Source organism: Carya illinoinensis, chromosome 7 (assembly GCF_018687715.1).
Source record: "Carya illinoinensis cultivar Pawnee chromosome 7, C.illinoinensisPawnee_v1, whole genome shotgun sequence".
Classification (NCBI taxonomy): domain Eukaryota; kingdom Viridiplantae; phylum Streptophyta; class Magnoliopsida; order Fagales; family Juglandaceae; genus Carya; species Carya illinoinensis.
Genome location: NC_056758.1, coordinates 25,753,277 through 25,825,365, shown reverse-complemented (window position 1 = coordinate 25,825,365; position 72,089 = coordinate 25,753,277). Strand labels below are relative to the sequence as shown.

The 72,089-nt window shown below is 35.3% G+C and overlaps 2 protein-coding genes across 3 annotated transcripts; both read left to right on the top strand.

Moving 5' to 3' along the window:
- Positions 1–33,441: 33,441 nt before the first annotated feature.
- On the top strand, positions 33,442–41,414 carry LOC122315038 (ent-copalyl diphosphate synthase 1-like). Of its 2 annotated transcripts, none has more exons than XM_043130731.1 (15): positions 33,442–33,676; positions 34,549–34,635; positions 34,795–34,874; positions 35,000–35,309; positions 35,393–35,576; positions 35,803–36,017; positions 36,184–36,304; positions 36,403–36,515; positions 36,665–36,891; positions 37,094–37,209; positions 37,949–38,047; positions 38,185–38,430; positions 39,448–39,586; positions 40,232–40,426; positions 41,048–41,414. In XM_043130731.1, exons 1-15 carry the CDS (start codon positions 33,457–33,459, stop codon positions 41,294–41,296), a joined length of 2,601 nt encoding a protein of 866 aa, XP_042986665.1. In that variant the 5' UTR covers positions 33,442–33,456; the 3' UTR covers positions 41,297–41,414. The 2 variants fall into 2 exon arrangements, with proteins under 2 accessions (XP_042986665.1, XP_042986664.1); XM_043130730.1 differs by having other exon boundaries at positions 34,795–34,889.
- A 12,682-nt stretch (positions 41,415–54,096) lies between these two features.
- On the top strand, positions 54,097–55,110 carry LOC122316267. The gene is made up of 2 exons (XM_043132799.1): positions 54,097–54,478; positions 54,635–55,110. The coding sequence occupies exons 1-2, from the start codon at positions 54,097–54,099 to the stop codon at positions 55,108–55,110; spliced, it is 858 nt and encodes a 285-aa protein (XP_042988733.1).
- Positions 55,111–72,089: the final 16,979 nt, after the last annotated feature.

The window sequence follows — 72,089 nt, the reverse complement described above, 5'->3', positions numbered from 1 at the left end:
TCGTTAAAGCTAGTTAATATTTTATGCTAGAAGCGCATCATGTGTTGCATCATCAAGTTCATTGACTTGTTAGTTAGGTATTATTTCTGGGAAATAAAGGAAAAAGAAAGGTTTTTTAAGTTCTTGTACCTGAATAATTGAAACTCATCAAGTAATAGAGATCAGAGATATTTATATGAAGTGAGTCATACAGTATTTACTGTTGTCTGCATGAGTTTTTAGGTAGTATTAAATGTTTAATGAAGACCCATTTCATGTATCTATCTATCTGATACTTGACATATTTATCAATTCCGCTAAGAAATAAGTTAATAATTAGATCCGGATTTAAATCCACGTTTCTGAGCATCGAGGCAAAGTAAGTGGCATGAGTTGCTGCTAATAGGCTAGGGGGACTTTTCTTTATTGAACCCTACTGGAGGGCTCAATTGGCTCAACTTGCTTACTGCCTTTTGCGTAACAGCCGTTTTTTCTCTGCCTGGATTTAAAGGATATTAGAAAGTGGGACGGTGTGGCAATAAGTACTAGTTTTGGCTGTCAGTTTCGAAGGGAAGGCCCAGATTCTTTTGGGGAGGAGGGGTTAATGGTGGTGAAGGGATTGTCTCCGGTTCCCTGCTGGTCCCGATCCCTTTTTCCCCCTTCCTCTACGTACAGAAAAGTAAAGAGAAAATCCAACATGATTGATCTATCTCTTCTTTTTCATCATTTGCTTTGTAAATAGGGACAAAGCGAAAGAAAGTGCGGGAAAAAGTCATAGAAAATCTTTTGTTATAGATAAACAATTTTTATTTTTTATTTTTATTTTGCTCACAATATGCATGCATATATGATGTCAGATTGGATATAAATAAATTGAAATCCATAGAGGAAATTGATACACTAACCTCCATCTTTTGTTTTTTTCTTTATGTTCTCTCTAAAAGAGAACCAACCAAAAAACTTTTACTTTAGACAATAACGTGGATCGAGCACCATATATAATGTAATTTAGCTTGTAATATATATGTCTCTCTCTTCATTGTAAAGGTCAATATATATCTAGGTACGTATTGTATAATCATGTATCGTGCATATATATATATATATATGAGGTTTGGGCAGTTAAAAGCTCTTCTAAAGTTCATAAGGAAAAAGAAAAATGTCACGTAATTGGCATGGATAATGTATTCTTCATGATCGACAAGTTCTACGTATAGGCATACAAAGATTATATAAAAGTAAACTAACAAATTACATGATGTGGTTTCATATAATCCATTAAATCTATTTTATAAAAGTAAATCTATTTTATATTTTGTATATTTTATATACAAAGATTATATAAAAGTAAAACTAATTTTACCATTTGACTTTTTTTTTTGGACAAAGGGTGTGGGGGATTTCATATCTAAATTTTCTATTTGGATCGAGAACCAGGTCATATGTCATCAGGCCATCAGGTTCTTAACAATCTGACATATTGAATGATTAAGCCATGTTAGTTAATTATAAATTTATGTTTATGACTAAAGTATTTCTCAATTTTCATATATACTGATTTGTAAATAAAACAAGTACTGCTGCATGCTAAGGTTGAAATGTAACCAACTTTCTAGACATGGAATATATACTTTGGATGAAGCATGTATGCAGTTGGCATAATTATTTAGCTTATTGAAATGGGCATCAGCCATTTACAACTCCCAAAGCTATGGCATATATCGATGAAGTGCCATCATGTGTCTTCCCTACACAAATTTAACAATTATATATATATATATATATATAGAGCAATACTACATACAGTCGTAAAATTGTAAATGCCGTGCAATCGTTTTGAAAAAGAGTGGAGTCTACGATTAAAAAGTTAGTTTTTTTTTTCATATGGGTCCTATATTAATTCATTTTTTTCAAAGAGACTGCACGCTGCTTGTACAACCATAATTACAAATATTATTTTTCATATATATATATATATAAGAGTGAGAAAAATAAGTGGAAAGATCATATGGGACGACAGTACTATGATCAGTAATTGGGAGAGTACGTGTTTGATTAATTAATAATAATAATAATTAGTAGTATCCTCGATCTCCTATCATTACATTTTAAAATCTTATATTATTTTTTTAATTGCATGCTTTCAGGTTTTGAAAGACCTTAGGCTGCAGGAACGTTGTCTCTGATCAGTCCTCGATCGATGTCTATGTCACGTGGGCATGCATGCATGCATTATATATCAATTATTATACACATCATGTAGATATTCGCATCTTCGAAAGTGCTGCGCGCTAATTAAGAATGGAGAACCCAGAGATCAAAAGCTTATAATAAATAGCTAATATATAATGATATATATTTGATGTGGCCTTAGATATTTAATAAAAAAAAAATGTAATATATATAGTATTATATATACACACACTTACTTGAACAATGTGATTCACATTTACCTTCTCTTATATATATATATATATATGGTCAAGCATTCCAAACTTTGACGACCCGCGGCCTTCTACCTAGATATATATACTCCCTATGTAGCAGTGGTAGTACTAGGAGGACCTTTAGGGAGAATGTAAATTATATTAAAAATAAGCTGGTTGCACTATAACAAATTTTACTTTTAAGAATGAAATTTGTTAAGGATGAAACAAATCCTAAAAGTACTTTTTGAAGACGAAATAAGTTTCATCTCAAAATGTATATAGAAAACTTTATAAATCCGTTCGAACTGGATGTTCTGGGACGAATTAGATCGTTTTCAAAAATCTAAACCGTTTGAACTAACACAATTTTGTTTGAACAGATCATTAATCCCGTTCAAATGCAATATATGATGTTCGGACGGAACATAAATGTTTGAACGGTTATTACTTTGTTCGAACAGGATTATTTAATTGTAATAATATATTGTTAAATAGGTCCAAAATATTAAAGTATTACATATTTTTTCTATTAATTTGTTATTATTTTCAAACTAAATAAAAATGTGTATATATTATATATTATTATTTACAATGAATTAAAATATTTACGAATCATAAATTAATTTTATGAAATTAATTTAAAAATATTACTTTAAACGAAGTGTCATTTTTTCTATTATCGTAAACGTTAAGTATAATGGAAAAAAAAAACATAATTAACAATAAAGAGGCTATAAAACATTGAAAATCAAAACTATACATTAATTACATCCCAAAATGAGTTAGTTCTATACAACATAAAAAAAGTAAAATAATAACTAACAATATATATTTGTTAAGTAAATCAAAATCCTCCTGTAAGGTATATAAGTGTCCATCCAGGTCTTTCAGCTTCTCCATAATGGGTTCAATGAACTTCTGCTTTATAATTTAGCGGTACTCCATCAATTGAGCTCGTACCTTATCCAAAGTAGCCCCAGCAGGCTGTCTCTCAACACCAATAGCAATAGTAGAAGCTGGATCAGTAGGCAGAGGCAAATCCTATACTGCATGAATATTCAGCAAGTAGCATTTTCTCTTGCTAAATGTGATCTTGTTAACGAGCCCCATTTGTGGAGACCTCCGCTCACTCGAAATCATTATAACGCCTAATTGGAGTAGGAGGTTAGATATCAGCAGTGCAAATGGTAGACTATCTCCACCCGAATAGCGTGACTCTGCTTGAATGCGGAGGAAGAAATACAATGCTAGATCAATCGGCTCCCCCTACGCTATTCGTAACAAAAATCTAGCTTGCTCGACCCCAAAATTAGTCTTGTATTTTTTTGGATCAATGTTATACCTGACAATCAAATTAAGCATTCTAAAAAATCTTATATAGTCAGCCTGTCAGATCACTATACTACCAGCATATGGAGGAGCCAAAGGGTCTCACACTAGCTCATGAACCTGATTGTTTGTGATACTATCATCAGGTAACTCATCGCCACTCTCACTATCATCTGAGCCAGCATCCAGCTCATTAGTCTCTACACTCGGTGCTGGCAATGAGGATAAGGCTGGTGTGCTCGCATTAAATGATGCCCGCTGCTCTCGATGTAGCCGCTGCCACTGTAGGATATGCACCGGGCTCCCGCCGCAGATCAAGAAACTCAGCAATAATTCGGGAAACAAAGATAATACTCACTCCCTAGATTGATAAGTTGTAGCACAGAGCCTCACCAGACTGCTCTCCCATGGCACGGTAAAACTCATTGACCATCTCAGGATATGTTGTGCTTTGCCGACAGATCGGTGTCCATCCACGATCCGTGATGATGTCATGTATGCTCCGTCCCTCTCAAGTAAGATTGCGGAAGTCATCCAGAATGATCTCCCGCTCAACTAGTATAGGCCTCACAACCTGTTGAGAAGGAGCCGCTCTGTTACTTTGGCTTATTTAGGGTCGAGAATGTTTTCTTCCGCTGCTGCTTGCCATTAGTATACTGTTGATCCATAAAATAATTATGTAATTATATTATTGAAGATGTTTGAAATATTGAAATGAATTGAAATAATTCATTCGAACAGAATATATTACGTTTGAACTAGTTATCCTGTTCATTCGAATAGGAAACAGCCACATTTGAAGACTTATTCGAACAAAATATATTATATTCGAATGGAAATAATTTTGTTTGATATGGGTGTCAAATCGTGTTAACAAGTCATTTTCGTATTGTGTCAAAGCATGTATATTATACTATATAGGTCAATCATAACACAATCCGTTAACCTTATCGTGTCAAAATCTTAAACTCTACCATAACCCATTAACATAACGGGTCATGTCATATCAACCCGTTTTGACCCATTAGTGAATATTACAAAATAGATTAACACGATACAATACGACCCGTTTCAAAATATTTTTGTAAATGGGTTGAATAAGTTTGAAATTAACCAATTTGATCTGATTAAATTTAGCATAATTTTATCTAAATACTAAAATCACAATATTGATAAAAGTTATAAGACTAACTACAAATATAAATTTACAATCCAAATAATAAAAATATTCTAAGAATTTTAATTTCAAGTATAAGGGTATAATTGTAATTTTAAATTTCTTAATGTGTCATAACGGGTTGACCCGTTATCAACCCGTTAAACAATTGTGTCTTAACCAGTCAACCCATTTTGACCCGAACCCGTTAAGACTAAACTCTAACCCACTATTATCATGTCGTGTTCATCTTGGGTTAACGGATCGTGTAACATATTGCCACCCTTACAATGTTTGGCAACTTTTTTTTCGAATAAATTCCAATCCATTTGAATAAGCACTGGCAGACAACATCTTTAGTTCAAATGACTTTAAACTCTATTAGAACGGGATACAAAACCATTCAAACGAAATTGAGCCAAAAAGCCATGGCTAAGTCGACTAAGTCCTGAATTTAAAAACCAATGATTCTTGATAATCCTTGATTTTCATCAGTGGAAATGATTTAGGAGTGAAGTCTCATCATTTCTACAGATTACTTTTGCATCATTTAGCCCCAAAACAACAAAATAGGCTTGGATTGATTCAAAATCTGACCCCCTCAAAACCCAACTTTATTTAGAAAAAAAAAACAATATATTCGGACAAGATGTGGACCCGTATTCTTGTTCTTGGAGATTTGAGGACTTGGTCGGAGTTGGTGGCGGTGTTGGTGGCTGCGGAAGGTGGAGGATATGCAATACGTTCAAATGAGAAGTATGAAATGATTGGAGAAAAAACTGTATCACGACTTATATAATGTCATTTCATTTGAACGGAAAGAGTGTTAGTTCGAAGTGAAAGGGTAGTCATTCAAATGAAATATATAATAATACTAAAAAATATATATAAGTACAACAAATAAAAAAAATATGTTTTATATTACTAATACTAGTATATAATACTAATATTAGTATTAATAAAAAAATTTCTTAACTAGTATATATAATATAGTATATCTATGATATATATTACATAACTATATATAGTATATAGTATAGAGTATTATATATATCCTTATATATTAGAAGTAACTAGTATATATATAATATAGTATATATATTATGCATTAGATGAGTATATATAGTATATAGTAAAATATACTTAACTAGTATATATATAATATACTTATAAGTGAATTCTATCGTGATACTAAGTTATTAAGTATAATCAAAGAAATACACAAATTAGAATATATTATAAAGTATTATTTTACTATTAGTTTTCATATGTTTATGCTATTTGTACTATTATGGTACTTAGTATTATACTTATAGTAATACTATAAGTATAACACTATTAGTGATACTAAAGAAAATATTATACTATTAGGACTAGTGATACTTAGTATTATAGATTTATAAATAACTTAGTATTATACTATTAGTGACACTTAGTATTATATAGTGTATATAGTTTTAATATATACTAATAATAATATTTTAAGTATTATGTATAATTATATATTGCTATAGTTTATCTGTTTGAACTAACTTCAAATCCGTTCGAACTTTGTGCACTTTGTTTGAACTGATTTTTTTTGTTTGGAGGGAAATTTCTTTAAATTTGGTATATGCTGGAGAATATTCTATTTTGTTGGTTCGAACCCTAAATATTATCCATTCGAACAGAAAAATTTTGTGGAAAAATTTTGTGGTTTTTTTATTTTCGTATTCGAACGGAACTTCACATATTATTAAGCCATTCCCTTCATTTCATTTTCATTTGGATTGAAGTTTCAGAGAGAGAGTATTCGAGATGACTTTGAGCTAGTGTTATGGAGAGAGAGAGAGAGAGAGAGAGAGAGAGAGAGAGAGAGAGAGAGAGAGAGAGAGAGAGCAACATTGCAAGTGAGAGAGAAGAGATGTGCACCAAGAGGTAATGTATTTTTATTTGTTATTTTTCATTCCAATTTTCAAGTAAACATTTATTGATGTTTATATTATTTATTCTTGAGAGAGAATAGAGGTTTAATGTGTTTTATGCATATATAGATATTGTGGATTGATATTTTTATTGGATTGCAAAAATTTGATGTAAGTTTTTATAATTTTCTAAGTTTTATTTAATAATCATACATAGGTATAAGTGTGTGTAATCTCATATGTAATGTATTGTATTAAAATATACCATCATGTATGTGAAAATTAGATTTTGTGGTTCAGTTTTTTGCTTTGTTCTGTGACTAGTTTATGGGTTAGTCCCACTCGAATACTATAAATTTAGTTCGAACTGAACCAATCCAATTCGAACAAAATCTTACTCGAACGGAATTCTATTTGAACATTTGGCTAATTTGTTTAAAAAGAATCGAACCCTTTGTCCACTCTAATTAAAATTATTAATACTTAAATAATAATAACCATTACAATTATTATTGCTTAAAATATACTTATAAAATATTTAATTTGAACTAAAATGTATAATTAAAAATATTTTTGCACTCTAATTAAAATTATTAATACTTAAAATATTGTTATAAAATATTTAATTAAAAAACTATAATGTCTAATTAAAAATCTTTGTGAACTTTAATTAAAATTGTTATACTTAAATAATAATAAAATAATAGTTATTAATACTTAAAATATAGTTATAAAATATTTAATTAAAAAACTATAATGTATAATTAAAACATTTTGTGCACTGTAATTAAAATTATTAATACTTAAATAATAATAAAAATAACAATTATTATTGCTTAAAATATACTTATAAAATATAGTTTTGAAAACTAAAATGTATAATTAAAAATCTTTTTTCATTCTAATTAAAATTATTAATACTTAAAATATAGTTATAAAATATTTAATTAAAAAACTATAATGTATAATCAAAACTCTTTGTGCACTCTAATTAAATTTATTAATATTTAAATAATAATTAACATAACAATTATTATTGCTTAAAATATACTTATAAAATATAGTTTTAAAAACTAAAATGTATAATTAAAAATATTTTTGCACTCTAATTAAAATTCTTGATACTTAAAATATAGTTATAAAATATTTAATTAAAAAACTATAATGTATAATTAAAACTCTTTGTGCACTCTAATTAAAGTTATTAATACTTAAAATATACTTATAAAATAATAATCTTATAAGTGATTTGTAATGTAATTTTGCAATGCATTTGTGATTTGGAATGCGATCATAACAATTATTATGTTTACTATTGAGCTACTGGATTTTCAAATTATTTTTACATGTAATTAAACCTTAGATCTGTTTGAGAGTTGTGATCAAATATTCTCTAAAAAAATATTTGGGTACAACTCTTGAATTGTCCAAAGTGCACAGTTTGAGATTCTATCATCTATATAGCAAATATATTCAGTTAAAAATCCTGTGTTAGTCAAGTAAAATTTTGGTTTAACATTTTTTTACATTCTTCAAGTATGTGGTTCGTAAGTTTCTCGGCCCATGAATAGGGTCAATGACTTGTCATGACTAGCATATTTGAGAAATTGTAGAGAAATGCTGTCAAATTTTTTTTTAACATATGAGTTTTGGACTGAGTATATATGCGATATAGATGATAATCTCTTGAATGGGATAATGTTATGGACTACTTTAAAAATAGTTTCTTGATAGTGTTTATCCCATGAATTGGGTTTTTTTTTTTTTTTTTTTAGATGGATAAGAGTTGGATGTTGTTGGGAGATAGACTTGGTCGAGACTATAAGGAGTATACAAGGAGTGAAGTCTTTATTAAAATTTGCTTGCAGGAGTGTTGACAGTTGAAAATTTATAAGATACCTGTGCAATAAGTGTAAAAACCTTAGTTTATATAATATGATTGTAGTGGAGAATCATTTATTCGTAACTGGAATCGACCATAAATACTCACATTGGGTCATACATGGTGAACCATTTCCTAAAGGAGTTAGATTTGATAGTCATTTCAATCAGATGAAGGAATGTAACAAGATCGACATGGACGACATAAATATTGATGTTTATAATGATAGTTATGATAATAGAGAGGATATGAATAAGATGATAGGGGATTTTGGCACATGTATATTTGGTGCCAGGGATGAAGAAGGAACATCTACACAAGAACTATACAAAAGAGTGCACCCATCATAACAAGTTGTCATTCATTGTCAGGCTGCTCCATATTAAGTCTATTTGTCGTATTTCAACAAAGGCCATTGATATACTACTAGAATTACTCAAGATGTTCGTATAGTGGTGCAACTATAATAATTAATGGTGCAGCTATTATGTAGTGTAAAGGCAAAAAATTGACTAGGATTAGATGAGTAAATGATAAGGCTTATCTTATCATATTATTTATTATTGTTGGATGAATGTAAAAATAATTATTGATTTGTATCTAAACAATACTGAGTCTATCTAGAAGTTTTAGGAGTTGTTTAGATAAGTCCCTGAAGTCAAAATCGAGTTCTGATAGTTTTGCCCTTATCCAGAAGAAATCTGAAACAGAGTTTAGTATATATTAGAAGAAGTTATCACGAAATGTTAGCAGTCCGTCGGGACGCATTTTCGCTTATGTTGCTAACCGCCAGCAGAGTCCTATTGCAACTAGAACTGTTTTCAGACTTTCTATTTAAAGAGATTCGGTTTTGTATCTTCTCAAGGACTTCAAGCCATGAATTTTACAGAGGAGATTCTAAGCGTTTATAAGAGAAAATTCACTTGAGAATTTTCATGGGATTTTTCATATCTTCTTGAGTGTGAAGAAATATCGATTGGATTTCAGCTTTTGGAGTTCCAGAAGGGAAGTCAACATTTGAAGATCGCTAGAGGTTTTGGCTGCTACTGTGGTAGAAGACAAACGGGTCGTTTGTCTAGGCAAGTAAGAGAGTCGAATTGCAAAGGTTTTGTAATTGATTATTGCTTGTAATTGTTCTTCAAATAATAAGATTGACTTTTTTTAGTTTGGTTGCCCCGTAGGGTTTTACCTTTAAAGAGTTCTTTAAAGGGTTTCGCTTTGTAACCAATCGTTATATCTTGCAAGTTTGATTAATTATTTTAAAGTATTTGATTCAATTCATAATCTTGATAATTGAGATCTAACTTATTTATTCAAAGAAATTGGTAGACAATTTCGTGGTTTTACAGGGGTACATTGGGAATTTCAATTGGTATTAGAGCGTGGTTCACTCTTTCGAGTGTGATCCGTGCCCCTGCAATATGTTATCATTGACTGCCCCACCGCACTTCAATGGTGAAAATTATGCATATTGGAAAGTATGTATGCGAGCCTTTCTCAAATCATTGGATGAACGAGTGTGGAACTCGGTTGTACGAGGATGGATCAGACCAGAAACAAATATTGATGATTGGACGAAAGAAGAAATCACCAACTGTAATTGGAATAGCAAGGGGCTGAATGCTATATTCATGGCTGTATCTCCAGAAGAATTTAAGAGAATCTTCATGTGTAAGATTGCTAAAGAGGCATGGGATATCCCGGAGGTTACACATGAAGGAACAAAAATTGTGAAGAACTCAAAATTACAATTGTTAACTTCTAAATTTGAGGAGATTAAAATGCTGGAAGAAAAAAGTTTTGATGATTTTTATTTTACACTGAATGATATTGTGAATTCCAGGTTTAATCTTGGAGAAAAGGTAGAAGATTCAAGAGTTGTAAGGAAGATTTTAAGGTCTTTACCTGAAAGATTTTGACCCAAAATTACTGCAATTGAGAAAGTAAAGATCTGGATGCAATAAAGGTAGAAGTGTAACAGCCAGCTAGAAATTCAATTGTGAAATTTCTATTAACTTTAGGAACCTCTTGAAAACCCCATAAGTTTTCACGAATCCATTAATCGTATAGGTTTTTGTTTAACTACATAGCTAGTGTTATTATTTACTATGGTATCAGAAGTGTGTTTTTGATTATTGGATATAGTTAGAAGTGTCAAAATGTATTATGGTTTGTGCCATTAGACTCGGAGGGTTATTTAAAGTCTTATGGTGCAATAACATTATTTTCATATTTTCGGATAAAACGTTTGTTCAAAACTGTAGATATTATTAGATAAAAAGAAATATCTTGAGGTAATTTTCGTGAATATTATTGGGTAAAAATATTTTGAGTTGATTTTTATAGATATTATTAGATAAAAATATCTTAAGTTGATTTTTTGTAGATATTATTGGATAGAATATTATGAGATAATCTTTTATAGATATTTTGGGTAGGAGAAAACTACACTCAACTCTCAAATCCAGCCTTATCATCTTCCTTATCTCGTCTATAAGTAGCTCCAGCCATCACCTATAAACTTATCTTCATTTACTCGTTCCTTTAAAAGAATATTAAATACTTTCTCTCGGACAGCTTTTAGGAGTTCTATTGCATGCCCATTTTGAAGCTTTTGTAAATATTTTATCATAAAGTCTCCTTCATATAAATTGATCCTTTTTGAGTCTAGTTTACATGGATATATTATTTGCCCCATTTGAAGATCATTTGGTCAGTCAAATATCATATAAACTATAGAAAGATCATTCTGAGAGATAAACTAGAGAATATGTTATAGTTTGGAGTTTTTGACCAAGCTAATGGATAGATATTGGTCCGAAATTTTTATGGAGTATTTTTAACATGTATATGTGACTATTGGTTGAGGATTTTTGCATGATTAAAGGTTTTGATGAAAGAGTTTCTTACATTTAGAAACTTAGAAACTGGAAGAGGAAAAACAGTTTCTGTTTTGAGAAAGTTTAACTCTTTGGTGGTCTAAACCTATTTCAATGACTTTGATAATTTTATTGGAGGATCCTAAGCATCTTATATACATTTTATATTATTATTTTAAATATATTTGATATTAGTTTCAAAGATATGAAATTTTATGCAAAAAGATATTCAGATAAGCCAAAGTGTGGATGTTCTTGGCTAAATTTATGTTTTGGTTAATTTTTAACCATCTGATCTTGAATTAGAAGCTTATATATGTTTTAAGATATCTTTTTAAACCATGTGATGGTTTGCTTTGAATATCACATATTTATAAGTCATAGGTCAAAAGGTTGATCAAAACAAGTTGGAAACAAAAATCAATAGAAATAGCATATGGAAATTTCGGCCCTATGGGGTTTTAATAGCTGTGATTAGTTTTAAATTTTTCTAAATTGATATTTGAATTGAGGATAAAATTTACATGATGCATGTAAATTTTGGTGACTTTTGAAATTAGTATGCAAAATCCTTAAGTTATGGGTAAAACGGTCATTTTCTTACATGCAGAGAGTAAAATGGAAATTTTACTCTTTAAGTTAGTATTTTCTATATTTCAATTTATTAGTGATTTAGTGCTAACTTTTAGAATCACTAATTACAGTTCCTCGTGATCGCGCTTAAATTTTATAAAAAATGCGGAGATCGAGTTAAGTTAGCTTTTAACTTACTAGCAGTCTACTGTGTGTGTGCTAAGTAAAGGAAGTACAGTGTATGTATGTGTGTTATCATATATGTCATGCCATGCCAAGTTATCACGTAATTGTCTATTATACAGAATTTATTCTGTCATCAATTTTTTATCTATTACATAATATATTCTGTCATGTATTACTGTACCTTACAAGTACGTCATACTAAGTATGCCATCTATTACATGTATGTCAAGTCATGTAATATTCACTGTTGCAAGTATGTCATGTTAAATATGTTGTCTATTATATGTTATGCCATGTTACGAAATGTTTCTATCTCAAGTTGGTCATGTATTTCAAGTTATGTTCAAGTCACGTTATGTTACGTTAGGGCTTCAGTCATTTCGTATTCCAGTCACGTTTCATCTTGATTACTTATGTATGGGGTCACAACAATTGTGGCGCATACACTACGTGAGACACAACAATTGTGACACGTAGAATATATGGGGCCACAACAACTGTGGAGTATGTATTTAAGCAGTTAAAGAATAAGTTTCCCTAGAATACATGGGGTCACAACAACTGTGGAGTATGTATTTACACGTAGAATACATGTGGCCACAACAACTGTGGAGTATGTATTTTTCATGTTAAGTCAAGTTTGTGTAGAATACATGGGGCCACAAGAACTGTGGAGTATGTATTTACACGTAGAATACATGGGGCCACAACAATTGTGGAGTATGTATTTTTCATGTTAATTCAAGTTTCAAAGCAAGTTCATGCTAAGTCAAGTTTCAGATCAAGTTCATGTCAAGTCAAGTTCAGTTCATGTTTCAATTTAAGTTATGTCAATTATGCTATGTTGTACGCTAAGTTATACTTTAATTACTTATGAATTTGATTATGCATTTATGTTTTTGCTGTCATCCATGCATTATTAGCTTGTGTGGAAGTTTTTTGTTAACTTACTGAGATTTGTAATCAAATCTGACTTTGGTAGTCCCAACTACGATTCGTCCCGAATGGTAGATCTTGTTACAAGACCTAAAGGAGAATCAGGAGCTGATCGACTAGACACAGTTGACTAAGCGACGGTGCGACATAAATGTTAATATAGTAATTAACGTAAATTACTACTTGTACGATTGAGTTGCATCTCTAGTACTTTTTGGATCATAACCATTTTGGACTAGTGTTGTGATCTTAGTTGTTCAATGGATTTTTATGTATGAAATATATTTTAAGCATTTGGATATTTTCAATTTGGTGCATAGTATTGCTAAAGAAAAAATGTATCCGCTGCGAATATTGTATATTGTTAGATGCATGTTAGGAATATTGCATCTTATATGTCATGAACGGGAGCAGGTAACCTTGTGTTGCATGTCTCAACACTTCAAATGTCCGTCCGATCCCAAACGGAATTTGGGGGCGTCACAGGGTGGTATCAGAGCAAATACGTCTCTGGGCAGTAAATCCACATGTCCTTAGGAAATGCACCAAACATTAGGCTTGAAATTTTAGTCGTCAGTAGGCTTGAATTTCTTAAAGTATGAAAGGTAGTATGTGGTTTTAATACATATACTCGTGTGTTTCAAGAAGGAACACATGACTCATGATAGAATACCTCGGAATCTTAAGGGAGATAACAATCAAGAGGATCAGAATTTCCCGATGGATGAAGGATTAGTTGAGGTAAGCATAGTTAACGTTGATCTTATTGCAATTGATGATAGTATTGCATTATTGTTATTTTGGAGTAGGTCAAGTCATTGGGGTTGGTAAATTGTACATTGTTTGATTTAAATGAGTCATTGTTTCTATTAATTGTGGTAGTGCTTAAGAATTCAGCTTGAAAATTGAATTGTTACCCTAGTGGTAAGAGTAACAATTTTCATTAGAAGTATTATTGTTCATATCAATGTAGATATAGAATACCTTTTAGTAATATGAGAAAGGATATGTAGGATTGATGAATGGTATTCCACATATTTGGAGAATTGTTTTGATTCTGAGAATTAAATTGTGTTTGGAAGAGTAATTTGATTAGGAGAAACTTTAGCCTTAGTAGGATTCATTTATGATAATAGTATTACCACGCCGCCAGTAAATGATTTCTGGCAAAGCACTATCTTTATGGATACATAAATCGATCTTCTTTTGAAGACTATTATATGGGGAGTAAAATCTTGGTCTTGAGGATTTATGTGAACATTAGGAACAAATCATTTAGAGTTAGAATAATTGATAACTCATGATGGATAGAAGAGTTATGACAATCATAAGAGAGAAAGTCTCAAATTTAAGTTATTAACTGGTCAGTTATCGAAGTACCACCTAGGAAGATGACTGATTGTTGCGATTATAAAGAAGTAAGTTAGTCCTAGACCAGTAGAACTTCTTGAGATTTTTATTAACTTGAAGATTACTAAGAGTTTGGATATGCATGATTAAATGCATATTTATATGAGTCATTGGATCATGTCATATATATGAAAATCCCTGAAAGAAATAAAATGGAGCACATAAAACATCTACCAGAAGATAGAAACATAAATATGAATATTTGTGAAGTATTATTTTATTATCATAAAGCAAAATTACAGAAATTTGAGGCTCTTTGCCTCAATCTTTAAACGCTCTTGCTCTTCAAAAATCTGCATGCATTTTCTATCTAAAGGAGTAGCCACTCGAAAAGAAGAGTTAAGCAAAGATTTTAAATCTCTGTTCTTTCGCTTTACTGCTTCTATCTTCATATTGGATTCCATAAGAAGCCTTTGAAGGATAGAAATATTCTCGTAGAGTTTGTCAACCCCACCAGTCCTGGATTGCAGTCGCTGAGAATATGCGACAATGGCTGATGAGTATCGGGTACCGAGACTCACAAGCTAGTAGATAAGTTCATTATCTGACTTATTAGTCAGATCATTATTGGATTGTACTATAGCACCTACGGAAGAAGCATAAACAACTGGTGAACGAGGTGCAGAATACCTCATGTTTTGGTAATGAGAAGATTGCTGAGCCATTGCAAAGTGAGTAAGCAGAAAGAGATTACAGAGTAAGAATGCAGACTAATTTCAGAAAAATGAAGAAGATGAGATGAGAAAGAAGATGAACTAAATAATTCTTTTATAGAAAAAATTATGACAAATCATCTCTCGTGAATCATTTCTCTACAAGAGACAAGAGCAATGTAATATCATAGCTGCGGTGCCTGACAACTACAGAAGAACAAAGTAGTGTCATAGCTATGCGGCGCCTGACAACTACAGAAGACCTATAAAAATCATGCACATCAGAGTTGTCTGGTCTAAAACAGAGGGCCACCGTTTTAAAAAAAAAAAAAAAAGAGAGAGAGGATAACGGTTTAATTTTGATGAATTCTCTACTAACTTTGGTATTTACAAAAACACTTAAAGTATATCGCCTATGTTTTTTTAAAGAAGAGTTTCGGAAGATTATTTACTTGAAGTTTTAGGTTTGGAAAGTGTGTCGATACAACTTGGCCAACCTTGTGGAAAGAAGTATAATATAATTGTTGATTAAAATAAGAGAGTTAAGGAATGACATAATCTCAAAGGCAAATATATACGGGATAGACACCAGGTTGGTAAGCAACATATATTCCTTAACTTGTTATTTCTTACTTACTTCGATTTCGAGGACGAAATCTTTTTTTTTAGGAGGGGAGATTATAACAGCCCGCTAGAAATTCAATTGTGAAATTTCTATTAACTATAGGAACCTCGTGAAAACCCCATAAGTTTTCACGAATCCATTAATCATATAGGTTTTTGTCTAAATACATAGCTAGTGTTATTATTTACTATGGTATCAGAAGTGTGTTTTTGATTATTGGAGATAGTTAGAAGTGTCAAAATGTATTATGGTTTGTGCCATTAGACTCGGAGGGTTATTTAAAGTCTTATGGCGCAATAACATTCTTTTCATATTTTCGGACAAAACGTATGTTCAAAACTGTAGATATTATTGGATAAAAAGAAATATCTTGAGGTAATTTTCGTGAATATTATTGGGTAAAAATATTTTGAGTTGATTTTTATAGATATTATTAGATAAAAATATCTTAAGTTGATTTTTTGTAGATATTATTGGATAGAATATTATGAGATAATCTTTTATAGATATTTTGGGTAGGAGAAAACTACACTCAAATCTCAACTCCAGCCTTATCATCTTCCTTATCTCGTCCATTAGTAGCTCCAGCCATCACCTACAAACTTATCTCCATTTACACGTTTCTTTAAAAGAATATCAAATACTTTCTCTCGGACAGCTTTTAGGAGTTTTTTTGCACGCCCATTTCGGAGCTTTTGTAAGTGTTTTATCATAAAGTCTCCTTCATATAAGTTGTTTCTTTTTTAGTCTAGTTTACATGGATATATTATTTACCCCATTTGAAGATTTTGGGTTAGTCAAATATTATATAAACTATAGAAAGGTCATTCTGGGAGATAAACTAGAGAATATGTTATAGTTTGGAGTTTTTGACCAAGCTAATGGATAGATATTGGTCCGAAATTTTTATGGAGTATTGTTAATATGTATATGTGACTATTGGTTAAGGAGTTTTGCATGATTAAAGGTTTTGATGAAAGAGTTTCTTACATTTAGAAACTTAGAAACTGGAAGAGGAAAAACAGTTTCTGTTTTGAGAAAGTTTAACTCTTTGGTGGTCTAAACCTATTTTAATGACTTTGATAATTTTATTGGAGGATCCTAAGCATCTTATATACATGTTATATTATTATTTTGAAGATATTTGATATTAGTTTCAAAGATATGAAATTTTATGCAAAAAGATATTCAGATAAGCCAAAGTGTGGATGTTCTTGGCTAAATTTATGTTTTGGTTAATTTTTAACCATGTGATCTTGAATTAGAAGCTTATATATGTTTTAGGATATCTTTTTAAACCATGTGATGGTTTGGTTTGAAGATCACATATTTATAAGTCATAGATCAAAAGGTTGATCAAAACAAGTTGGAAACAAAAATCAATAGAAATAGCATATGGAAATTTCGGCCCTATGGGGTTTTAATAGCTGTGATTAGTTTTAAATTGTTCTAAATTGATATTTGAATTGAGGATAAAATTTACATGATGCATGTAAATTTTGGTGACTTTTGAAATTAGTATGCAAAATCCTTAAGTTATGGGTAAAACGGTCATTTTCTTACATGCAGAGAGTAAAATGGAAATTTTACTCTTTAAGTTAGTATTTTCTATATTTCAATTTATTAGTGATTTAGTGCTAACTTTTAGAATCACTAATTACAGTTCCTCGTGATCGCGCTTAAAGTTTTATAAAAAACGCGGAGATCGAGTTAAGTTAGCTTTTGACTTACTAGCAGTCTACTGTGTGTGTGCTAAGTAAAGGAACTACAGTGTATGTATGTGTGTTATCATATATGTCATGCCATGCCAAGTTATCACGTAATTGTCTATTATACAGAATTTATTCTGTCATCAATTTTTTATCTGTTACATAATATATTCTGTCATGTATTACTGTACCTTACAAGTACGTCATACTAAGTATGCCATCTATTACATGTATGTCAAGTCATGTAATATTTACTATTGCAATTATGTCATGTTAAATATGTTGTCTATTATATGTTATGCCATGTTACGAAATGTTTCTATCTCAAGTTGGTCATGTATTTCAAGTTATGTTCAAGTCACGTTATGTTACGTCAGGGCTTCAGTCATTTCGTATTCCAGTCACGTTTCATCTTGATTACTTATGTATGGGGTCACAGCAATTGTGGCGCATACACTACGTGAGACACAGCAATTGTGACACGTAGAATACATAGGGCCACAACAACTGTGGAGTATGTATTTAAGCAGTTAAAGAATAAGTTTCCGTAGAATACATGGGGCCACAACAACTGTGGAGTATGTATTTACACGTAGAATACATGGGGCCACAACAACTGTGGAGTATGTATTTTTCATGTTAAGTCAAGTTTGTGTAGAATACATGGGGCCACAAGAACTGTGGAGTATGTATTTACACGTAGAATACATGGGACCACAACAACTGTGGAGTATGTATTTTTCATGTTAATTCAAGTTTCAAAGCAAGTTCATGCTAAGTCAAGTTTCAGATCAAGTTCATGTCAAGTCAAGTTCAGTTCATGTTTCAATTTAAGTTATATCAATTATGCTATGTTGTACGCCAAGTTATGCTTTAATTACTTATGAATTTGATTATGCATTTATGCTTTTATTGTCATCCATGCATTATTAGCTTGTGTGGAAGTTTTTTGTTAACTTACTGAGATTTGTAATCAAATCTCACTTTGATAGTCTCAACCACCATTCCCCCCGAATGGTAGATCTTGTTACAGGACCTGAAGGAGAATCAGGAGCTGATCAACTAGACACAGTTGACTAAGCGACGGTGCGACATAAATGTTAATATAGTAATTAACGTAAATTACTACTTGTACGATTGAGTTGCATCTCTAGTACTTTTTGGATCATAACCATTTTGGACTAGTGTTGTGATCTTAGTTGTTCAATGAATTTTTATGTATGAAATATGTTTTAAGCATTTGGGATATTTTCAATTTGGTGCATTGTATTGCTAAAGAAAAAATGTATCCGCTGCGAATATTGTATATTGTTAGATGCATGTTAGGAATATTGCATCTTATATGTCATGAACGGGGGCAGGTAACCTTGTGTTGCATGTCTCGACGCTTCAAATGTCCGTCCGATCCCAAACGGAATTTGGGGGCGTCACAAGAAGAACTGGTAGGTTCTTTGCAAACAGATGAAACTTCACTTCCTCAAACAAGAAAAGGTAAATCCATTGCTTTAAAGACTATAGAAGAAAATTATAAAAATATTTCTGATGAAGAAAGTCTGAATGATGAAGTGATTGCTTTACTTGCTAGAAAGTTCAGAAAGTTCATGTTTAATAAAGAGAATGGTAAACAAAAACGAGGAAAAAATGTTTTTGCTAAGAAAAATGAATCTGAAAATTGGAAAAAAGAAAAAACTGAGAAAAAGGATAAAGTTCAGTGTCATGAATGTTTAGGGTATGGTCATATAAGAGTTAAATGTCCAAACTTCAAGAAAAACAAAGGGAAAGCATTGAATGTCACACTTAGCGATATTTCAAATTCTGAAAGTTCAAACTCATCTTCTGATGATGAAAAATATTTTATGGCTTTCTCTACTATTGTGAATGATTTTCCTGATATTACACTGACAAAATCTGAAAGTAGTTGTGAGTATAGTGATTCAAATGTATCAATTATTGATGCTGATCAAGAACTAAGTTTACAGGAGGCTTATAATGATGTGTGTGAAGAAGTGATCAAATTAAAGAAACTCAACAAGAAGTTGTATAAGAAGTTCACTGATATGGAGAGTGAGAAAAACAACATGTCTGAAACTTTAAAAGTTTCTGAGAGTGAAATAACTAGATTAAAAAATCAAAATATTGCACTAGAAAAGGAATTGGAAAAGGTTGAAGAAAAAACAGCAACACAAAAATTAGAAGAAATGTTGAGTTTTCAAAAAATGAGTAGTGACAGAACTGGTCTAGGGTACACGACTTCTAAAGGAAAAGAAAAACTGGTCTCATCATCCGCTGCTACAACTTCCAAAGGTATTATTTTTGTTAAAGGAACTCAAGGTAAGAGTTTTCAAAATCATGCTGAACTTAAGCCAGTTTATTCAAAAAATCTGCATGGTAAATTTGTCCCTACATGTCATAAGTGTGGAGTAGTAGGTCATATAAGACCACATTGTTTTAACATGAATCAAGTGCAGAAATTTGAAGGAAAAAGAAAAGAGAAGAGCCTACAGACTCAAGTTGATGACATTAGTCAACAAATCAATCTCATAAATCTTAAGCTTGGGGAACTAGCAGATATTTGCCTTCAAAATAAAGAAAAACACACGTCAATACTCAAGACAAAATGGGTGAGAAAGAAAGATGTAGTATGTCTTGTTGCTCACATAGCACTGAGATCAAAGGAAGATTGTCTGTGGTACCTGGACAGCGGCTGTTCGAGGCACATGTCTGGAGACAAAAACTTATTCAAGAAAATTGAAACATCTTATGGAGGCACCGTGACCTTTGGAGATGGAAGCAAGGCTGTCATAGAAGGGAAAGGGAGTATTGAAATACCAGGACTATCTGTGTTGCATGATGTTTTATTTGTTAATGGTTTGAAAGCTAATTTACTCAGCATTAGTCAGTTTTGTGACAATAATTTTTCTGTGCAGTTCTCAAAAGATGCATGCAACCTATATGATAAAGGTGGAGAATGGGTCTTAAAAGGTACTAGAATTTCAGACAATTGTTATGGAATTTCTCCAAAACCATTGGAGAAATGTCATAGAGTCACACTTGATGAAGTTGAATTATGGCATCAACGCCTTGGGCATATCAATTTTAAAAATTTATCAAAAATCTCAAAAAGAAAAATTATTGATGGACTGCCCAAGGTAATAAAGGTGAAGAAAATAGTGTGTGGAGCATGCCAAGAAGGAAAGCAAACTAGAGCTTAACACAAGAAGATTTCTCATATTCTTACCTCTCGGCCTCTTGAGCTATTGCATATGGATTTGATGGGTCCAACACAAACTGAGAGTCTTGGAGGAAAGAAGTATATCATGGAATACACCAAGAATTTTTTGCACCTATCACTCCACAACAAAATGGAGTGGTGGAAAGGAAAAATAGAGTAATTTAGGAAATGACACGAACAATGTTAAGTAACAAGAAGATGGCTTTATATTTTTGGGGAGAAGCTGTGAATACAGCAAATCATATCTTGAATCGAGTGGTTCTAAGACCCGGCACCAATCAAACACCTTACGGTTTGTGGAAAAATAAAAGGCCTACGGTAAAGTATTTCAGAATTTTTGGCAGCAAATGTTATATTCTGAAAGACAGAGAAAACAATCATAAATTTGAAAGCAAAAGTGATGAGGGATTGTTTCTTGGCTATTCCTCCAATAGTAAGGCTTATAGAGTTTACAACTTACGTACACAATCTGTTATGGAATCAATTAACGTAGTTGTGGATGACATTTCAGCTGAAACTACCATGAAGGAGCTTGAGAATATAAAGGAACTGGGGCAGACCAGTGGAGAAGACTCACAAGTGCAAAATGAGGAAGATCATATAGAGGAGACATCACAAAATCCACAAATCAAAAAACCTTCTTCAAGAATCACCCAAAATCATCCTAAAGAAAACATTCTCGGTGAGCTAGATGAAGGTATGAGGCTTAGAAGAAGAGTACTAAATCAGGTTTCTTTTGTGTGTTATTTGTCACAGGTTGAACCCAAGAAAGTCGATGAAGCACTAAATGATGAAAGTTGGGTCAACGCTATGCATGAAGAACTCCATCAATTTACTAGAAATGATGTATGAGAGTTAGTTCCTAGACTAGAAAATTATAACATCATTGGGACTAAGTGGATCTTTAAGAACAAATCTGATGAGCATGGTACTATTGTGAGAAATAAAGTAAGGTCGGTTGCACAAGGTTACACACAAGTAGAAGTGATTGATTTTCATGAAACATTTGCTCCTGTGGCCCGGCTAGAATCTGTCCGCATTCTACTGGCACTTGCCTGTCATCTAGACTTCAAATTATATCAAATGGATGTCAAGAGTGCCTTCCTAAATGGAGTGTTACAAGAAGAGGTATATGTCAACCAACCAAAAGGATTTGTTAATCATCTCTACCCTGAATATGTCTATAGGTTGAAGAAGGCGTTGTATGGACTGAAACAAGCACCTCGAGCTTGGTATGAAATGTTAACTGCCTACTTACTTGATCATGACTTTGTTAGAGGACAAGCTGATAGGACTTTATTCATAAGAAGATCAGGTAAACAACTCTTAATTGCTCAAATATATGTTGATGATATTGTTTTTGGAGCAACACTAGAATCTCTTGATTATAACTTTGCAAATGAAATGAAATCTGAATTTGAGATGAGTATGATTGGTGAGTTAAATTTCTTCTTGGGTATTCAAGTAAAACAATGTAAAGAAGGAATATTTATTTCACAATCTAAATATGCAAGAGATCTTGTGAAAAAATTTGGAATGGAAGGAAAAAGCAATGCTCGCACTCCCATGGGCACTTCAGTGAAAATCAACAATGACTCCACAGGTAAAAATATTGATCCCACTCTTTCTAGAAGCATGATAGGAAGTCTATTATATATTACAGCAAGTAGACCTGATATAGCTTTCAGTGTTGGTGTATGTGCTAGATTTCCAGCTAATCCTAAAGAATCCCATCTTACTGCAGTAAAAAGAATCATAAAATACCTTAATGAAACTGTTGATTATGGGATATGGTACTCAAAAGACACTAATCTTACACTTGTTGGCTATTCGGATGCTGATTGGGCTGGGAATGCTGATGATAGGAAGAGTACTATGGGTGGGTGTTTTTATATAGGTGGAAATTTTGTAGCTTGGATGAGTAAAAAGCAAAATTCTATTTCTTTATTTACTGCTGAAGCTAAATGCATAGCTGCAGAGAGTTGTTGTACGCAGCTATTATGGATGAAAAAAATGCTTGATGATTATGGTTTTTCTCAAGATACTATGACAATATATTGTGATAATTCAAGTGCTATAAGTATTTCCAAAAATCTTGACCAACATTCTCGAATCAAGCACATTGATATTAGACATCATTTTATAAGAGACTTGGTTGAGTCTAAAATAATATCCTTGGAACATGTGTCTACTAAACATCAACTGGCTGACATGTTTACTAAACCTTTGGATGGACTTAGATTTGAGTTTTTACGAAAAGCCATTGGTATATGTGATCCCAAGTGAGAGGTTTTCTATCATACTAGTTTTAGGATATTTTCTTCCAATTTTTCTTTCTTTAAAGCATGAATGTTTCAGTTTATAAAAAAAAAAGAAAAAAACAAGAAAAGAAAAAAAGAAAAACTAGGTTGTGTTTTTTTTTTCTTTAAGGTACATGTTTGTTACATCACAGTTTGAGCATGTATAGAATTGCCTTAAAAATTTTCTGATCTTATGTACTGCTCTTCTTTGTGCAGTTCTCTTTAAGTATACTAACCCTATAGATCTTTTTGGCAAAGTTCATTTATAATGCACTGTGAGGAACCTATATGTAAGCATCCTATAATTAATATGTTTTTTTAAGATGCTCATCAAAGACGGAGTTCATGCCTTGAATTGACTAATACTAGTTGAACCTAGTACATCTTTAAAGAGCTTTCTTCTTGCCAAACACAAAGAGTGATCCATATAGAAAAAGTCGGTGTCTATTCATTGCGAAAAAAGACAAACACCCTACGCGGATCTATCATCTTGAGTTCTTACAGAAAAAATCGTTGCTCTAATCATTATGGAAAAAGATGAGCAACCAACATGAACAAAGGGGGTGTACAAACTAGTGTTTGGAGGAGATGCTCATGTATCTAGGCCCTAGCATAAAATTTGACTTTTAAGGTCAAGAAACAAACTCTTGAGAGCATCTATATATATATATATATATAAAATTATCTTTCTTTGAACAAATGTATCAAAAATATAAAAAAAGAAGAAGAAAGCAACAAAAGAAAAAAGGGAAGTTCATAACATGCTATGGTATAAGTATACTCACTCACACACTCACATGAACTTTGGCATTACTGATTCTATGAGGAGTGAACATCCAAAAAGGGACTGTTGCAAACATGAGTGTGCTAAGGATTATTGAATTTTTTTGTATATTCTGACTTGATTAAACTAAGGTGTTTATAGGCATGTTATCTTGTTTTTTTTTTTTTCTATTAAAAAAAAACATTTACTAAAAATATAGAGTTCTTTTTTGGGTTTTTTTTTTTTTTTTTTTTTTTTTCTATTGTTCCTTTTTTAATTTAAAGATAAAAAAAAAAGGTTTCCCAGTATGTTGAGTACATGTATCGGGTCTTTTATGTCTAAGTGTAGAAATCCTAATGGGACTCTTTGGTCCAGCACGTGCACCCGGGGGGGGGGGGGGGGGTCTTCTTTTAAAACCTTTTAGCATACCTCTTGCCCTTTGTCTCTCACACTCAGCCTGACCCTCATAAGCCTCCCCTTTACCCATTTTCACAGCAGCTTGCTTCCTTCACACAATCCTCCATACACGGTGTTCATTTCACTCTCATTCCTCCTCATTCCATTTTCAAGGTAAGTATTCTTGGATCCTCTGTTTTTTTTTTCTCTTCTTTTCTTCTCTCAAGTTTCGGTATGTTGATATCTACTATTTTTGTGGAGGGTTTTATTTTTTTTGAAATCTTGGTTGTTTGGTTGAGCTGCACTACTCGTAAATGGGTTGGTTGTATTGATTCTACCCACTATATACATGTATTGAGGACAAAGCTCCATTGTACACGGATTCTCTATTTTTGTTCTCCACGGGTGCACACCAAGTGTTTGTGTTTTTTCCTGACTCATCTCTGTTTTGTGTTGGGCAATTGTTTGGCTGGTTTTTTCTTATCTATACATAGTAAGGTTTTTTGCACATATCGTTTTTGGGTTGTTCTAGACATTCATACTTAAAAATAAAAAATAAAAAAATAACAAAACCAAAACTTTCATATCATGGGTATTAAAAAATTCATATGGGTTTTTAATCTCAATCTATCCTTATCTTCTAAAAAGTTTGAAATTTTTTTTTTAAACTTGATTATTGTACTGATTTAGATGAGATTCAAAGAACGGGCAAAGCACAAAAAGATCTCTCCTCCTGTACCATCCGAGCACTGCTCAAGTGAGGATGTCCCTTCACTTGAACTGATGCAGTTAGGCGACACTTCCGCCCCTCCTCCATCTCCATCTCCATCTGTGCCTGTGCCCACAGAAGCACCTCCTGATCGCTTCACATCCATTGAAGCTGAGAATGCCTATAGGAATACCTTCTCCAAGCGACCTGTCTTGGGTGAACGGGAGGTAAGCATCCATGACTTTCCTTCGGATGACTTCCAAATTATCCGCCATATATTCATTGAAAGAGGATGGGAGAAGCTCACTCATGCCCTTCCTACACCTTGTGTTGAGGTTGTCTGGGAATTTTATTCCAATATAACCCACTTCAATTTAGATGATCATAGCATCATCTCTACTGTTCGAGGGATTCAAATTGAGGTATCTCCTGCTATTCTCTGCAATCTATTTACTCTTCCTGAGGTGGAATCCCCTCTATACCCACATAAGGGCATGGGAGCCCCAACCAAGACTGCGATGCGCAATCTGTTTGTTGGTCTCACTGGCCCCAAATGGACTGCCAAGACACACAGACTGCCTCTTCACAATATGCTCCTTCAGTATCAGCTCCTGGCCAAAATAGTATTGACCAATCTTTGACCTATTAGTCGTCACACCAAAATTTCTCTAGAGAGAGCTTATTTTATGTGTGCTCTTGCTACTGGTGTGTCGATTGATTTTCCACGGTATGTCATTGATATTATTCATCGTTCACATATGGAAAAAGAGTTAAATCTCTCCTTTGGAAGTCTAATTACTAAATTGGTCATGATTGCAAAAGTTCCACTTCGAGCAAATGAACCTACCATGAAGCTGCCAGGGCCTATTTCAGCCTTAACTGTGGTTAAATCAGCAGCTGTCATCACCAAGAAGTGCCTCCTCACTACTGAGTTAGCATCCTCTCCACTTGAACCGTCCATCCCCACCTCTCAAGTTCTTGAGCAAATCTCTTTGTTATCTCAGAAGATTGATGGCTTCACAGCTAAGTGGGCGGCCAATCAGTCCAAATTGGAGCAACAATTGGCTGTAGTATGCTCTGATTGTGTACAGGCAAATGATCGACTGGTTCAACTTTCCTTGGATGTCCAACATATTATGGCAAATGTAGCTGATTTTGACGATGAAATATAGACCTCCATGGCAGATTGTTGACAAAAAGGGGGAGAAAAGTTTGAGGGGGAGCAGCAGCATCAAAAGGGGAGTACAATGTCACAACTGAAAAAATTGAAAAGCTTTATCGTGTTACTCTTATTTTTTCTGTTTTCCAGTTTAGTTTTTTTTGTGAGGTTGTAATGCAGATACAATACAATTTGGCATGTGTTTTGATTAGGCTAATTGTCAATTCTGTTTTTATTAAATCACAACTCTTTATAATCTTCTATATTTTTTGTGATTTGATAGTTGACATATTTTTAGGGAATTTACATTCATCAAACTGGTTTCGTCATCAATCCGCCAAAAGGGGAGATTGTAAAGGCAAAAAATTGGCTAGGATTAGATGAGTAAATGATAAGGTTTATCTTATCATATTATTTATTATTGTTGGATGAATGTAAAAATAATTATTGATTTGTATCTAAACAATGCTGAGTCTATCTAGAAGTTTTAGGAGTTGTTTAGATAAGTCCCTGAAGTCAAAATCGAGTTCTGATAGTTTTGCCCTTATCCAGAAGAAATCTGAAACAGAGTTTAGTATATATCAGAAGAAGTTATCACGAAATGTTAGCAGTCCGTCGGGACGCATTTTCGCGTTTGTTGGTAACCGTCAGCAGAGTCCTACTGCAACTAGAACTCTTTTCAGACTTTCTATTTAAAGGGATTCGGTTTTGTATCTTCTCAAGGGCTTCAAGCCACGAATTTTACAGAGGAGGTTCTGAGCGTTTATGAGAGAAAATTCACTTGAGAATTTTCATGGGATTTTTCATATCTTCTTGAGTGTGATCATGCTTTGAGTGTGAAGGAACATCGATTGGATTTTAGCATTTGGAGTTCCAGAAGGGAAGTCAACATTTGAAAATCGCTAGAGGTCCTGGCTGCTACTGTGGTAGAAGACAAACGGGTCGTTTGTCTAGGCAAGTAAGAGAGTCGAATTGCAAAGATTTTGTAATTGATTATTGCTTGTAATTGTTCTTCAAATAATAAGATTGACTTTCCTGGGTTTGGCTGCCCCGTAGGGTTTTACCTTTAAAGAGTTCTTTAAAGGATTTCCCTTCGTAACCAATCGTTGTGTCTTGCAAGTTTGATTAATTATTTTAAAGTATTTGATTCAGTTCATAATCTTGATAATTGAGATCTAACTTATTTATTCAAAGATATTGGTAGACAATTTCGTGGTTGTACAGGGGTATATTGGGAATTTCATGTAGCAACAAAAAGAGAGAGAAATTAATATAAATTATTCAATGGAGGGTGAATAGTAACTATACAAATATAGAGGTTTTTTTTTTTGAAAAACTCATCTCATTGATAGGAGAAAGTTATAGACTTTTATCAAGCCAATTGGCTTGAGAAATAAAATTTGGGAAATTATCCCACCACATAACCATGGATTCTACATTCCATGCATATTGGGCAATCTTATGAGCTACCTCATTACCTTCTCTTATAGACATGTTGAAAACATTCTACAAACAAAACCTGTAGCTTCCTGATTTCAACCACAAGGGAATCCAACATAGTTGCTGAGTCACCAACCTCTTGAAGAGCTTGGACTGCCAACAAACGATCACTCTTTATTATTAATCTTTGTATTCACATGTTAACACATAGTTGTAGCCCTCTAAAAATGGCCAATAACTCAATTGCTTCAGCATCAATTAACATTTTCTATTTTATTAGTTGCCCAAACGATCTCACCTGCAGCATCCTGTAATAGCATACCCACACCAATCCTATTCAGCTCACCAAACATTGCTCCATCAACACTGAGCTTTAGAAACTCAATTGAAGGGGGTTTCCAACTTAAGTAATCTTTAGCCTTTGCTTTAGGAGCATGTTTAATTCCATTAAACCTCCGTAATAAAGAAATGGCATTTTTAACCACATGTCGTTATTTAATTTAAGTAATCTTTAGCCTTTGCTTTAGGAGCATGTTTAATTCCATTAAACCTCCGTAATAAAGAAATGGAATTTTTAACCACATGTCGTGATTTAATAATCTCCCTATCATACACTATTTTATTCCTTCTCACCAAAATTCCCATGCTATAGAATAAAATAATGATAAATCACTAGCTCTGCCCTCTTTCAGTACCTTCAAAGTAATATCCATTATAGATTGTAACACCCCAATAGAAGGCCCAAACCACATGGCCTATACTCCAAAAGGACTAGTCAATGATATAATTAGAGCCTCATTGGAACCTTATAAAGAGCGAGAACTTCTCATTCCCAAGCAATGTGGGATCTCATACACCACTTATCCTTAATCTTATCATACAGGGACATCACATAGACATTCTCCCACTCATCTTATCCATGATAGGTACATATTGACCCAACAATTTCTAAGCAAATGGCAATAAAATAAAGTGTGAGGAGTGTCTTCTAACCTTTGTTTACATAAACAGCAAGACCCTTCAATATTCACATGTTGTTTGTGCAAGTTGTGTTGAGTAGGTAGCCCTTCTTTACTAGTTCTCCAAGCAAAGACCTTAATTTTGTGAGGAACTTGTAGCTTCCAAAGTTCCTTTCAGAGAGCATTGTGATTGACTGCATCTGAACATTCCTCATGACCTTCCTTCATAAATTCTTTGAAGAACCTATAACAGCTTCTAATACTGAAGTTACTATTCCTCTCCTCTTTCCATATCCATCTATCAGTTTGTCCACTACGATATATAATAACTTCAGAATCTCAGAGGCAACTCTTGGATTGAAGAGAGCTCTTATCTTATCTACTTGCCTCTATCTAGTATTATTATCAATAATGCTCACCATTGTATCCTCCCTCCATTCTTCCCTAACATCTAAACCTTCCAACAGCAAAGAGTCATGACCTGGAATCTACGATCCTTCCATATTTTCATTGTCTTGCCATCTCCAATCCGCCATCTACACCCTTGTTTCATCCATTTTTTTGCTTCCCATAGGCATATGAAGGGTTATTTCCCAAACCAGCCTCCATGAAGGGACCATTGGGAAAATATCTAGCCTTGTAAATCTTGTGTAGCATAGATCTCTCCTCTTGCATAATTCTCCAATACTGTTTGGCCAGTAAAGACCCTTAAGTCTTTGAACCCCATACCTCCTTTGCTTTTTGGCTCACACATTTTAGTTTAGCTTATTCAATGAATTTTCCTTTCCTCTTTTTTTTGCCCTCATCAAAACTTAGCCATCATTGATTCTAATTCATGTCCTCCTTTTTTTCCCCCACCAGAACTTAGCCATCATTGATTTTAATTCTGAACAAAGTGTACTAGGCAACAAGAAACAGCTCATTGGATAAGTTGGAATAGAAAGAGCTACTGCCTTTATAAGAATTTCTTTTCCCTCTTGTAAAAGAAGTTGTTCCTTTCAATTCTGAGGTTTGGTCCAGACTTTATGTTTGATTTCAGAGAAGGCCTTGGATTTAGATCTACCTATAACAAGAGGTAGACCTAAATATTGCTCATATTGTTGGACTCTACTAACATCCCACAACTGTGAAATTTCTTCCTTCTTTTCAATTGGAACATTTCCACTAAACACCATGGCTGTTTTTTCTTTGTTAATCTTTTGACCCGAGGCATTTTCATATCTCACCAGTAACTCTTGCGCCCTTTTATTTTCTGCCACATCAGCTTTACAAAAAACCACATTGTTATCTACAAAGAGCAAATGATTAATATGAGGAGCCCTTCTACAAAATTTTATCCCTGCTATATTCTTCTTTCTCTCGACTGATTTTAGTAATGAAATAAGCTCCTCTGGCACAATAGAAATAGATAAAGGGACAGAGGGTCCCCTTGTCTTAATCCTCTACTTGGCACTATTGGTCCCTTTGGCTCTCCATTTACTAGAATTAAAAATGAATAGATCTCACACATTACATAATCATCTCAACTACCTTCTGCTCAAATCCCATCTTGTACATATCAGATTGCAAGAAATCCCAATATATACAATCATTCGCTTTACTCATATCAATTTTTAACAACATATAACCTTTCTTTCCATTCTTTTTTTGTTTCAGAAAATGTATTAGTTCATATGTCACTAAAACAATGTCTGTAATAAGTCGTCTTGGGACAAATGCACTCTGGGAATCTGATATAAGGCTAGGAATGATCTTTTTCATTCTATTAGCTATAACCTTTGAAATTAGTTTGTAAACTATATTGCACAAATTGATGGGTCGAAAATATGCTACTTTCATAGGGGATTTTATCTTTGGGACTAGTGTAATGAAAGTATGGTTTAAGGAGGAAGGAAATGTACCATTATTAAGAGCATTCAACATAGTAGCTTTGATAGATTTGCCCACCACATGCCAAAATCTTTGGAAAAATATAGAGGCCATCCCATTTGGTCTTGGAGCCTTAGAGGGACTCATTTGTTGTAAGGCTTCACAAACTTCAACATCTGTATAGGGCTTGGTCAAGTTTTGGTTCATAGAAAGAGTCACATTCCCTTCCAAATCCTCTAAGAAATCTTTAGGCCCTCTCTAATCTGAGGTAGAAAATAGTTTATGAAAATAATTTACTATCAAAGTACCCCTTATCTCTCCCTCCTTCCAATCCCCATCATCATCTTGAAGCTTCCCAATCTTATTTTTCCTCTTTCTATGTGAAGCTTTGGTGTGGAAAAACTTAGAGTTTTGATCCCCTTCCTTTAACCACAATGCTCTTGATCTCTGCCTCCACATAACCCCATCTCTTTCAAGCCATAGTTGAACCTCATCTGTTGCCCCTTTTTTTATCCTCAATTCTAATACGTCCCTTTCCTGAATCATCTTTAGTGTTAGCTTTGCTTTGCTCAATTGTTTTTTAACATTGCCAAGCTGGTTTTATTCCAGTGAGCTAGCTTATGACCACAAGTTGAAATCATAGCTATACCATCATCCATATTATTAGTACCATTTCCATTCCTCCACGCGTTCTCAACAAGAGCATCACACTCTTTCTCACCTAACCACATACACTCAAATCTAAATGATTTTTCCACTCACCCCAGGTTCTGAATCCCATCTAACTTAAGCCATATTGGAATTTGGTCAGAATAAGATGCCAACCCATGAATGACACTAGCTTGAGGGAACAATTGCAGCCACTAATACTAGCATTCCGCCCCCTTCTATTACAACATATATATTTTGGCCCCTTATAGCCCAAATCCCTCAAGGCACAATCATCAACCACTTCCCTGAACTCTCTCATCTGACTTTCAGGTCTCTCCCTCATACCCCATTTTTCATGTTGCCCCGATAATTCATTAAAATCCCCAAAAACCAGCCAGGCTATATCCTTCTTTCTACACAAAGACTTGAGTAAGTCCCACATCCTACATGTGAGATGAGATTCGGGATACCCATATACACCCGTGAGAAACCACTTTTCATTTCCACTACCCTCCCTCGTAACACAAGCATCAATATGGGTTTTAGAGAAATTCAACACAGACAAATGAAGGTCCCATCCCCACAACAATGCAATCCCCCCATTTTTACCTTTGGCATCTACTGCTAGACAGTTAGTGAAACCCAATTTAAACTTGATTGAATCAAAATCACGTACCTTCAATCTTGTTTCTTGAAGGAATACAATGTTGGGAGCTTCCCTCTTGACTAGGTCAAGAAGGGTTCGAATATCCCATGGGTTTCCAAGCCTACGGACATTCTAGCTTAGAGTTTTCATGGCTCTCGGCGGTGATGGACTCCAGCCACCACCGATATATAAACTTGGACATCCTCAGATTCCTCATCAGAGCTCCTCTGAGTTAGCTTCCTCTTGATTAATCTCCTCTTATCTTCTTCACACTCCTTTTGTTCCTTACATTTTTTGGTGTCCATTTTTTGTTGAGAACCAACTGAATATGAACGGTTTTGTTTATGTAGTTGAGAAACTCTTCTCCATTTATGCCCTTCCAACACATTAGTCCTCTTTGGTTTCGAGCTGTTTGGGCTTTCTTTGGTTTACATTTACATTTAGCTAAGCCATCGTTGAAATCTTTTTTATTAAAACTTTTCAAAATACTCATTAACATTGGAGCATCAATTTAGAGTTGATATATTAATTAGTTATTGTTGTAATAGATCACTTCCAGCCAATTGCAAAAACTAAATAATAGATCTAGCTAGTGAGGCAAACGTTGGCATGACACTCATTTTCCAAGCCAACACCCACTGCATGCAATTAAGAGTAATGCTAGATAAAGCTATAGATTGTGCAAGCACTTCACATACATTTTTAAAAAAAGCGGGGTCTATTATTAAAAAATTAATTTTTTTATATGAGTTCATCATATTTAATTATTTTTTCTATAAAAATGCACAGGGCTTGCACATTTCATGACTACAAATATTATTATATATATATATAGTTTGTTCAAAAGAATTAAATTAGTAACATGCCATGCACACATGACGAGAAAATAAATAAAAATAAACTAAAGAAAAGAAGAGGAAAACTAATAAAATGCATATAAAATTAAATAAAAAATAATAATCAAATTCATAAAATGTACGTACACTTGAAAAAATGGATAAAGATTAATCTGAAGTACCAAGCTGCATGCATGCATGCATCCATATGATCTTCATGCATGTGATCATCTCCAGATATTAATTTGGGGAGGTCGAGCTGATCAAGCTAAGGGGTGTTAACCTGTAATGGAAACAAACACAACAAACACGGCTATCTCTCTCAATTTAATGTCTAGATCCGGAAAATCCACTCTAAAATAGCATTATTCAATGAATAGATAGTATAAAAGGAAAGAAATCTAAAAACAAATCATATAATTAAATGCTAATAAAAAGTAATTAAAATTTTTTATTCAGCAGTCCTACACCACACAATTGCTAAGAAAAAAAATTCTTCTACTCAGAAAGTGTGTAGTATAGGAATGCAGCGTAAAATAACTCAAACTAATTATGCAACTCTCATCTCTTTCGTTAATATAATCTCTAGATTGGGGGAATTAAGGACACTAAAATCCAATATATGAGGGAATTACAAATCTAGTATAAAATCATATTAATTAAGTACTAGTTAATAAAATTACTAAAACGCAATAAATGAAAATTATATAAAAGGCAATAAATCCAGAAACAAAATCAAAATTATATTAAATTTTCTGAAAAGGAAAAAAAGAAAAAAGAACCTATACGGTTAGAAAGCGGAAAAGGACAGGACTCTCCCTCAATGCAATAGATTTGGATGATTCCATGCACCCATTAGCGGGAATATCTTGGGAACTCGCTTCTGTCCGCTTGCTTCCCTCTCCTTTTAAATGCATCCACTTCCGATACCTTCCTCTCCACAGCAAAACAGAAGCATATAGCATCATGTCCTCGCACTCGAACCTTTATCTCCTCCTCTCTCCGGCAGTAATTCCGGCCTGCTGCATCATCCCACCTCCAAGATCTTCCTTATCCTTCGAGGCCTGTAAGTTCTTCAACTTTTCTTCTATGGATTTTCTGCTTATTTTTTATTTTCTCTGTTCGATGTAGACATTTTAACACCCGAGAGCTCGCGTGTTTAAAGATCACAGCAAGCTAGCGACCTTAATTATTGCTAAAGTTTATATTTGTACATGTTTTCCTTTACCCATGTAAGAATTGATGAATACCCAGCTCAGGTTTGCTAAGATTCTGACTAGATCTTTCTCTTGGTATATATGCTTTATTGATCAGCTTTATTGCTTGGTTGACCAAACAAATAATATACTGCCGAGGAAAGACGGAAGAAAATATCTTAAAAGCCTGGGAGCTTTATTTTGTTCGAGTATTTTGCAGCCCAACAGAGTCAAGACTCAAAAGTGTTCTCGTTTCTGGTTCTGGTTTTATAAAAGAAAAATGCAATTTAGAGTCAAAATTAGAAACGAGATGGCATCGATCTTAAGTTTTAGTTGGAATTCAGCAGTGCATAGAGACACAGTACTAATTAAGAGTTTCTTGCAGTGCTACTGGTTCAATATAATTTCTTAATCAGCTTTTCACTTTCGTAAATAAACGCATTATGAGTACTATTAATTAAGTACTATTTGTCCTTGGATTTTCTCTTCGTTCTTTTTGGTCTCGAATTTTTTTTACAAGAATGCTGTGGACGAGGTTTTCCCTATCTCTTTCATAAGACTATATACCATACTGGTTAATCTTAGTGGCATCATCATGTATTTCACCCATGGACAAGGCTACATTTGTATGCTTTCTGTTGTCTTTTCTTGAAATAATTTTCAGTTTTTAAATGATACACTAACTAATTATCAGATAAGGAAATTAAGTCATTGATTGATTGCATCGCATAATGTTTTGTAGGTGTCTGGTCATTCGGGGCTAAAGACAAACGAGTTAACTTTGATTCTCCCTTGAGATGCAGCGCAATATCCAAGCCTCGGATTCAAGGTATATACAAATTTGTTATTATAAGTACAAATATACTTAAATTATATATTTATATAGTTATATATGTCTATATCTATGTATCCGAGATCATCATCATGTATGTATTCATATAAAAATTAATGATCAATTGGTATATATCATGTACTGTGCTATACACAGACGTGTTTCGAAATGGTCTGCCAGTCATAAAGTGGCCAGAGATTGTGGAGGATGACATAGAGAGGGAAACTGATCTTGAGGTGCTTTCAACGATTGTAAAAAACTTTACTTTTTTCATACCCTTTTTTTACACAGATAATTACATATATGTTTCAAATGGGTATTCGAAGTTCTGGTAATTTTAATGTGTTTTTGCTATATCCAGTTAAAGGTTTCTACATCAAATCATATACAGAAACGTGTGGATTCCATCAAGTCGATGTTGGGCTCCATGGAAGATGGAGAAATCAGCATTTCGGCTTATGACACAGCCTGGGTTGCTCTAGTACAAGATGTTAATGGAAGTGGTCTTCCTCAGTTCCCATCTAGCCTTCAGTGGATTGCCAACAATCAGCTTCCAGATGGGTCATGGGGAGATAGTGAGATTTTCTTTGCTTATGATCGGATAATCAACACGTTAGCCTGCGTTGTTGCTTTAAAATCATGGAATATTCTTCCTGAAAAGTGCGAGAAAGGTATGACAGTTCCCCCTTTTTAGTCAATTGAATAATCTTGTGTTTAATTTTGGCTAATAATCAGGTTTTTGTCCTTGTAATAGGAATTTCATTTTTAAAAGAAAAAATATGTAAGCTTGAATATGAGAATGATGAGCACATGCCCATTGGATTTGAAGTTGCTTTCCCTTCACTTCTGGAGATTGCTCGAAGTTTAGACATTGAAGTACCTTTTGATTCTCCAGCCTTGCAAGATATCTATGCAAAGAGAAACATAAAGCTCACAAGGTAGTTTCAGATCAGCTCAAACACCATCCATGATTATGTTTGCTACTTTCCACATGAAGTAATATATAAAATTAGTTGTTAGGGGGGGGGGGGGGGGGGGGGGGTGGTTTGTGGGGGAGTTTCCTTATCTTCTAAAATTATTTCAAAGAACACAGGTCCCTAGCTAGCCTGCTGGTTATGATCTTTTACATGGAGGTAATGATTATAGTCTGTGTGTGTGGGATAGGATACCAAGGGAAATCATGCACAAAGTGCCCACAACTCTACTCCATAGCTTGGAAGGAATGCCAGGCCTGGACTGGGAAAAGCTTCTTAAACTGCAGTCCCAAGATGGGTCGTTCTTGTTCTCTCCATCCTCCACTGCCTTTGCACTCATGCAGACCAAGGACAAAAATTGTTTGAGATATTTAAAAAAAGCAGTCCAGAGGTTTAATGGGGGAGGTAATTATCAAGCTATATATATTACATTGAATTGATGCTACTTTTCACTTTTTCAAATGTGCTTGCTTTCTGACGACTTTCCTATTTTATACAATATATATATTTATATATATATTCGCTTCATTAATCAGCTTAATTCTAATATATATTATTCCTATACATCTAGTCCCCAATGTGTATCCAGTGGACTTGTTTGAGCACATCTGGGCCGTGGATCGGTTGCAGCGCCTCGGAATTTCGTCATATTTTAAGCCAGAGATTAAGGAATGTGTTAATTATGTTTACAGGTATAAATATATGTATATAAATACTAGCTATATATATACATATAGTCAGGTAAAAACAATTCTCTTAAATAATGTACATACGTTTTAATTATTTCCAGATATTGGACCGACAAAGGCATTTGCTGGGCGAGAAATTCAGAGGTTTATGACATTGACGACACTGCCATGGGATTCAGGTTACTCAGATTGCATGGCCACCAAGTTTCCGCTAGTAAGTACTTTGCGAGACACGTACAACCTCTCTCTCTCTCTCTCTCTAAATATATATATATATATATATATATCACATTTTAATATTATTATTATTATATATTATTTCATAGTCTAATATATATTATAATATATATATTTTTATGACAGATGTGTTTCAGCATTTTGAGAAAGGTGGCGAGTTCTTCTGCTTTTCCGGGCAGTCTACACAGGCCGTGACCGGAATGTTTAACCTGTACAGGGCTTCTCAAGTGCTATTTCCGGGAGAGAAGATCCTCGAGAATGCAAAGCAATTCTCATCCAACTTCTTGCGAGAAAAACAAGCTGCAAACGAGCTCTTCGACAAATGGATCATAATGAAGGACTTACCTAGCGAGGTAGTCGTCATGATTTATATACAGATCCAGTTATCACCTCAAATTATTAACAAAGTGCAGATTATCTGAACTACAAAACTTTTTCCTCCCAAAACAAGTCATTTTCATTGCAAATTAACCACTAAAACAAGAAGCCAAAACCCATTAATATATATTAGCATGAGATGACTCTAATCAATATATAATCGCCATTAATTAACAGGTAGGGTACGCACTGCAAATCCCTTGGTATGCAAGCTTACCTCGCGTGGAGACCAGATTTTACATTGAACAGTATGGTGGCGAAGATGATGTTTGGATCGGCAAGACCCTTTACAGGTATATATATATATATATCTTTTTTATTATAATTCGGATCGTCCTCATGTTTTTTCACATAGATGTTTTCGTCTTTTCTGCTTTGAGTGGCCGTAACGAATTAAGAGAGAGTACTGGGCCTCCATTAATCACTAAATGACATGAATTAATCAATCTTACAGTGCTACAACTTTTCTTAATGGCATATATAATGACAAAATGGGATGTGCATTATAACCTCATGATCTCCTTTTTAATTAATATATGCATCCACGACTTGCTTTAGCACAAATTATCTTAGAGTTTTCTTAATGAATTATATATAAAGCCAGCTAGCTAGCCACATGTACGGCTACCTAGTTAGTTGGCCAAACTGTAGTTCCAACTGTCTTTTAGTACTTATGTCTTCATGCTCACGTCTTATATATATGGGAAATACTATACATCATCCCACACCACACACTTTATATATTAAAATAATATTTTTTATTTTTTTTATTTTTTATTTCATTTTATTCTTATTAAACTAATTAAATTATTATATTTATCATCTACACACTACATATTTATTATAGAAAAAATAATAAAAAAATTAAAATAAGTGTGGTGTGTGAAGTGTGAAGATGATAAAAAGAATTTTCCTATATATATATATAGTTAATTATACACTAACATTTCAACTACAAAAGTAATTAGGAATTAATTTAAATCTGAATCCTAATAATTAATGTTAATTATTAATTGATAATTATAAACGCAGGATGCCGTATGTGAACAATAAAACCTATGTGGAGCTCGCAAAACTAGACTACAACGATTGCCAAGCCTTGCATCGACTGGAATGGGATATTATTCAGAAGTAAGTACTATTAATTAGCAAGAACTGATCATGTCCCATATATCGTTATTATAAGATATTTAATTAATTATAAATTGAATATTGGTCCTTAATTGATTAATTAATTTCCATGTATTAATTAATTCGTACGTACGTAGGTGGTACTCAGAATGTAATCTTGGAGACTTTGGAGTAAGCAGAAGAACAACTCTCTTTGTTTATTTTCTGGCAGCAGCCAGTATTTTCGAACCGGAAAGGTCGAAAGAACGGCTTGCATGGGCTAAAACCACAGCCTTGGTGGAGGCAATCGCATGTCATTTTCGTGAGAAAGAAATGCGGACAGCCTTCCTGCATGAATTCAGAAACCACTCTCATCCTCGAGACTACATGATAATGGGAATTAGGTATAATTACTTAATCTTCTAAAATAATAGTTTTCGACCAGGTAAACTACTTAAATTTTAATGCCAGCCCTCTGGAATATATGTCAAGTCTATTACATCCAGAAAATAGGACTAGTCCAATTGGTATTCATGACACCAAACGAATTGCAGGAATTGTAAAAATGGGCACATGAAGGTCAATATTATAATATTATAATTCTGACTAATTAATTAAGTGCCCATTTGACAAAATTATGCATTCAAAAATTAGCATTCATGTCTTATTTGAAAGGTAACACATGATCAGTTAAAGTTGGGGAGAATGGAATAGATAGATATTATTAAATATTAATATAACGTGTCTGGATTTTCCAATCCTCTGTGCACTTATGATAGGTAGATTTTCTTTAAGTACATCATTGCCTAATTTATCAATATCCTGATCAAGTAGTAGTAGTGGGGTCATTGTGGGCGACCCCTTCCAATACGGGGCGTAGTTCTACAAATCCACTAATGGCAATTGCAAGAACAATCCCATGCACCAGCCACATGGTGATCATGCAGCATGCTGTTTTGCTATATATGTGTATGTACACACACACACACACATGATGATAGTGCATCAAACAATGAGAGTAGTAGTAGTAGTACTTGAACAAAAGGATGATCGATCGAGTGTGCGTGCGACTGTAATGTTTATGTCAAGGAAAAAGCACCAACCATGCATAGGAAAATTAGATCAAACTGGTCCAAAATGCTTTTAATTGTATATGCATGTGTCTGCCATGTTTATATAGTACTCTTATCTTAAAGTCATTTCATGATCAAAGTCGTATATATGGTATCATTCACGGAAAATTATTCTACAAGGTCAAAGCCTCAAAATTATTATTGGCATTAATGATATATAGCTGGCCGGCAAGCTGCTGCCATTAACCGATAAATTAATTAATTAAGGTAAAAATATATATTATACTTCATATATATATATATATATATAATATTAATTGTGGCCAGCTGTGCCTTTATATGTTGCAGATCAAGGTCCAATATTATTACAAAGAAGATCACTGCAGGGCAGGCACTCGTCGGGATATTGCTTGAAACCCTAAGGCATCTCTCGTTGGAGGCAGTAGTTGCGCACGGACAAGATATTAGCCACCATTTACGACAAGCGGTGAGTTACTTATAATTAATTACAGGAATTAGTAGTGACTTAAATTTCATCGATATAATATTATATATATTTAGGCTTTATATCATCAACCACTACCACACGTCAGCAAGTTTTGTCAATTACCAAACATTTTATATAGTAGTACTACTGCATCGATCGATCTACCTGCAAAGTAATTCCAAAAGTCTGATATTTAATAATCTCATGCACTCGCTTACAAATTAACATAAGCAAATGCTCCATTACTTAAAAAGGCACGATCCAGCAATAATCTCCACCTGATCCTGATCTTATAAAATATTTACATATGAGCTTTTCATCGATGTACGTATATTGTTTTGGGCTTTACATGTTGCATGTCATCATATACATATATATAAAATTATGCCACGGTGGCCATGCATGACTCATCAACGACAATTACCATACATCAGCAAATTTTTTCATTTACCAAATATTAATTTAGTATTCCATGCATGTTGCATCTATATATTATATACCTGCATAGTATATAATTCCAAAATTCTCCGATTGATTAATTAAAGTATTCCCCAATATCACTTAAAAAGGGAATGGATAATCTTCTAGAAATATATATTTATTTTATTTAAATGTGCTATTAAACATATATATACATGTTTATAGTGGGAAAAGTGGCTGCTGGAGTGGCATAGAGAAGGCGATAGGCACGAAGGAGAGGCGGAGTTGCTTGCGCATACGATAAATCTCACCTCTGGCCGCTCGGTTTGGGAGGAGATTTTGTCCCATCCTCAGTACAAGAGACTGTCCAGCCTCATTAACAGAGTATACTGCAAACTTTGTTCCTACCAAAAACACAAGGTTGGTGACACAGACAACTATATATATATTGAATTAAACACCTACGTCGTACGAACATCGTCATGTCCTTCCTATAAATGCCTCTTTGGAATATGTCATTATTTTGGATGCATGTATGCAAGCTCTTTCTTAGTGTAAAACTGTCAAATTGGATGCTGTTAATTTATATATATATATATATATATAAATTCTTCTGCTATGCCAAGAACCACGTACGATAATTAAAGAGGGATCGAGTTGCATGTTTCTAATTAATTCAGCGAGGCATAATATTTATCTTCTTTGATTAATTACTAACCAAAACATTTATCATATAATATTATATATTACATGCATGGTTTCCATATTTCCGACCACTTGAATAAATGTGTCAAAGGTACAAGTACTACTCATAAAATATATTACATGTTTAATTGATATATGCATGAGTGATGAAAAGGAATTTTTATGAAAGAGATTACTGGATCTTTCAATTTGGTGGCGCCCTGCACTAGGGGTAAAGGCTACTCAACTAATATTTTAACAAGCAGGTCGCCCAAATGCATATGCAACATTAATTCATTTCCATTATTTTATATATAAATTAACTTATATATATATAATATGTGTGGATCTTTTCAGGTACAAGAAATTAATGGCAGCCACAGTACTTCATTATATGCTAACATGAGCATGATCACAACCCCCGAAATAGAATCTGACATGCAAGAACTCGTGCAATTGGTGCTGCAGAACTCAGCGGATGATATTGATTCTGATATCAAGCAAACATTTCTCGCTTTAGCGAAGAGTTTTTATTATGCAGCCTACTGTGATCATGGGACCATCAACATCCACATTGCGAAAGTTCTATTTGAAAGAGTAGTTTGAGTTTTCTGTACATATATAATTGATGTCGTCGCCATTTATAAAGCATCATCTTCTTCTCAATCACATGGATAATTGTATTCAAGTAGCCAGAAAAATAAAATTCATGTGTTGATCAAAAGTCAAGAGAGATTTTTGTGTAAGTCTTATACTTTAGGTACTGATCATCATGACCACAAAATTATAGCCAGATAGGTTACATTAAAAACTGAAGAATTAGAATGAACACAGAAGGAAAAAGGCATGCAGAAAACACAATATATCTGTGTCAAAAAACTAATGAAAATATTACCCTAATATTACATTAATATTGCTTGTAGAAATGGTTCAACAACCAAGGAAGATAGAAGAAGATGCAGAAATATCATTAATTGCTTTTAATTTAAATATGAAAAGATGATCCAGTGAATTAAATATTAAAAATAAATAAATCAACCTAACGTATATACTGATAAACTCATGTACTTTTTTGTTTTCATCGATCTATCTTTATCTGATGATGTTATCATGTTAGTTCCAAAAAAACCCACCAACGCTCTTAATTTGACAGTTAAAAGCTGATTTTCTGGACCCGTTTTCATGCTTCAAAAATGGCAAAAGAATTCTGAGACACAAAAATACGTGACCAGCAAGTATACTATCAAGAAAAAATATAATTGCAATCACAATTATGTACTAATCTGTGTATCAATATAATGTGATTTAGATTAGTCAAAAAGTAGATTTTATTGAAAACAATGTTAATTTAAATTTCTAGTATGAATAAATCAGTATTAATATACAGATTAATACACGATAATACTTGTATATAGCAAAACTCTAATATCAAAAGGTTGCAAATATGCCATTCCATCCAGCACATGATCCTTGGAACCAACACCTAACAGTACATGAGGTAACAAGACTTAACATCACTTCCAAAAAGTCCCATCTCAAAAAAGTATAGATAAAGAGTGGTTTGCACATATATTAAGTAAGGAAAATGATATAGTTACTACTCCACTACAACTCATCTATTATTTTTCTTATATTTGATTTTTTTTATTTTACTTAATGATTAAGGAAGCGAATATTAATAAAATTATATATTTTTTTAATTTTTTTTCTTAATGATTAAGAATGTTAAAAAGATACCTAAAGAAAATTAAAAAAAAAAAAAAAAAACTTGTAATGCACTTGAGTAGTGGATGGGTAGTGATAGGGTAGTAAGCCTATCACTACCCATATATTAATTGGGTGGGATATATATGGTAAAACCACATTAAGTTGTTTTGCGAAGAATATGTAGCTTTTGAGCTTGTTGGTGTAGTGGTTCCCTCGTAAGTGTAAGCAAAAGAACAAAAATGGCAGACAATATCGCGCAAAACACGTGACCAAAGTTAGTGCTTTGGTCTTTATGAGGACAAAGTGGAAGTTGACCAAGTCCTCATTATAGATTTGATATATCACATTTGGTGCAATATAAACAAAACCCTTATTTACTACACCATTTAACTAGTTCCATGCAACTAGATTTGAATCAAGGAATCAAGTACTGATCGATCGGACGAAAAGACATGTACAATAAAGAAACTGTCTTCTCTTATGATGTTTTAACTAGCATTTATGCCCTACAATGATTGAGCCAGCCAATGAGATTTAGGACGTATGAAAGCAAGGTTAAAAGTTGAGTATAAACAACAAAATTTAAGTAATAGAACATGGTTTTGTAGCTAGCATAAGTACCATTAATCAAAGCTAACTTTGGTCACATGCATTTTTCTGTGGCTGTGGCAGGTCCTAAAACAAACAAAACAAGAGGTTCTAAGCAACATGGTTAATTTGAAGTTTTGGAAAAGTTACATATGCAAGTATTAGAGGAGAAAAATAACTTGTGTTCACATGGCAAAACAAATGCAACGCTACAAAAAGTTAGTTGACCAACCACTAATTGGCCTGGGTCCATCCCTCCAAATCACATACTGGAGTACTCGTACATCTCCAATATAATTTGGATGTTGTATATATGCTACAAAAAGGCAGGCTAATATCCATTAGACCGAAAGCAGCATCAAAGGTGTAGATCATAGATCAGAGCATATGGTAACCACCACTGAGATGGGTTTGGCCTCTGCAATCATGAAAATTGTATGCAAAAAGAAACTTGAAACCTAATGTGCGGTTGGAGGTGGAAGCCAGGGCCATGACAGAATTAATGGGGGAAAACGACAACGATAATTTCAATGGAAAGGCAGATGGTTGATGGACATGAGGAAGGTTGAATAGTGTCAGTCCAAAAGCAAGAATGGTGACTCTGTTTTGGAGGCTAACCCAGTTTAGCAGTGCCCCTCCAATCTCCGTCACTTCCTTGTGACTTGATGCTTAGTTCATTTCTGGAATGAGGTCGAGAGCACGTGAGGATCTCCGTTGCCTTCTTTCTTTGTTAAGCAAGCGGCGGACATGCAGATATGACGTGGAACCCACCTCTCCAAATGGCGGGGCCCCTACCAACAGTCAAGAAAGATTGGGAGAAAGTAAAGTCTTCACTCAGTTTCTGACTTTAATTGCCTCAGCGTACGTACCTTAGCTAGTTGTCAGCTTTGGACTGGTGTATAAAAATTTGGTCGTTCTGTGCATGGTTGATGCATATGAAACGCATCAAAATTTGTGTCTTTCTAATGCTGTAAGGGGGATTGGATGATGGTCTTTAGATGTCATATCTGTAAAACAGAACACATTGATTATGAAAGATATGATGCAGTTTGAGTTTTAAAAAGATGAGAAATGTGACATTGAGGGAAATGAAATGAGAGAGGACCATTACGGATATTGGCACCCAGGAAAATATAAACCCTGGTTAATAATCCATTTGGGTCCCGAAAAACCACCTGTAACATGACCCATCACTATCAATCCAGGTTAATCCAGCTAGTAAAAAACCCTACGTTAGTTTTGGTTTGTTTCTGACCCATGGCTGCCGCCGTGGCCCCTCCTGGGTCATCGGCACCGTCTGGGCGGCAGAGGTCCCTTGCTGAGCTGGTCGCGCAGACTCTGCAACCTCTTCCGGAGGTAGATCTTCCTTTCCGTCTGGCTAAGTTGGTAGATGGTGAATATTGTGTGGTTTTCTCCAAGGAGGAGATCGAACGTTCGGCTGCCCCTTTCAGATTCTCCACGGTTCTCAAATTCCTCAAACAGAGGCCTTCTCTTGATATTATTCGGGCTTTCATAAGGAGTAGATGGGGGCTGGACGCTCAGCCTGTGGTTTCGGCAATGTGAAAGCTACGAAATGTGTTTGTCCGGTTCTCAAATGAAGTTGATTTCGTGAAGGCGCTGTCTAGAGAAGCTAATGACATTGAAGGAGTGTCTTACCGTGGGTTCCATTGGAAGCCCGATTTTGATGAAGATGCTGAGTCGGCAAAGATACCGGTATGGGTCTTTCTCCCTGGCTTGCCCCCAAATTTTTTCCACGAATCTTGCTTGAAAAATATTGTTGCTCCCGTTGGCCGGTTCTTACGTTGTGATAATGCTACACAGTGTGCTACTAAAACTGATGGGGCTAGATTGTGTTTGGAAGTTGATGTTGGAAAAACGCCTATTCGTGGAATCTGGATAGGCACCCTGAATCATGAATGGAGTTGGTATATTGAAATTGTTTATGAAACTTTGCCTGCCTATTGTACTAAATGTAAAATACAGGGGCATAATTTGCAGTTATGTAAATGGAAGGATGGGGCAAAAATGAAAATGGATCAGAAGTTAAAAACAGATGAGAAGCAGCTGCAGGTCCGGAAGCTGAAGTCTCAAGGTCTTTTGGAAAACCATATGAATAACGTAGGGTCGATTGTTGAGAATGTTGAGAAGGCAGGGGAAGATGGTCCAAGTGTTTCGGCAGAGGAGCTTGGGAAAATAGCGATGCCAGATATTGAGTCGATTATGGATGTGGGGATTATTGGGAGTCCTGATATGAAGGACTCGATGAAGTTGGTTAGTGCGCAGGGGCCTAAAGTTCAGTTCGTCGGTTTGGAAACTGGAAATACGAATGTAGTTTTGCTGGATGCAGGGACCGTGGGGATGTCTGAAAATCTTGAGCATGTGCCACGGACAGTTGGAAGCAATGGAAATTTTGAGGAGATTTTGCTTGATTCAGGGACCGTTGGGATGTCTGGAAACAATGATGTTGGGATGTCTGGAAACATGGAGGTGGTCTCGCTGATAGTTGCAAATATGGAGCTGAAAATATGTCAAATGTTCAGGTTTTGAATGGTGATACTGGTGCTACTAAGAGTGTTCATGATGTTGATCTTGGGCTCGGTTTGTCTATGATGGAGGTTAATAATAAACAAAGTGACCTACGTAGGTTGTCTATTAATTATGGTAAGGGGATTGAGGAAGGGCTTGATGAGGTGGAGAATGAAAAGGGGTTAGTAGAAAATTCTATGGATGATCAGAATGTTGACATGTCGGTGCAAGAGGCTGTGGGAATGCATAGTAAAGATGATTGTGGGTCTGAACCAGAAAAGGAGGATGGAGAACACCTTGGAAAAAATAAAATTAATCTCTCGGATAATGATACCAAAAATGGGAAGAAATTGCCTAAAGGGGGACGCTTACTTAAAAGTTCGACCCGGGTTCCTAGCAAACCCGATCGTATGAATCTATGATCTGCAATCCTATGTTCTGGAATATCCAGGGCCTCAAAACGTCTCGGAGAAGGGTGTGTAAGTTGGTAAGGAAATTACAGTTGAATTTTCTTATGTTAGCTGAGCCTTTTGCTGATGATTACAGGATGGTTAGCCTGCAACATTTGTTGAAGTTTGATTGCTGTTTTTCTAATTTTTGTGTTGGTGGAAAGTTTTGGTTAATCTGGAAAGAAGATTTGCATTTATTGGTTATTAGTTATAGTGCCCAACATGTGACTGTTTCTATGAGCATGGATTCTCGGCAAGTTGTTACTTCTGTGGTGTATGCTAAATGTAATCATGTTGAAAGAAGGGAGCTCTGGAGATTGTTACAACTTGATGCGGTCCAAGATGCACCTTGGTTATGCGTAGGTGATTTTAATATTATTCGTGGGGAGGAGGAACATCGTGGTGGTAGACCGAGATTACGGGTTGCCATAGATGAATTTAATGATTTTATTGATAACTGTGGTTTCATTGATATGAAAGCTATGGTGAGTAAATTCTCATGGTGTAATGGTCAGAGGGGTCTAGCTTGGAGTTGGTTGAAATTAGATAGATGTTTAATGAATGTTGTGGCTGCAGGTGCTTTTCCGGACGCTTTATGTAAATATATGGCACGGACAACTTCTGATCACGCCCCTTTGTCTTTTGTATTTAAGAACTTGGGGAATCGCTATGGTCCTTCCTCCTTTAAATTTCAGCAAATGTGGGTGTCTCATAATAATTTTTGGGAGGTGGTTAATGATACTTGGAGTGCTTTGATTGAGACTATGGGTCTTCTTTGCCTTGCTACCAAGTTAAAGAAAGTGAAAATAGTCTTAAAGGATTGGAATCGTCGTGTTTTTGGCCATACGGAGACAAAGATCCAATAATTGGAGAATCAAATTGAACAGTTAGAAAGCCAACTACAGAAGGGTTTTTCAGAAGACACAGAGCAAGCTTTATTCGAGGCCGAGGAAGAACTTGCAGTTTGGATGAAAAGAGAAGAAACAAGGCTTTCAGTGCAGGTGAAGCTTAGGTGGATGGAGAAAGGAGAGGCCTCGGCTCAATTTTTTAAACTTTTGTTTCTCTTAATAAACCTTTTGTGTAGGAAATGAGGTGTCTAGATGGGACATGTTTAAATTCTCCGGAAGATATTCATTCAGGTGCTGTGGATTATTTCAGTTCTTTTCTTCAGGCACGTGCTACAAGAGATCTTCCTGACTTGTCAAATTTGGTGCAAAATTCTATTTTGGATGAGGATAATGCTAACCTCCTTTAGCTCCCTTCAATCCAAGAGGTTAAAGGGGCTATGTTTTCCATTCTTGTAGATAGTAGCCCGGGTCCAGATAGCTTTGGCTTTGGTTTCTATAAGGCATGTTGGGATATTGTTGAAGTTGACGTGGTGGCAGCGATTCGAGAATTTTTTTCTTGGCATTCCAATACCGAGGTTCTACTCAGCATCCTACATTGTTCTCATTTCGAAAATGCAGAGGCCTACTGGTTTTGATAAGTTCTGCCCCATCAGTTTATATTCAGTGGTGTATAAAGCTTTTTCCAAGATTCGGGTTCGAAGATTATCGCCTATCCTTAACAGAATCATCTCTTCAGAACAAGGTGCTTTTCTTCCTAGGCGAAGTATATTTGAAAATATTTCTTTGGCCCAAGAAATGATACACATGATTAATAAGAAGGTTAGGGATGGTAATACTGTTATTAAAGTGGACATGGCTAAGGCCTATGATAGCATAGATTGGATTTTTTAATTCATGTTATGGCTTCATTTGGCTTTTCTGGGAGGTTCTGCAGTTTGATCAGAAATTGTATTTCGACTCCTTGGTTCTCAGTGGTTATGAATGGGTCGGCTAAAGGATTTTTCTCTAGTGGGCGAGGTTTGCGCCAAGGTGACCCTCTCTCTCCATACTTGTTTATTCTCGTTGAGGAGGTGCTCTCCAGTCTTTTAAAGCATAAGTTTATGAGTGGGCATATTGTTTCGTTCTCTTATCCCCAAGGTACGCCTCTTGTTTCTCATTTATTATATGCTGATGATATTATGTTGTTTGTTAATTGTGGAAGATCTTCTCTTCAAGAAGTTAGAGATACCTTTGAGTTACACGAAGCCTGGTCTGGTCAAGTGGTGAGTAGAGAGAAGTCCTCAATCTTTTTTTCTAAGCATGCTACTAATGCTCGGAAAAGGAGATCTTTACTTTTGACATCGTTCTCAGAAGGTTTTTTCCTGGTCAAGTACTTGGGAGTCCCGCTTATGGTAGGTTGTATGAAAATCTCGTATTTTGATGATTTATTATGTTGCATTTGACGGAAATTGGAAGGATGGCAGAATAGGTTTCTGTTTTCTGGTACCCGTCTTCTTTTATTGAGACATGTTCTGGCAAGTATTCCAATTCATTTGCTCTCTGTTTTGCATGCTCCTAAGGCTGTCATGGTAGCCTTAAAGAGGCCTATGAGTAATTTTTTCTGGGGTTCCTGAAATGGTAAGCAGAAGTGTCATTGGGTAAATTGGAATAATATTTGTTCCCCTATTCGAGAAGGAGGTTTGGGTCTTCGAAAATTAGAAGAAGTCCAAAAATCTTTATTTATGAAGCTTGCTTGGAACTTATTGACAGGTGATTCTTTATGGGCGAATTTTTTCAAGAAAAAGTATGTGAAAAATCAGCATGTGACATTGGTAGATCAACGGAAAGGAACATTATTTTGGAAGCATATTGTGGGTATGATTCCAAAGGTTTTAAGCAATTCTTGGTGGAGGGTGGGGGATGGAAATGTGTCCTTTTGGAAAGATCCTTGGCTTAAATCGGGAGCTCTTGTAAACTCTTGTGATATATCTGATTTTCCTTTATTGAAAGTCCGGGAATGTCGGCTTCAAAATAGTTGGGATGTGGATTTGTTACATAGATTGGTGGGGGCAACTAAAATAGAAGAAATTCTAAATTGTCTCGGTGAACAAAAAGAGGGTGGAGATTTATTGATTTGGAAACCAACTCTGAATGGGGTTTTCTCCTCAAAATTGGCTTGGGATTGTGTTTGTGTTCGTGCACTAAAATCTGAATGGGCTACCTGGATTTGGCATTCAGCTCTTCCAAAAAAATATTCGGTTACCATCTAGAAGGCTTTACACTATAGCCCTATTGTTGATAGTCGAATTAGGTCGTTGGGCATTCCTTTGGTCTCAAGATGTGAATGTTGTACGCAGGGGTGTGTGGAAGATCAAGATCATGTCCTCGTTTATGGGAGGATTGCTGTAGATATTTGGAGGTGGGTATCTCTATAGGTAGGGATGCCTTATGACTCGTAGAGATCTTGGAGAGCAACTATGGAGTTGTGGTTTAGGCGTGCTACTCATTCAACTCAAAAAGGTACTCTGCTTGCTCTTATTCCTATTATTGTGGCTTGGTCCCTTTGGGTGTGGAGATGTAAGGCACGTATGGAAGATAAACATGTTGCTGTGAGCTCTATCTGGGGTTCAATTAAGGCAGCCATTGCATGGGTGGGTGTCAGGTTACGTGCTATTAAGAAGATAACTGATGGAGATGAAAGAGTGTTAAATTTTTTCTCTATTCCAGTTAAACATGTGAAGAGGAAAAACTTTTTGTTGGTGAAATGGATCAAACCAAGTCCGGGTTGGTTTAAATTAAATGTGGATGAGAGTTCCTTGGGAAATCCAGGTCGCATGGGTGCAGGGGCATTATTAGAGATGAGAAGGAGAATCTTTTTGGGCTTTTGCGAAGGAGTTGGGATATGGCTCTAATAATGAAGCTGAGCTCATTGCTTTTTGTTATGGTCTTCAGTATTGTAAGGATTTAGATATTGGAAGAGTGGAGATTGAATTAGATTCGCTGTTAGTGGTTCATTGGTTGCAAAAAGGGCATTGTGGTATATGGTATCTTGAAGATTATTGGGAAAAGATACAAGTTATGGTTGCAACCTTGGAGATTAAGATCCAACATATATACAGAGAAGGCAATGCAGGAGCAGATTTCTTGGCCCGTTTGGCGTCTGATCAGAAGAATGATACGTGGAGTTCATACAATGACGTGCCTCATTTGCTTAAAGGGATTTTTAAAGTAGATAAAATTGATCTTCAGGCTATTCGGGTATAGGTTTGTTTTTTTTGGTGGTTTTTCATCTTGGTGGTGTTTAGTGTTGTTTTTTATGCAAATTGGTTTTGTCTTTTGTTGTCTTGTGTTTTGGTCTGTTGGTTTTGTTTGGTTTTTTTAGCACTTGGTTTGGGCTAGTTTATAGCGGTTTATTGTATGCCCCCAAGTGTCTTTTTGTTACCACGATATTCCTCTGCCACAAGTGAGGGTTTTTTAAACTTCGGACAGGGCTGCTATGTGGGTGGTACTGGCTCTTTACAAAAAAAAGAAAAAAAAAATAAGGGTTAATCTAGCTGGCCAAGGTAAGAGAGCAATTATGGGGTTGGGCCTGGAGCAATAGAAACTTTCTTTTAGAGAAATTCCTCCTTTTCCTTTTTTGAGAGGTGTTACAATTATAAAAATATTTTAAAAAATAAATTTATAAATTGACATAATTTTATATAATATCATAAGGAGACTTTTCCTCCATTTCTCAAAGCTGATGTGGCAGGCCCGTGAGAGACCTCGAGGAGCCCAACCCTGCCCAATTCTCTAAAGAAGTCGCTAGGCTCCTACAGAGTACTCGACCTGTAAGTTAAACCAACATATGAAGCAACCTTCATGCAGGAAAGACAAACGGAAAGGATAGATGAGACTTGGCGCCCTGACACCCCCCAATGAAACCTAACACTCGAAAACCTGACAGGTGGACAAGAGATGCGGAGAATCCTCAATCTCCTGAGAGAAGGAAGGTATGGAGAGCCTTAGTGATGATCAGCCGCTGTAATACCCGGGTCCAATATTAAGCTGTCTTAAATAATTCTTAGATTTATATGTGTGAAAAGCCCATTTGAGTTTTCAAATATATTTTTCAAGTAGAATACGGGTCCAAAATATCTGTTTTGGTAGTTTATGATTTTACCTTGTGTTTGATATTTAGTTTACGATTTTATGGGCCGAGATATTTTTTTAAACTAGGTGAATTATATTATTTAGTAATATATATTTTTTAAAATATGAATTTTTTTAAGTAAACAGTAAGTACAAAATTTTATTTTGAATCCTTTTTAAAAGAATATTTTTAATTTAACCAAAATTATGATTTTCTACTTTTCTACTTGTAATGATTTTGATATTTTATATTTAGACCTCGATGGTAGGTGAGTTGGAATTTAATACTTTAGTCAGAGATTAAGTTGGATATTGAGGAATTTTGGGAAGTGATGACATTTTTAGGTTAAGGAAAAATTTAAGTTTTTGAGAAATTAAAATAGGCGATTTGAGTTTTCCAAATGCGATTATAAGTTAACGTGTTCAACTATAGATTTATTTAAGTTATATGATTTTCTATAGGTTATGACTGATTATTCATTGAGCATTGTTGTGAGGAATTTTGGATAAGTTAAGAAGTTCAAGTAAGCGGAGTTGCTATACTAGACTTTACATAAAAGAAATGAATTGGGGTTGATTTTGGAAAAGTATGCATGTTTTGTTATGAAAATAATTTTAAAACACCTCAGTTAGTTGTTTTGCATTACTTATGAAATTTTGTATAAGAATACAATATTTTTCTGACATGACTGGTGTAGATATGAGTTGTTTTGGCATTTTATTTCTGAACTGTGCAAAAGTGAGCGAATATGAAATTTTGTGCATAAATTATATTTTTGTGATCTAATTCTGTTATGTTCTAAAAATATTTTGTACACTTATTTGATATGATGTGATTCATGAAAACCTCTGGCATGACATTCTGTTTCTATTTTTGTTCTGTTCTGACCTTAACACGGGTGTAAAACTGTGGCCTCTTTTTGGGTTGGTACAAACTTTTCTGTTTCTGATGCATCTACTTTGAAAGTAAAGTCACTTTCTGTGTGGTCTTTCTTGTGTGTACACTTAGGGTTCTGAGAATAATAAAGGGAATATTCACATTCTTTTTCTACTTTGTTGGCCACCGGGGTTTGCACAACCTTACCACGGGGGTTAAACATAGAATTCTGTTCTGATGTGATGATTCAATTATGTTGTGCCAAAGAAACTTTGAATAAGAATATTTTTCAGAAACTTTTGCTCTGATATTTTTGATAACATGTTTTGATTCTGCATTCTCAAAGTAAAACCATTTTGAACTTTGTAAATGCTTATATTTGCACACTAGTATATATTCTCTACTTACTGAGTTATGGATAACTTACCCCTTATCTCTAAATAATTTTCAGATAATTTTGATGGTTCAACTGGAAAACAAGGGTAGGAAGTCTTACCAAGGTGTGATGATCGTAACAGAATAAGTGTCCGAGGGTACAAGTGTTTATTTGAGAGTCGTAGTTAGTAAATTGATTTATTTTCGGATATGTGGATTTGATGAGTTAAGAATATTTTTGAATGTTTGGGGAGTTTTTAATTTATATTATTGAGAATTTCTTTGTTGTCTCTATGAAGGAACATGGATATTTGAATTGAGTGAATAAATTAATATTTTATAGAGTATTCTGGATTTTATAGTTGTGATATTGAAGTTGATATTGAGTAATAAGAGCTAACTCGCTAGACCTTCGGGAACGGAGCATTACAACCCACAAGCTAAAGTCTATTCAGGGAGCCACGCCCTATTAATGATGCCACTCCCTGGACTCCTCGTCGCATTAATGACACTTACCTAGGATGTTATAACCTAAACCTAGAGGAGCATGGTTCATAGCTTTATTTTGTTCATAGGATTTTAAGGCCTTAGTGATTTAAGTGAAAAGGAGGCTTTAGAAGTTCAGTTGTGAAACTTGAGCCCAAGAGAGAGAGCTAGCCCTAAAACCTCTAGTCAAATTCAGCCCCATGAGAAAACCCAAGCCTAATGGCCTAGAGTCCAGATCCAAGCTCTTGCCACTCCATGCCATTTGTCAATTGCTTGAGTTCCAAGGAGATCCTCTTGGAAAGTGGCACCTAGGGTAGACAAAAGGGGACCCTTTCCAAATGATTTGCATAGGGAAACCTAAAGGACAAAAGGAATTTTTGGATTTCCCTCCTCCACATGCCCACTCATGTGTTTTCTTTAGATGTTACTACTTATCAACCATGAATAGGATTCTAGAAGGAATAGGAAGAGACATTTGAATAAAATGACTATCTTAGCCCTAGAATTTCGGCCACTACACTCAAGGACACACACTCACACATCATATGTCACTTTAGGGTTTTAAGAGCACTAGTAGTGGCTCAACAAACTTTAACTAAAATTTAGCTAAAGTTTTCACTTTTACAAATTTTAGCTAGCCACTTTTTATAATACCAAATAATAGGCTCAAAAAATCTTTCACTATTCTATTAAAATATTGATTTTGAACTTTTTATTGAATTTTAATTCTAATTGTAATTTGAATATGATTATATTAAAGATTATGGTTGTATTGAAGTTTATTATTGTATTAAAATTTATGGTTATATTATTGTTGTATTAAAATTTATGGTTATATTATTGTTGTATTAAAATTTATGATTGTATTATTGTTGTATTAAAGTTTATGGTTGTATTATTGTTATATTAAAGTTTATAGTTGTATTATTGTTATATTAAAGTTTATGGTTGTATTATTGATGTATTAAAATTTATAACGACTATATTTTTCCAACGGCTATATTTTTTAGCGGCTATATTATTCATGTATTATTTTTTTTAACGGCTATATTTTTTAACGGTTATATTTTATCAACGGCTATATTTTTTAACGGCTATAATTCTCCAACGGTTATATACTTTCACTATAAAATATAACATTTCTTCAACAATTTCATTCACTTCAACTCAAGTATCTCTTTGAAACCTTTTATTCTCATTTTCTCTCAATGGATCTTCGCTTTTTCACAAAATGACACTTATTGATTCAGATTTTGACAAAGAATTTGAGATAGTAAGACAACTTGTTTTGGAAGGAGAAGGATCAAGCTCATATGGTTCTTCTAAAAATGCACGTAGATTCATAAGGCGCAATCGATTGCAAGCCCACCAAAATCTATTCCACGACGATTTTGCTGATTCTCCAACTAGCCTCACAAATATTTTTGAAGGAGATTTCGGATGAGTCGTCCTCTATTTCTTCATATCCAAGCTGCAATAGAAGCCCATGAACCTTATTTTGTCCAAAGACGAGATAATTCTGGAAGGCTTGGTTTTTCTTCCCTTCAAAAAATAACAGCTGCTCTACGGATGCTTGCATATGGTGTCACAGCTGATTTTATAGATGAATATTTGAAGATTGGAGAGACTACTGCATTAAGAATCCTAAAGATGTTTGTCAAAACTGTTGTTTCAATTTTTTCTGAAGAGTACTTAAGAAAACTAAACAATGATGACATTGTTATATTACTCGCAGTTGGTGAGAAATGTGGATTTTCAAGTATGTTAGGGAGCATCGATTGTATGCATTGGAAGTGGAAGAACTGCCCAACTGCTTGGCATGGTATGTATTCTGGTCATATCCATGAACCAACAATTATTTTAGAAGCAGTGGCTTCTTACTATCTATGGATTTGGCATGCTTTTTTTGGGTTACCGGGGTCTTAAAATGATATAAATGTGCTTGATAGATCATTTATATTTTTTGACCTTGCTCAAGGGCGTACTCCGACTGTTAATTACACTATTAATGGTCATAACTATGCAATTTATCCGCAATGGGCAACATTTGTTAAAACTATCTTAGCTCCACAAGGAAACAAGAAAAAATATTTGGCTACACCCCAAGAGTCCGCAAGAAAGAATGTGGAGCGTGCTTTTGGTGTGCTTCAAGCACGATTTGCTATAATTCGTGGACCTGCACAGTTTTTCCACATTGAAACACTCAATGAAATTAAGATGGCACGCATAATTTTACATAATATGATCATTGAAGATGAACGGGCTGACAATGGAGAAGAAAAGTTTGAATATGAACAGTTGCCAAAAACTACACATGATCTAGTGTTAACCGGCTCTACACTTGAATTTAGCCAGTTCATTCAACGTCATCATGCTCTTAGGGATAGAAGAATTCATTCTCAACTCCAAACAGATCTCATCGAGCACTTATGGCAACAATATAGTGTCGCATAAGACATGGTTGTATTAAATTTATGGTTGTATTAAATTTCTTGTTGTATTAAGTTTATGGTTGTATTAAATTTCTTATTGTATTAAATTACTCCATAATGATCAATATGAAGTGATTAATCTAACAAACATAAATATGAAATTACTCCATAATGATCAATGAAAAAAAATTATCTAACAAACATAAATATAACGTTACTCCATAATGGTCAATCTAAAGTGATTAATCTAACAAACATAAACAAAAAATACAGCTAGTTTTTCCCAGCACGACTTGCAAGTATTTCCATTTGTCGTTGAAGATAATATTGTTGTAGCATTGGAGGCATGGCACTTGTATTTAATGTCATAATTCTTTCATCTTCTTTCTTTTCTTCAAGACATGCTTTCACTTGTTGAAGTAGCACCTTCTCTTTTTGAATACGTAATTCGTCTTGCCTAAGACTCACTTCCTCTTGCTTAAGACACAACATTTTATTGTCATGATCACGTGCTTCTTGCATAAGCACAAGTTTATTCTTTCTAATTTCTGCCATCTCATTTAGTACCACAAGAGAGTCTGAGTTTGTCATTTCTTTTCTCTTTTTCTGCCTTACGACCTATTGGTCGTTCCAAATTTAAGATGCAACATGAAAATCCTCATCTTCGCCTAGATTTATTGAATTTGGTGTCGAATCATGTGAACTTGGTTTCTTCTTCGGCTTCACCATGTCCATATGTTCCATCCACTTTGGATGGAATCTTAACACCCGCCAACAATGATCAAAGTTAAAAGACTTCTTCTCTAACTCCAAGAACATTTCCTTTGCCTTGCCAATCTACATACATAAAGGACCACGGTTCTAAATAAATAAGATTTTAAAAAAAAATAGCATGTTAAAAAATAAGCTTAAAAGGTGCAAAACATACCTTGTCTTGCTCATTAAACCCACTTGGATGCATTCCTTTGACTTGAGCCAAGTAACTACAAAACTTATTTGTAGCTTGTTGAATCGTCGACCACTGATTCATTAGAGATGTGTAGTTAGGTAAAAAGTCAAATTTCTTGTTTTCCTCAAAATACTTATGAATTCTTTTCCCTAGCATCATGTGCTTTTGATCTTTTCCTTGTACCGCATCTAAGGAAGTTTCAAGCCATCCCTCCACAAGCAACAAATCTTCCTCATTACTAAAATTATTACCCCGTTGTATTTTTCGTCCACTCAGTTCAATTTCAATAACCTCAACTTGGGGTGGAGAGAGTTCTTGTTCATTTGTGGCACTCATCAAAAGATCATTGTTATTTAGAAGATTTGTAAAGTAGGCATCACGGTGAGTAGATGGATCCATTCCTAACAAGAGATATGAAATAAGGAACTAGATATCATCAATCACTAGATATCATTCCTAAACAGTTGGAAGGTGGTAAACAAGAATCACCAAGAAAATAAAAAATATAAACTGATGGATGAAAAACAAAATTTGTCAAATTCGGTTTCATCACAATATATCACAAGAAAATTATAAACTGATGGATGAAAGAAATTCGACCACCCATTATCAATAAATTCGGTTTCATCACAATACATCACAAGAAATTCCCAAATTTCACAACAACAATATTTCTCGGAGTGGTTCATCAGAATTTTATCAAATCAATACACCAAAATCAAATTCTAGAAATTCAATCAACCATTGAGAATTCTCAAAAAAAAAAAAAAAAGGGAGTTCAAACATCAAAGAAGAAAAATCCCATCTGGTCCGATCGTAGATTCCAGAAAATGAATAAAAAAAAAAGAAAAGAAAAACAGAGGAGCACGATGGCCTGGGATTTACCGGTGCTCAGAGATAAGGCTGTGCTCCGATTCCAACGGAGTCAGAATCAGAATTCCAACTTCCGAAGTCTGAACCGATCGGAATTCTGAATTCCAACTGTAATTCCGACTTCTTTATTTTGATAGGTTTTATCTTCTTTTAAATTTATTTTATCCTTGTTTAATAAAAACTCTCACTTTATATATAAATTATTCTTGTTTAGTATTTCTCAATTAAACAAATAGGAATTATTTTATTGAATGGAGTTTGAATATGTATTAAGTATTTTCTACTCTATTAATATTTCTCTTTTTTGTTTTTGTATGTGACACAGTGATAGTGATGCTAGCTTGGTACTTGAAAGGTGAAACTTTAGTTTTTATTAATTTGATGTATTTTTGTATAGATTTCATTCTTATTTTTAATGTAATTGAAATATATAAAAGCTTGAACACGTTAAATTGTATAATTAATTAATTTTCCTAGTACAACGAGTATTTGTACAATATTTTCATCCCAAAATGTCAAATCTGTTTGAACATGTTAGATTGCATAATTAATTATTATACATAATTCAGAAGATCATAAACAATGAATAATAGAAATAACAACCTATTTCAAAGTTTGATTAAACAGTCCATAAGAATAAACATTTTGAGGGAACCAAAAAAAAAAAAAAATCATTTGCAGCATCATAGTTGGTCATTTGAAGTACCTGAAATTAAGATAAAAAAGTATTCAATTAATAAATGTAATCAAATATTGATCCAAAAAATTGAACACAGTAAAAGTAAGATTTAATTACCATTAATACCAATAAAAATTAAGTTAATTCTGATATCAACTTATCTTTATCCATACTCCATCAGTAATCAGCAACTATACTGGGGTTCACAATTACATCTGTGAAATGATAAAAAAATATAAATTAAATAAATTTATGAAATCATAAAAATAATTAAAATAATCGATAATAAAAAAACAAGTAAAATAAGGTTACCATCTTCAAGCCTATAGCTCTCGTCATCAATGCCAATACTATCTAGTCCAAGGGGTGTATCACTCATCCAGTTCTATGTGCAAACGAGGGCCTCCATGGTTGACGGTGACAAAGAACTCCAGAAAGCATCCAACACTCGACCTCCAGTGCTAAACGCCGACTCATATGCAACCGTCATAATAGGAATGACTAGCACATCTCGGGCAATACGGGAAAGGATTGGATACTTGGTGGAATTAGCCTTCCACCAAATGCATATCTCAAATGCAGGACTAGGTGCCTTGACCTCTTCCATAAAATACCGTTCAACCTCTAAAGTACACCCCATTATATTCTTCGATGCAACGAGCTGATGATACTCATTCATGATGTCGTAATTCCTATGGCGTCGAGGCAATGCACCTACTGGGCTAAAGTCATCAGAGGGAGGTGTTGGAGTCACGTGTGAGGTACCTGCTGAAGATGAAGGTTGTCCACTATTTTTGTAGTGGTTGTACAAGTCATCGAGATCAGTTTTAAGTGCTGTAATAAACGATGTAGCCTTCATTGCCCCAAGGATGGAATTTGCCCAATATTCTATCACGGCCAACTTGATTCGGGGGTCAAGGATCACAACCACAAAGAGTAATCTATTTATCTTCTTAACTTGCCCCCAATATTTATTATATTTGGACAGCATCCTCTGAGCCATACCAGATAGAAGTCCGCTAGGGTCATCACAACCATCTTCCAAGTGGTGGTGTAGTGTTGAGATTTGACTGAACCACAAGTCTGCAGTCGTGTATGCGGATCCAGATATTTTCATTGTAATATCATAAAAAATCTGTAAAAATATGACAAAAAATCCTACACTCGTCCAATCATATGTGTCCGGCGGACTGAGCCCCTTTCCGGCAAGCTCCAGCAAAGCATACTTAAGGCCCCCATCTTCCACCTCCATCCGCTCGAACACTTTTTGGTACCTCTGTGCCACATCCAACATCATATATGTAGTGTTCCAATGAGTGGGAACATCCAAGCACAGGTTTTATCCCAAGTTGTTCTTCTATTGCCCTGAATTTTTTCAGCCTTTGGGGGGAAGCCCTCACATACCGCACAATGTTGTGGACTTTTGTAATGGAATCGTCAACCTCTTTTAACCCCTCAGTCACAATCAGGTTGATTATGTGAGCACAACAACGAATATGGATAAACTCATGGTCTCGGATGACATCATCTCTCACTCTCGTATTCCGCTTAAACCATTCAATTGCAGTATCATTGGCACTAGCATTGTCAACTATAATGCATAAAACTTTCTGAATTCCCCAATCTTTCAAGCAATCATCCATCACCACCCCAATTGATGCACCCTTATGATCACTGATTTCATTGAATCCAATAATCCGTTTTTCTAAAGTCCATGAACTGTCAATGTAGTGTGCTGTAATATACATGTAGAAAACATTCTGTATAGACGTCCATGTGTCAGTCATAAATGAGACTCTCTGGCCAGTCCTCACAAACATTTGTCTCATCTTAGCCTTCTCTTTTAAATGTTTTTTCATACAATCTCGCATCACTGTATACTGTGACGGCAATGGGAATCATGGCTCAATGAGCTTGATAAACTTTCAGAATCCTCTTTTCTCAACTGTAGTAAAAGGCATCTCATCTTCAATGATCATCTTGGCAAGCGCATCTCTCAACATCTTCTAACTGTATTGAGGGATAACCATTTTCTTAAGTTGTGTACCATCAGTCGTAGTAGAAGTTTCATAACTCAGCGTTGTCTGATCTTTGGCCGCCAATCCCTTCGCTATCTTATACCTCTGGCAACCATTTAAATGTGATATCAAACAAGTAGTATCTTGTTTCTTTGAATGACATGCAACTTCTTAGCTACAATGGTTGCAAGCCGCATGCGGTTTCGAGGGATCACCGTCAACCTTGGTGAAATGTTCCTACGTCCACGATCTTTTTTTATTTGATCATGGACATGGTGACTTGGCCCTCACGGATGGAGGTGGTACATCCAGCTCATCCCCAATACCCATCTCATCCTCCTCATTAAATGTATCCTCATCTTCTATATTTACTGGGAGTGGGAATTGACTACTTGCACATGAAGTTTGTGTTCTGGAAGTGGGTCTCGATCTCGGTGCTGGGGACGGAATTGTGGCGTCTTGATCCTGTTCTGGGGTCCCTTATGGTTCTTCCTCCATATCTTGAAATCTGACACATATATAGAAGACCAAATTAAGAAGTTTATTAAAAAAACAATAAAAAAATCTGACACATATAATAGGTGATGCAATCATGCAAGACTACATCTTTGAAAGAGTAAATGGTTAAATATGGAGTTCTTATAAGATCATGGGAGTAAATGGATCAACATCTAAAATAAAGACGGCGTTAAGAGTCAAGTCTCCAAAGGACAAAATATACACATCTCCATAAATTACATCATCATAAATAACATCATCATGTAGTATATATATATATATATGTATGAGAGATATTAATTTATAGTGAAAGAAAAAAACTTGAAAAAGTGGCTCATGAGTAGTACTTAATCCGTAAAGATCATAGCTAATTTTATTAATTTCTTTTATGCAAAACAATCTTTTATTAAATTAGATTTTGATTTAAAGTTGATGGCCGGCTGGATTGGAGGGTGATCACAAAAACCATTAATCTCCGGTGGTGAGATCAGTAGTGTTTTACATGCAGGAAGTAATAAAAAGAAGGTGATTTTGATGAGTTTAAGGAAAGAAATTAGGAGGTCATGATGGGTAGATGAAATATGTGTATGCATGGATATATATATATATTTATTTATTTATATTTTTCATGTTTGAATTGGCAAGGGTCAAGTTGGCTAGCTTGAAATGGCTTGAAATGTTTCTCGAATTTGCTAAAAGGCCAGCTTATAAATGAGCCCGATGATAAACCTATTTTTTTTTTTGTTTAATCCGATAGGAAATAATCAAGTCTTGGAACTCTTTTATAATGTATATATATATATATAAATTAGGACATATATATTATAATGTATATATATAAAGTGGACCCCAACATCCATGAAAAATTCATGTATTGGCTTCACAAAAAGACATGCATGGCAGCTAATTCGGTCGGTCAAAGAAGTGGGGATGCATGGTGTACTCAGATGGGTTGGCATGCATGCTAGCTAAATATATATATATATATATATATATGTTAATACCCAAGCCCCCTTAACCACTCTACTAAATAAATCACCAGATGAAGAAAAAGTAAATTATCACTTGATTTTCACATTGTTGTCATGATAGAGTAAATTATTCAGGCAGGAAGAGGAGAAGAGCAGCAAGTAATTTTTACAGAGATTTTAATAGATAGTCCATCAATCGAGAAGCAAAGACATTAAAAGGGAACTGCAGTATATATTTATTTTTATGTCAATAAATTTGGTGCAATACCAAGCACATGATGATATATGTACAAACCAAACCACGGTTGAAAATAGCCCATTGCCAAGGAAGCTTTTATCTACATTTTCTTTGTGACATTTCCACAAACAGGTTGCTTTCAAAGTCCAAAATCACAAACAAATAAAGTACTGAAAATGAAAAACGGTTTCTCAATACATTCACATTTCACAACGTCGTTCACAATTCACAGAACAATTCTAATTATCAAATAAATAATAAATAAAATTTAGAATCAGAATACACAATCGGATTCACCTATATTTATCGATTGGAAAAAACTAGTCGGATTTTGCACTGCGGCGACGACTACCTTTGGCAGTCTACGACGGACGTAGGTTGGTGGGGGGCTGTGGCTTCATGCGGCATGCAGCGTGAGAGGTCTCACAATGATACTGTGAAGGAACGAGCGGCGGAGGTGAGACCGTGAGAGGCTATTGAGTATTGTGATTCTGTGAAATCACTCAAATCGGTGATATTGTGATGGACCCTCGCGGTCTGCACTTTGTAGTCGGATGCAAGTTAGCCGTGATTCAAAATGGCGTCGTTCCCATTTAAATAGAACGACGCCGTTCCAATCAATAAGAAAAAATAATCCAGCTGCAAAACGATGTCGTTTTGCAACTGGATAATTTTTTTTTAAAAAAGTCGGAAGTCAAAAATCAGAAATCGAAATCAACAGGGGTACCGATTCCGATTCTGACTTCTGACTCGGAATCGGAGTAATTCTGATTTCTAAAACTTTTGACTCCGCTGGAGTTGGAATCGAAGTGAAAATCGGTCGAAATCGAAAGTTTCAGAATTTTGCACACCCCTACTCAGAGAATCATTCGGTGCTATAGCTCCAAATCGTCCAGTGCTTGAATCCCTTCTGATACCAAAACCAGAAGCTCCGTTCGGTGCTGCCCTTCACCAGAAATCGCATAAAAAAAAAAAACAGAGGAGACCTAACAATGGAGGCATGGGATTCGGCGGCTTACCGGCGATCCTTTTATTCTCATGGGGTTGTGTCCATTCAGTGCTACAGTTGGGAGACAATGGAGTCTGTCTGGTGCTGCGATTGCTCTCGTTTGGTGTTGCGGTTGCTCTTCGTTCGGTGCTGTAGACGCTGGAGCTGGGAGGCAATCCGGGAGTTGGTTCCGGCCATCGAAATCGAAAAATCTGGGAGAGAGCTAGGAGGTTTTTCAGTTGCTATGGTGGGTTTTGCTCAAGTGAAGGAGATGAAAGGGGAGAAGGGCAGAAATTTTTGGCTACGCGGGAGATAATGGGCAACGGGGGAAGTAATATTTTACTCCAAAAATATTATTTAGCTAGTGTCTTGGGCTCAATAAATTTGGTCAGCCAAAGGGTTGATGGCTAAATTTACTGTATATTTATTGAGTCTATTGTAGAGGTTTATTTCACGTTTTAGCTATTCTTTAGCTATAATTTGGCTTTGTTGAGCCCACTACCAATGCTCTAAAGGGAGCCTTGGGTAAGCGAAATGCAACCCAGGGAAAGGGCACTAGAAGATGAAAGATCTTCATGGGATTTTGAAGTAAGAAGGGGTGGCAAGGGAAAGGGCAAGGGCAAGGGACATGCCCATGCTATGTGTCACACATGCAAGCCTCATTTTTGGACGAGGAAGAGATCTTGTACTTACTTTACCTTTTTGCCCAAAGATACATTGTACCTAGACTCAAATGGAAGAGGCACAAGAGGGTTTCAGCCAAGGGGGAAGAACCCCACATGCCACCCACATGCCTTGCACATTCTCAATGCAATCCTATTTTGGGATCACCAAGGGTCATTTTCGGCCAAGGGAAGAGGAAGGAAAGAAGGCCACTTGTCCTTAATGCAATGGGTCACTAGCAATCAATGGGATTTTGTAGGAGAGCTCTATATAAAGGGGGAGGAGCTACATGCCCAAGGGCTTTTCTCTTTTGCCATTTTCAGATTTTTTTATGCTCTCATCTTCTCCACACTCTCTTACACAACCACTTAAAGATTTCTCATTTTCTAACATTTTCTTTCCAACCAAACAAGGGAAGCTACTCTCGAGAAGGATTTTTGGCATATGCAAGGAAGAGACATGGTGGGAACTTAGTTTTTCCTTAATTTCCTTACACACACAATACATTTTCAACTCAAGAAAAGATGAGAATATCTAAAGGGTTCAAATGTGGTAAATACACCCACGATTTCAACATTTGTTCATTGGAAATCAACTAGGGTTTCCTAGGAATGGTCTAAGCCAAATGGCCAAGACACAAATCCTTCTTGTATTTGGTGAGCCACATACTTTTTCACTCTATTTCGAGATTTGAATAAAAACATAAGGAAAATGAAGGGCTTCTTGACTCAAACTGTAGAGGCCGTATGGTCTAGTTTATTTGAGTCTAGTGGTAACCCTAATAACCACACACACTCAAGGACCACAGATTAGGGTTTTTGGAACCCTCATTGTAACTAGTTACACTTTGATTTACAGCTTGCAATTCATTTCTTTACGTGAATGTAAGTATATACTTAACTTGCTCTTAGTTAATGCATGTATATACTTGTGTAGATCTTTTTGTTAGTTTCCATTGCTTTGGTTGTTATTCTTGTTTGTTACTTGAATTCTCTTACATGAACTTGGAATATGAATATGGAAGGATTAGTATGATTTGGTTCCTGATAGAAATGATTAGAATGTTCTTTGAATGTTTCGGTTTTAAGGAAAATAATGTTGTTAATTTGAGACACTTGATGATTTGGCCATAGCATGTCTTGGTAATGTCAGATCTTGCACAATGCTATGATTTTATGCTTTGTTTTACTATGCCTTGATTTCTAAGCAATATGGTTGAATTTTGGAGCATGTTTAAGTGATGTTTTTCCATGTTCTTATACCTATAAGTTTCGGCCAAGGCTAGATCTCATAGTTCCATGTTTGTGTTATAAAATTTGCTGAGTTCTATGTTATCATGACATGAATTGAACATGTTATGCTTGAAATATGCATGGTATCTCATATAGCATATGTCAAGTATAAACATGCATGTCTTAAGCCTCATGTCACATATATTTGGGAGAAGTGATTTCAAGGAAAAGTGCCTAAAAAATGTTTGTAAATGAAATGAGTCTAGTTTTATCATGACCCTAAGTGTTAGGGCAGGGGGATCTCATAGTGGAACTCCTCTGTCCATTCTAGAGTACTTAAGAATGGAGTGGTAATCCCTGGGTCGACATAGAACTATCAATGCGCCTCAAATGGATTCTTTCTAAAGAATGCTGGAGCGAGGTAGTACCGAACGTTAGTAGGTGCATAAGGCATGTAACCGGTAATGGAGCGGTAACTAGCAAGAGCACATGGTGCAAAAGGGAACCGTGTTGTTTCCACCCTTTGAATAAGTATACGAGCTCATATGTTCTGGATCACTTGACGAAAGTCTCGTGATATGTTATGAATCACTCAATGCAAATCTTGTGATATTCTCTTTAAAGGAAAGTTTATGTTAAGATCAAAAAGAAAAAGGAAGGTAAGGATGTTATTATGAAAATGAAAAGTCTCTATTACAAGTCTTTGAGAGTAGTCAATGCATAAGTCAAAGTTCAGTTCTCAATCATGAGTTACGTACATGACAATGCACGCATTGCATGATAGATCTCTTATATGCTTGTGTTGATTATTGTATGTTATGTGATTACTTGTTGAGATTTCTCGAAATCTCACTGTTTTAATTTTTACTATCATTCCTCTCTCAGAATGGTAGACATAGCAACAGGTATGCCAAACACTTTCAAAGCATGAATCTAGATAGCACAATGATGGAAGACTAGTACACCATTAGGACTTGTCTACATTATACATAGGGGTGTAAATTTTAACCGGAAAACCATTTCTTTAGTGTGCTAGTTCTGACAGGTTGCAAATAATCTCTTTAGTGTCCTGTTTTGATTCACCATTTCCCTATCTTAATTCTCATTTTCAACCATGGTGCTATGAGTGTCAGAAGATGATTCAAGAGAAAGAGATGCAGAGTTAAAAAATGATAATGATTCTGTCCTAAACAATCGAGAAGTTTGGTCTCTAGTCCAACCAGTTATATAAACAAAAAATAGAAAATAAAGCAAAAAGTAAAATAAACGGAGAAAATGAAAAAAGATCAGATGTCACCCAGGCTGTGAAGAGGTTCATAGCTCCACAAATGTTTTCTTAGCAGTAGAGGAAGGCTCTGATAAGCACCAGTTGTTCCCGGCAACGGCGCCAAAACTTTGACTCATTCTCAAATGTGTTCTTTCAAGTGTAAAAGTGTTAAGTTGTATCAAGAATAAGTTCAGGATCGTATTCCACAGGGACAAAGGGTTATCAAAGCATTTGTAACATTTTTGTTGTAAAAGATGTATCGACTATGAAAGATGAAAATAAATGTGAATCTATATTTCTAAAATTACCAAGAACTAAGAGATTTAAGGAAAATGTGTAGAAGTTGAATTAAACTTGTAAGAAGCAATAAAACAAACACTTGGGATGCAATTTTCGTCCATTTCTAATTTGAAGTTGGATTTACCTCTAATATCATCTTCTCTCAACCATTTTCTCATTCCAAGATATTATGATCAGTTAATTAAACAAAAAGCACACTTTTCAGTATAATCAAGGTACTTGACAGATTTTATAACAAATGTAAAAGTGAAAGAAAGTCATCAAAATTTTGTTACAAGTTCAAGCACCAATCGTGCCTTTATGTCTACGACTGATCAAGTTCAAGAACACAGAACTTTAATACTTCCCATAGGCAAAATGAAATAAAATCTATCAAGCTAATCATTCAAAATTTCATAACGTTGAAGAAAATACAACCCAAATAGTCATGAGTTACTCATTGAATCCCAAGCTAAAAATCTAGCCTATCATTTCTAAATTAGCAAAATGCTCAAAAATGATGAACCCTAACATTTCAAGTTGCTATATGAAAATAAATGGGGAAGAATAAAAATAGCTAGCCGCCCCTAAGTTCTGGAAAATGAACTAGCAAAATAAAATTAAAATGAAACTGACCGACCGAATGAAAAAAACTATAAAGAAGCAAAAAAATAAAATATGTGCAAGAGAAAGCTGTCCATCCCCCAGTCTGTAACGTAAACGTAAAACGTAAAGTAGAAAAATTAAATCAAAACCAGCCGAGAGAGTGCTTCCTCGACTCAACTGAACGAAATGTTAAAAAACAAAAGTAAAGACTAGTGCCCCTTAGATCTGCACGTCAACAAAAAAAGAAAAGAAAAAATAAAAAATAAAAACCAAACCCGAGTGAGAGAGAGCCTTGGACACCAACTCAACCCCACTAAAAACGAGAAAAAACTCAAAAAAATAACCCCCCGTTAGAGAGTCTTTTCCCCACACCAACTCAACCCAATAAATCCCAAAGAAGAAAAATTGCTGAATGGTAAAATCTATAGAAATTTGAAATTGCCCTTGTGCATCTGCGTGAAGTCTTCTGGCATTGAGGTCCTGCATCCCAGCTCATGTTCCACTTCTTCGCTGAGGACCCGCGTGAGTCCGTGCTTTCCAGCCATCCTAACATCATGCTTCTGCATCTCACGAGTGCTGTCTGCATTGAGCTGCTCCACGTCCAACCCCTCATCTTGCCCTACCACTAATTTATTTGTGCATAGTTGGATATTTTCAAAAATACCTCTTTGTTGTAATATTTCTCTATTCTCAAATGGGATGTAGGCAACTCATGTATTTTTTTTAGTAGTACCCTGCAACATTTAAGTAAGATACAAAATGAGTAAAATTGATGTATTAATTCTGATGTGAAACATCTACATTATAAATCATTTTAAGTGAAAAAATATCAGAATTTATTAATTTACTCAAATGTCATAATCTATACCATAATTAAGTGCTTAATTCATTTTGGTTAAACAATTTAGTCAATTTGGCAACTTAATTATGTAGTTTTAACCCCTCATTAGGGGGAGTATAGCCTCAGTCCCAGTTCATGGCTGAATTAGCTAGGAGAACTCCCGCCATGCTGTGAGAGTTTATGGATCAGGCCGACAACTTCATTAATGCCGATGACACACTTTGGGCTTTGACCAAGCTTAGGAAGAAGGAACTAAAGCAAGCAGGTAGAAAGAGAAAGGTTCCGAGCAAGAGAAAGACCCGTGAGAAGACAGAGAAAAAAACTATATGACAATATGAGGGAAGAAGCCCCCATGAGAGGCCTGGGGTCTCGATTCGACTGCGTAGCACTCACTATCCAAAAAAAAGATTGGCCTACTACTCCAGAAGCAGGCTACAAGAGCAATAATCATCGTTATTGCACCAACCATTAGTCTACCACTCACAACATGAAAGATTGCATTTTCTTGAAAGAGGGGAGAGGAGAGATTGAGAAATCAAGACCATAGTACCCTCCTGGTTGGAGACCAGAGCAAGAGCAGAAAAGAAGATCTTGAGAGAGAAGTGTAGAAAGGCCTAATGGGCCAAGGAGGTAAGGAAGCCCTAGGCGAAGAACAGTCAAATGGAGGCCACCTCACAGTCTGCCCTGAACACCACCCCAAGAAGGCCCCCTCATTATGTGAGATCAGAACCATTATGGGAGGGTTCACTGGTAGAGAAGCCACCTCATTCAACAAAAAGGCACATGTCATATGAGCACGATAGCAAGAGGTGTACTCAGCTTATTACTGTCCCACCAAGCATAGGAGGCATGATCCTTTTCCCATCATCTCCTTTAGAGAGGATGAAGAGGAAGGGGTCCTCTACCCTTACGATGATGCTCTAGAGGTAACTATGCTAGTCACTAACTTTACCACCAGAATGATCCTCGTCGACAATAGCAGCTCAACCGATATTCTTTTCTAGGAATCCTTCACCGGGATGGGTATTAATCCCGCCCATCTTAGGCCAGTGCCCATGCCCTTGAAAGGCTTCTCAAGAGACATGGTCTAGGTAGTAGGCACCATCACCCTATCTGTCTTAGTGGGCAAGGCCCCTTATACGGCCTTAACAATGGTCAACTTCGTTGTGATAAAATCTCCCTCCTCGTATAACGCCATACTTGGTAGACCTATCCTCAACAGCTTGAGGGTGGTGACATCAACCTTTCATCTAAAGATGAAGTTCTCGACCCCTCAAGGAGTAGGCAAAATCAGAGGCACTCAAGTCCTGGCAGAGTGCATGTAGTCTATCACTCGAGTGATGACCACATCCTCCCACCCCCCGCCTAAACATGCTGCAATAGATAAAGAGATTCAAGATGAATAGAACCTAAAAAAGGTAATGCCAAATGAGACGTTGGAGTTAATCCCCCTAGACCGAAGTCGCCCTGAAGCTACAACAAGAATGGCAGTGGAATGGTGCCTGAAATGAGATGTGCCATACAACAACTCCTCTCTGAACACTAGAATGTATTCGCCTAGAATCATGAGGATATGCCTAGAACCGACCAGAAAATTATGCAACATCACCTGAGCATGGGAACTTTAGTGCTAAGAAGAGCACCACCATCACTGTAAAGATTGACTGACTACTTGTGGTGGGTTTCATATGGGAGGCAAATTACCCGGACTAGCTATCCAATGTTGTGTTGGTGAAAAAGCTGACCAAAAAATGGAGAATGTGCGTTGACTTGACTGACTTGAGTAAGGCATGCCCAAAAGATAGCTTTCCACTACCCTACATCAACCAAATCATCAACTCCACTGTGGGCCATTGCATGTTGAGCTTTATGGACGCCTACTCTGGGTACAATCAAATCCGCATGAACACTTTGATGGTAAGGAGAAGACTTCGTTCATCATTGATAAAGGGTTGTATTGCTACTCGGCCATGCCATTTGGATTAAAAAATACTAGGGCCACCTATCAGCGGTTGGTCAAGCACATATTTAAAGATAAGATAGAGAGAAATACAGAGGTCTACATGGTTGATTTGCTGTTCAAGAGTGGAGCTCCTGAACAACACCTTGGCAACCTCCATGAAGCCTTTGTAGTATTATGAAAATACCAAATGAAACTCAACCTAGTGAAGTGTGCCTTTGTAACTGGCTCTAGGAAGTTCCTAAACTTCATGGTTTCTAAACGGGGAATAAACCCAGAGAAAGTGGAGGCTATACTCTAGATGGCCCCACCTCGAAATGTCAATGAAGTGTAGAAACTTGCCAGCCAGGTAGGGGGCCTTAACAGATTTGTATTAAAGTATAATGACAAGTGCCTACCATTTTTCAAGATGTTGCGAAAAGCACGAACATGGGATCATGAGTGCAATTGAGCATTCGAGGCCCTCAAAAGATACCGTGCTACCCCTCCAATACTCAACTAGCCTAGATGTGTGGAGACATGAATTCTTTACTTGTCAGTCCCCCCATATGTGGCTTCCTCGGCCCTATTATGGGATGGAGGGGGGATCCAAAAGCCTGTATATTACACTAGTTGGGCTTACTGAGGAGCGTAGTCCAAATATCCACGCTTGGACCAACTTGCCTTGCCTTAGTGGTAACCACCTAGCTACTCCACCCATATTTTCAAGCACACTCAGTGAGGGTCTTGACTGAAACCCCCTGAAGAAGATCCATCAAAGACTAGATGCCTCAGGGTGCTTGACAAATTGGGAACTTGAGAAATATGGGCAAGCCATTGAAGTGTACTGGCCTTCAGTAATCCAAGTCTCCCACTCAGGCCCAATTCAACCTACCTAGCAAAGGCAGGTGGTATGGCCTTTACTTGCCAACTTCAGCCAACTGCTCTCACCTATTATACTCCTTGAGTACGAAAAAAAAAGAAGAAGGAAAATGAGAAAGGAGCACAAAAAGATAAAGTGATACTCCTAAATTCACAGATGAAGAAAAAGAGAAACACAAAGATACAAGAGGAAAAGATGCAAGGCAATCGGGGTTTAGTTGGTGGGATTGTCTAAAAGGACACTGGGAATCAAGTCCTTTCCTCTTGCTTCAGCTTCAACATTGTTGGGTTCGGAGGCAAATCCTTCTCCTTCAAAACCTTAAGTCACTATGAAGGTTAACAAGCACATGGTCCCACATTCTCTCAAAGCCTTCCAGATAGCTGTAAGACAAGGCGTCATCGTTAACCAAATGAATGTGTGACAACTTGATGTGTAGCTGAGGGGCAATGGCCTCCACATGATCCAGGAGGGAGCGCAAGTCCTCAATAGTTTCTTCATGAGTGACCATCGTATGATTGGCCTCGGCCAACCTGATCTCCAAAGGATCAGCTTGGCTCTTCTTGCTGGATTCCTTGGCAAGGGTGAAGGCATTCTCAGACTCTAACTCCTCCACCCTCTAGGACATGGACTTGAGAGAATCCAACTTAATCTTTGAGGACTTGGCAAGCTCCTTGTATCTCCCTTCCAACCATTTATATGACCAAGCATCAGAGTCGTGTTGTTTCCCCAACCACGAGTTCTCGGCTTAGAGTGTGATGACCCGTTTTTACGTGTATTTTCACTGAAGACAGTTTTTAATTTATTTAATATAATAGTTTTTTTATTTTAAATTATTTTATTTTAAATTAGTTTTAATTTATTTGATGTTGTGTTTAATTTATTTAGTCGTTTTACGATTTTTAAAATCGTTTTCGGCGGATCAGTTTTGGTTTCCGGAATGAGGACTGGACCTCATTTTTTCTTTTTCTTTTCTCTTTTTCCTTTTTCTTTTTCCTTTTTCCTTATTTTTCTTTCTTTTTCTTTCTTTTCTTCTTCTTTCTTCTTCTTTCTCTCCCGCATACGCCGAACAACCTCTTTTTCTCCTTCCCGTTGCTGCCCCTTTGACCGCCCAGTTCTCCACCGTCCGGCCACTGTTTAGTGGACCACCACCACCATTCTCTTCCCCTTCCACCAGAGATCATCCCCACCAATTTTTAGAGCCATCTGACCAGCCAATAGCCACCGAGAGCCCTCAGAAGTCACTGCACCTGCTCTATTTTTCCCCCTGTTGCCGGTTGCTTTCGCAGCCCAGAACTGCCGCTCACCGGTGGCGTGGCCTACACCACCCACCCAGTTTTCTTCCCCTCTCACCGCTGAACATCCCCTCCAAGTTTCACCTCCATCTGAGCCACCGTTAGCCACCACGAGCTCTTGCAAGCCATACGGTTTTTCACCGATTTTGGCACCGTCGCACCACCTCCGGCCACCATCTCTTCACAGTTTCTTCCCCTACCTCTTGCCGACCTAAACCACCCATTTTCGGTCTCGATCCGTTGCTGGAGCAGCTCCCATGAGCTTAACTTCGTTCAGCCCCTTTTTGGCATTCGACCGCCATTTCCACCACCACCCACGACCAAAACTCGTTTCCTTTAGCCTCATAAATATCTCAAGACCATTCCCTATCAATTTCGTGCCTTGGTTTGTCCCCGTTCGAAAGTGGATAATTTATTACCCACGGCCACAGTGTAAATTACACTGTTACGTTGCTTTTCGTCTGCCGTTTGCAAAGCCGCGAGCTTTCAAAAAATACCATATAGCGCTGTAAGTATTTTCCAAACTCTACTTTTAGATTTAAATATATTTTGCTCATTCAATAAATATTTATCTGTTGGTTGGCTGATTTCAGATTGAGTCCGAGGAGTTTGGGGGTCGGATGGATGGAGGACGAAGTTGCTTGTTTTATTGATTTATGGTTGGTTGATCTTTTTGTGCATTGATATCGCATTTACATGGTGCATGCGCGTGCATTTTATTTAAATTGAGAAAATCCTGTTTTATTGGCGTAAGTGGATTTTCGGGTGCGTGTGTATCACAACCC

Excerpts from the sequence above, each read along its gene's own strand:
- LOC122315038 (XM_043130730.1), top strand. The coding sequence starts at position 33,457 with ATGCACCCATTAGCGGGAATATCTTGGGAACTCGCTTCTGTCCGCTTG. Across the intron at positions 39,587-40,231 it reads GCCACCATTTACGACAAGCG|TGGGAAAAGTGGCTGCTGGA; the intron begins GTGAGTTACTTA and ends ACATGTTTATAG. Across the intron at positions 40,427-41,047 it reads GTTCCTACCAAAAACACAAG|GTACAAGAAATTAATGGCAG; the intron begins GTTGGTGACACA and ends GGATCTTTTCAG.
- LOC122316267 (XM_043132799.1), top strand. The coding sequence starts at position 54,097 with ATGAGTCGTCCTCTATTTCTTCATATCCAAGCTGCAATAGAAGCCCAT. Across the intron at positions 54,479-54,634 it reads CTGCCCAACTGCTTGGCATG|GGCGTACTCCGACTGTTAAT; the intron begins GTATGTATTCTG and ends ACCTTGCTCAAG.